We start from the raw sequence: 72,089 nt of genomic DNA on the forward strand, positions 1-72,089 counted from the left end.
GAGCAGGATTGATTGATAGAGTCTGCTCATGGTGCTCGGGTGCAGCTCAGCTTGTCTAAAATGTTTCACACTGGTCCAATAGGGAGGCATATTGGACAGTGGGAAAAAACGTGACAAGTGAGTGCACAGGCATTGTTACAGCCCTGGCGATTGGCACCGCAAAGTGCCTCAATGCATTGTGGGTGACTGTAAAAAAGCTAGGGGCACATGCGCTCTGGGTCTTCAGCTGGAGAGCTGGGTCCTGGAGGTAGGGGGTGGCTGCCCCTCCTCTGTAGAATTTGTCACGTGGCCTTGGGTGGTTTACCTGAGGGCCTGAATGTCAAATAGAACCCACAGGTCCTGCAGAGCTCACTAGAAGGGAGACACCAGGAAGGATCTGATTCTGCCTACAGTGAGTATAGATCTGTGTTATCCCTTTAAGCGGAAGAGTCAATGGACGGGTGTCAGTCAAGGGGGTGCTAGAGAGTGTCCTGAAGATAAAGTGGTTGCAACAAGTGCTTCTAGAGAGAGCAAGGAGGCTTAATTTTTCCATACAAGTGGCATTATGGTAAAAGCAGTGTGTCTGCTTCCACAAGTAATCTGGTGAGGCTAAGTAAGAGTTGTCCTTATCTACTGTGAATAGTTCACTTGGAGTATCCCACTATTCTCTTCTCCCATTCAAGTTCCACAATAAATGCAAAAAAAAACAAATACCCCGGACTGTTTAGTGAGTAACGAGCAAACGGGAGTAAGGAGGGATATGTGAAAAACCCCAGTAACTGTCGGCAGGTAAGGGGGGCCTAAGACGTCAACATACAGCAAGCCCTACAGGGACAGTGCTACAAATATGAAATATAACCAGGAATTATTGATTCAATAATTGTACTAATTATATGATTCCTTGCACCATTCGACATTTATATATTCAAAAGAATAAAATGATGTAGCCAGTTTGCCTGGTTTTCCAATCAAATCAATTATCATTGATTCAAGTAAAGTGCTGCAATGAAGGGTAATTATATATATATATATATATATATACACATACTTATGTACATTATATACTGTATATAACATTAGTGTTTTTAATTTCCATTAAACACAAGGGAAATTCCTATTTTTTTAAGTTTGTCTACAAACTATTGGGTATTTAGGGTGAGTACTTCTTCACTGATTTAAGTGAATATTCTACTTCTTTAATAAATCAATCCCATAATATCTACTGCAAGAACATTGGAACCAGCACATGTAGCAAACATATAACTGAAATCTTAAAGAATGGATTCAATTTTAACTAAACCCTAAACTAAGTGTGCCCTATCATGCTGTGGATTTTCCATAGTTAATTTGTAGGGTTTTTTTTTTTTTTTTTGTTCATTCTTTAATACTTAGCTTTTTGGCTGTAGATGACTACTGTTTTTGCAACTGTCTCTCTCTGGTGACATCAGCATCTGGTGCCTTGCACTCTCTGTAGTTTTTACACTGTGAGTGCACAGATATCACACTTCTTAGGGTGTTCTTGACACTCTAGGTCTGGAAGTTTGCAAACCGACAAGATCACCCGTTTAAAAAGATGAAGAATGAAGAAAACAACAAGCTGGAACATTTGGAGACTACAAATTTTTTTATAATGTTTTTCATTTTAGGTTTAGTTACACTCTAACTATAAACTATATGCTGCAGGACTTGACGAATCCCAGGTGCCAGGTCACCATGACTAGAAATTGTATCCTGGAGCCTGGGCTTTTGTCAGCCATCCGGATCTTCCTCCTACTTACTGACCACGCTATTGCTGAAAAACATATACAGCGCAGTTATCCAGTTCTGGGAGGGCATCTATTGACTTCCTCACAGAACCCCATGTGCCCCCGGGCACGCTCTGTGATCATTATGTCCTTCGTACCTTGAAAATGTCTGATTGGACGAAACGTACGTCGGTCGCGGCGTGCTGACGTCACCTCTAAGAGTTTGAGGACGAGCGGAAGAGCCGACCAGCCGGCGGCTCATCTAAATCACATGCTCCAAACTACTCAATTTCTGTAAGTTGCTCTTCTTTTTTGTTTAATAAACGTCTATGGTTTTACACTATGGGGCACCTTATTTTTTCCATATAACTTTGTGACTGGACGTCTGTTGGAGATATTCTGGTACTGGATCCCACTGCAAATTAAGATCCTGATGACTGGCATTTGGCTCTTTTGCTACTTATTTCTGGTAAGCAGCTGTGGTGTCGGTGGTGGTCTTCCTTCTGATTGTTGTCTGGTGGGGTTCAGGAGGTCTCTTCCTGGCCACTCCTAAGGATACTATATATCTGCACATTTCCACATGTATCTGGTAAGCAGATCGTGCTTATGGGGGATGGTCACTATTACCTTCCAACATCCTTTAGGTTTAATACACTGCATGTCTGGTAAGCAGCCTGTATTATTGGTGGAGGCTTTCCTTTGACAGCACCCTTTTTCTTAGAGGATTGCACCTAGGTATAAACACATTATTGATATAATTAGCAATATATGCAGTATTACGCTATGGGATCTGTTATTTTTTACATGCACTTGGTTTGTGTTTGCTGAGTCTTCCCTGTCTTCTGAGGAGTATTCATCTATGAGTTTGTCCTGCTTTGGATTCGGAGGAATTTAATCTTGAATTGGGCACTTGATTTGCTACATTCTGGTAAGAAGTTTGTACATCTAGTGGCCTTCTTCCAGTTATAGAAGAGATTCATCATTCTGTTCACTTAAGGACTTTAAACCCCTACGAAGTTTGTGTTTTGGACTTCTGAAATCAACCCTTGGGAGTACATTTGTTTCACATATATTGGGTGTATGTTTCATGACTGTCTGTTGTGCAACAATTTATATATTTGGTTACTTAATTTTTTCACATTTTACTTCACTGATATTTTATTGTGATATTTTTTACGGCTTAGCGCAGCTTACTAGGATATTGCGCTAAACCTGCAAGTAAATAAGAGAACCAGAACCTTTGAAGAGTGGGTTTGATAACAGAGGACAGGGAGGGCCTCTATGAAAAGAGGGGATTCCCTTCCTGGGAAATTACCCAGTTATCTAATTAAAGTAATTGACAGCAGAGGAACTACTGCAATTAGTATATAATGTAAACCTTAACCACTTTACCACCGGAGGATTTTGCTGTCTTACGTCCAGGCCACTTTTTGCAATTCAGCACTGTGCGACTTTAACTGACAATTGCGCGGTCATGCAACGCCATACCCAAACTAAATTTACATCCTTTTTTTTAACCACAAACAGAGCTTTCTTTTGGTGGTATTTGATCACCTCTGCGCTTTTCATTTTTTGCGATATTAATAAAAAAATGCGACAATTTTGAAAAAATAACAATATTTTTCTAATTTGACAGTTAAAAAATATCCAATATATTAAATTTTTGTCATATATTTAGGCCAAAATGTATTTAGCTACATGTCTTTGACAAAACAATTCTCAATGAGCTCAATTGTTAACCGCTTTAAGACCGGAAGATTTTACCCCCTTCCTGACCAGACCATATTTTGCGATTCGGCACTGCGTTACTTTAATGGACAATTGCGTGGTCGTTCGATGCTGTACCCAAATTAAATGTATTTCTTTTTTTTCCCACAAATAGAGCTTTCTTTTGGTGGTATTTGATTACCTGTGTGATTTTTACTTTTTGCGCTATATAAAAAAAAAGAGCGACATTTTTTAAAATGTAAAAATCTAAATTTTTTTAACTTTTTTTGCCAATTTGTTTTCTGCTACATATTTTTGGTAAAAAAAATCGCAATAAGCGTATTTTGATTGGTTTGCGCAAAAGTTATCGCAGCTACTAACTACGGGAAATTTGTCATTTTTATTGTTTTTTTTTAACTAGTAATGGCGGCGATCTGGCGGCGATCTGCGATTTTTTTGCGGGACTGCGACATTGCGGCGGACACATCGGACCCTTGACTGACATTTTTGACACTTTTGGGGGTACCAGTGACATTACTACAGTAATCAGTGCTATAAATATGCACTGTTACTGTAAAAATGGCACTGGCAGGGAAGGGGTTCATTTTTATTGGTGATCAAGGGGTTAATGTATGCCTAGTGCTTACTGACGTGTGTGGGGGGAGGGGACTATGTGACACAGGGACAGATCGCAGGTTCAGCTATGCTGAATCCTGCAATCTGACCCTGCCTGTCACTTAGGAGATCCCCCCGCTTTGTTTACACAAGTGGGCGGATCTCCACACTCGATCCCCGATGATCGGGGAAGAGCAGCGGTGATCACCGCCGCTCCTCCCTTAGCCCGACTCCCGCTGTGACTGAAAACAGTGGGAGCGAGCCTCCGGCGGCGCGAGCGCGCGCCGCTCACAAGAGGAGGAGTCCAGCGACGTAGGTCTACGTCGCTGGATGATAACGAGCCACATTGCCGCAGTAGCAGCAATGTGAGCGGTCGTAAAGTGGTTCATATGGTAGTAAAGTCTTTTTTTGGACTTGTACTTACAGGTAAGACTATAATAAGGCTTACCTGTAGGCACATTCAATATCTCCTAAACTTGTGGTGTTTAGGAGATATTCCCAATGGATTTAGCTGGTGACACCACCGGCACATGAGTTCTGAAGGTGCGGCATACTGTACTGGACCTTCAGAGCTCCGCGCTGCAGCTGACGGCTCCTGAATTCATGTGCGGAAGTAATGGTCACTCGTCATCACGGCTCTGGCCATTCATACAGCAAACCCAGAAGGAAAACCGGGGGATGATGGAGATGGTGGTTTATTCTAAGGTAAATATTTTCAATAATGTGCTAGTATGCGCTGCATATTAGCACATTATGCCATTGCCTTTGCGGGGCACACCAATATGGAAATAATACATTAATAATACTTATTTTAGAATAAGAAAAGATTAGTAATAGTATACACATCCAACGTACAAGCAGGAATTATTAGCAAAGAGCCCAATAAGAAAGAGTCCTGTTGGAATTGTGCTCATGTGCTCGGGTATATATACTATAGTTATTAATAATGATACTTCCATATAAATGTTGCTGCAAAGTCCAGTTGTAGGGGCCCAGAGGATGATTGCGATGTAGCATCTATCTTTGTGCCAGAGACCTGAAGACAAGATCTGCAGTGATGAGGTGTCCCTCCAGATGTTGTTTAATCAGCCTGGAATGTAACTTTTCAACTGGCAGGAACCGTGATGTGGCACTAGAATTTAGAGTCAGCCTGCACTACGTCCCTAGTATTTTCTATTTTGTTATGCAACCAGACCTCTAACAATCAGAAGTCACCTTTGGATGCCTAACCCAGCTCTAGCCTATGCTGATTATTCAGTCCTAAGCTAAAACTAGCTAAAGAATCCCAGACCAGATGGGACAGGGGTTAACTAAAATAACAGAAGCTGAGTATGAAATCTATTGCAATAAACAGGTTCGTCTACTAATATACTGGGAAGTGACCACTACATACATACAGTAACACAGATCTAGCTATCTGGCACTGTGCATGTGAGATAATATCAAGGAGACAGATATACGTCTGTCTCAATGATTTAGATACACATTCAAGAAGCTATGGGCAGCTGTAGTTAAAATATTAGAACATAGGAATACTTGCCTATTAGTCACTGTTTTCTGGTCTGGGTGAAATAAAATAGCTACTGTGTGTTTAGGGCCATGTGGCTCAATTCTATGTCTTTCCACTCTCTCTTTCTGGAATTATTTTTTACCCAACAACCCAGAGATGGTAAGTGGAAACTTACTATATATATAACACTATATTTACAGGCGTCACTAGGCATTTACAAATACAGACAGTAGAGGGCAGCAGAATCCTACACAAACAATATTCTATGTGTAAATAGCAGATAGCAGAGGCCTGTGAGTAGTAATATAATATCAGTGGGTTCGTTGGTAGGCCATGAAGAAGATTTATACAACATTCAAGTATACTGATGTGCATGAACAGACAATTTAGTTATGCCAATTGTGAGCAAGGGGTTGATGCAGGCAATGTTTTTACGTTGGACAGAGAAAGAATTTTAAACAAATAACAATTGCTTCTGATACACAGCACTTTGACAAACTAAATGTCCTTCAGTTAGAGTTTACATCTATGTTAAAATATACCGTATTCATATACGGCCATGATTGATTACAACTCACATAGTGGATTTGGAAGGCTTGTAAATAATGGGAGTCAGAAATGACTGTGCAAATAATCAAGCTCTGTACTTGGCAAACACACCTCCTATGTTTGAAAGGCACTGCTTGACAGATTATGATGTAGTTTAGCAGCAATACAGAAAGTGTACCACTTTAAGGAAAAGCAGGAACTGAGAAACAGCCTAGTTGTCCTTAATTCTAAATGCCTACAAAAATCAAATGATGTCAATGTTGGGAAACAACTGCACAGTTGTAAGATACCTTTCGTATGGCATGTTTTTAACCACTTGCCTACTGGTCACTTTTACCCCCTTCCTGCCCAGGCCAATTTTCAGCTCTCAGCTCTGTCACACTTTGAATGAAAATTGCGCAGTCATGCAACACTGTACTTATATGACATTTTTTAATTTCTTTCACACAAATAGAGCTTTCTTTTGGTAGTATTTAATTACCACTGGGTTGTTTATTTTTGCTAAACAAATGAAAAAAGACTGTACATTTAAAAAAAAAAAAAAACTTTTTTATAGTTTTTAAAATTTTTTTGCAAAAAGGTAATTTTTCTCCTTCACCGATGTGCTCTGATGAGGCAGCACTGATGGCCACTGATGAGGTTGCACTGATGGACACTGTCAGGTGGAACTGATGGGCATTGATGTGGCAGCACTGGTGGGCCCCGATGGACACTAGTAGGGGGCACTGATGGGCACTGGTAGGCAGCACTAAAGGGCACTGACAGGTGGTGCTGATAGGCAACACTAATAGAAGGCACTGATAGATGGCACTGATGGGCACTGATAGGCAGCACTGATGGGCACTGATAGGCGGCACTGATGGGCACTGGTAGGCAGCACTGGTAGGTGACACTGATGAGGAGGTACTGATGGACACTAATTGTCATCACTGGTGGAATTGCACTGATAATCAGGACACTAATAATTAGTGTCAATGTCTCTTTAACATAAGCTGGTTATTGGCTTTCGTCTCTCCTCACGCTGTCAGCTTGTGTTTACGTCCTGTGATCAGCTGTCTTTGGCTGACAGTTGATCATGTGGTGAAGGGCCACTGTGATTGGCCCTTTACCTTGATCTGTGCTCAGCTGTGTCTGAAGTGTATCTGTTGCGAGGCAAACAAAGCATTTGCCTCGGGTGGCATTTTACAGGGAGGCGGCGCTCGTCCCAGCAGAAGGGACACTAGTGAGCAGTCCACCCACCAAGGAATGCAGATAACAGGGGTGGGCTAGGCCTGCCAATATCATGCCCTGAAAATAGGCCACTGCAGGTAGACTAGACTGAGAGCTGCTTTAATTTAGAAACCCGGTCGAAGCTCTGGTGTTGGCTCCACCTCCTCCACTGGCTGAGGCTCTACTGTTCCCTGGTTGGTAGAGCTGCCTGGCATCTAGCAACCTGCAGACATCGCAACCTGCAAAAACTAATTTCAGGGAGGTGGCAAACTAATTTCAGGGAGGTAAGCCCCTCAGAGCTGTGGATGTGAGCCCCCCCCCCAACTAGTGAAGGACCACAGATCCCAGCATGAACCTGTGAGATCTAAGGGGTTACATCCTTAGACTTCAGGGGTTCATTATGGGACTTGTAGTCCTTCAATTTCTTTTGGGGGGGTCACATACCTAGATGTCAGGGGTAATGCTAGGATCCTCCCAATAGTGAAGTACAGCAGGTCCCAGCATGAACCCTCAGAGCCGAGGAAGTGACACCCCTCCCAAATATTGAAGGAATACAAGTCAATGCATCAACTCCTGAGATCCAAGGATGTGACCCCTTAGATCTCAGAGCCTGGGGTTCATTCAAGCTTGGACCACATAGCCACCAGAGACCCCACACAGCTACCAGAGACCACACACAGCCACCAGAGACTCTACACAATCACCAGAGACTCCACATAGCCACCAGAGACCCTGCACAGCCACCAGTGACCCAGCAAAGCCACCAGAGACCCCGAATAGCCACCAGGGACCTGAAAAGCCACTTAAGAAGGGGTGGGATAAATTTAGATAGGGGGGTGCCCGATTTTAGTCTTGCCTAGGGCAGCACAAAACCAAAATACACCACTGGTCACAGGGCAAACTAAGCCTGCCCTGTAGCCGTCTTTTGGCTATAGTGGGGCATGAAGTAGTTAAACATGTACTCTTGTACCCTAAAAATGCACAGATTTGTTGGCTAATAAAAAAACAAACTTGCAAACAGGATTTATTGGGGAGTGGGAGTTCACCCCCTAGAGGGCAGTTTAGAAACCTATTTAATATTTTTTTCCCACATTGGTTCCCATGTGTTCCCATGTGTTTGACCCTATGTGTTTGAACCAACAGACATTGTATTCTACTTTCTCTCTTTCTCAACTAAATCATAGGTACAGGACAGGAATGCTGAGCATGCCCCATACCTCACTAGTCTTGTGTGTCTTTGAGGACACAAAAAAACTTGGTTACAATGGATATGTTTATTCAGAATTCAGTTCACTACTTGCATCCATTTTGCAAGAAGCCACCACTTAGAACTAATGCAAGGTTTTTCTTCCGTGACTACAAAGGCCCGGTCCCTAGATTAACCCTGTACCATAGTGGGTCCTAGAGTACAAAACAAAAGCAAAGAAAATTCCCAGCTCAACTCGCCAACCATTCTGCTACCAATCAAATTATCCTAACAGTTTGCGTTAAAAACAGAGATTTAGTTAGCACATATTTGCAAATATATGCGTAAGCTGCAGAGCTGCCCCAAGGCACCCCGATATTGGGGTCCTGGGTATAGTAACACTTTAGGGTACAGAGACTTGAGTATTTTTGAATGGAATCCTACAGCATCTGCAGGTATTGTCCAATAATTATGGGTACATTCGCACAGGTTATGTATGATTACTTTAATGAAACTTTTTTTTTTTAGGCATGCATGCATTATGTGCAAAAGAGTCATGGGAACTCAAAAGAACCCCTCAAAGCATTAACGAAAACTTCTGTTATCTCTTTCCCAGGGCTTAGCGCCAGTATCTTGGCAAAAGATTATTATTGTTTGCAGTTGTTGGGCTACACCTTGTTTTTCAATAAAACATCTATTTTCATAATTCTACACTGTGTGGCATGCTGTATTTCTAAGGGCATTACCAGGATAATAAACATATAGAAATCAGAGCTGGATTTATTTGCCACTAAAGCACTGCTAAAGCCCAACTCCAGACTTGGCTTTCAGATTTTTTTTTTTTGTAATTGTATTTTTTTTCGTTTTACAGTGGTATAACAGAGAAGTAAAAGATAACCAGTTTACATATTACAGTAGTATTGTGCAAGTACTGTATATAACAATGTCAGATATTTAAGACATGCATAGAAATCTTAATAAAAAGAAAAAATATATATATAATAATGAGAATAGTTAAGGAATTTACAAATGGGGATATAGGCCAATAAAGAGCATGTTCAGTGGATGTGAAGGAAAAAAATCACATAAAGTTATTGTTGCACAATGGTTAGGCCATTTGAAAACTACTCATCAGAAAATTAAAATGCAGTGAAAACAAACAGAAAAATTAAAAAGAAAAATAATAGTAAAAAAGAAGGCGTGGGGGGGATCTGATATTTATGCTGGAGTTCAGCAAACAATAGATATTTGCGGGTTAGAGGATGTACCATATTGCGGAGCTGGAAGATACCTGCTTGTGACCAGGGGAACATCCGGCTATAGTATAGACTGTCTGGAATATCAGAATTGAATAGCACATTCAGGAGAGGTTGACATGGAGAAGAGAGAGAGAACCTCTAAGAACATTTCTTCCATACAGAGAGAGTAAATAATATTGGACCCAGGCATAAGCTCCTTAGTTGCGTCATAGATTAACTCAAATCTGACCAAAGCATAGCACAGGGATGTACAGTGCAGATAATACTTAGTTCTATCTCTGACCATCTATTGGACGCAAAGTGAGTTGACCAAGAGGTAACTGCTCTGAGGTGTGTGGCATGGTAGTATTTAAAGCTGCAGCAGCTTTGGAAATACATGGGTATGCTCCCCCAAATTTTTTGCCTGTTTATTATGTATTCAGTCTGACCAGACTACCGAGGTTGAGCAGCCCTCCCCACCCCCCACACACACCTGTACTCAATCAGTGTCCACCATCAAGTGGATATAGGAGGAGTCCCCTGTAGTGCATTTGCACATCTTTCCCAGCAAGGAGTATTATCTCCAAGGGTTAGAAAGGCTGGATTCATCTCTTTTTCATGGATAGTGTAGGACCCACTGATAATGGGGTACTTTGACGCAGTAGTGGGCTTGAGCACGATATGGCCATATGGTGGGACCAAACCCCCATTTTTATTTATGGACTCTTCCGATTTGGTAGTAATTTCTTTTGCATTTGCGCGCTATTCTTTTTTAATATACATGTCTTTTGGTTCATAGCTGCAGCAGCTTTGGAAATACATGGGTATGCTCCCCCAAATTTTTTGCCTGTTTATTATGTATTCAGTCTGACCAGACTACCGAGGTTGAGCAGCCCTCCCCACCCCCCACACACACCTGTACTCAATCAGTGTCCACCATCAAGTGGATATAGGAGGAGTCCCCTGTAGTGCATTTGCACATCTTTCCCAGCAAGGAGTATTATCTCCAAGGGTTAGAAAGGCTGGATTCATCTCTTTTTCATGGATAGTGTAGGACCCACTGATAATGGGGTACTTTGACGCAGTAGTGGGCTTGAGCACGATATGGCCATATGGTGGGACCAAACCCCCATTTTTATTTATGGACTCTTCCGATTTGGTAGTAATTTCTTTTGCATTTGCGCGCTATTCTTTTTTAATATACATGTCTTTTGGTTCATAGCTGCAGCAGCTTTGGAAATACATGGGTATGCTCCCCCAAATTTTTTGCCTGTTTATTATGTATTCAGTCTGACCAGACTACCGAGGTTGAGCAGCCCTCCCCACCCCCACACACACCTGTACTCAATCAGTGTCCACCATCAAGTGGATATAGGAGGAGTCCCCTGTAGTGCATTTGCACATCTTTCCCAGCAAGGAGTATTATCTCCAAGGGTTAGAAAGGCTGGATTCATCTCTTTTTCATGGATAGTGTAGGACCCACTGATAATGGGGTACTTTGACGCAGTAGTGGGCTTGAGCACGATATGGCCATATGGTGGGACCAAACCCCCATTTTTATTTATGGACTCTTCCGATTTGGTAGTAATTTCTTTTGCATTTGCGCGCTATTCTTTTTTAATATACATGTCTTTTGGTTCATAGCTGCAGCAGCTTTGGAAATACATGGGTATGCTCCCCCAAATTTTTTGCCTGTTTATTATGTATTCAGTCTGACCAGACTACCGAGGTTGAGCAGCCCTCCCCACCCCCCACACACACCTGTACTCAATCAGTGTCCACCATCAAGTGGATATAGGAGGAGTCCCCTGTAGTGCATTTGCACATCTTTCCCAGCAAGGAGTATTATCTCCAAGGGTTAGAAAGGCTGGATTCATCTCTTTTTCATGGATAGTGTAGGACCCACTGATAATGGGGTACTTTGACGCAGTAGTGGTATTGAGCACGATATGGCCATATGGTGGGACCAAACCCCCATTTTTATTTATGGACTCTTCCGATTTGGTAGTAATTTCTTTTGCATTTGCGCGCTATTCTTTTTTAATATACATGTCTTTTGGTTCATAGCTGCAGCAGCTTTGGAAATACATGGGTATGCTCCCCCAAATTTTTTGCCTGTTTATTATGTATTCAGTCTGACCAGACTACCGAGGTTGAGCAGCCCTCCCCACCCCCCACACACACCTGTACTCAATCAGTGTCCACCATCAAGTGGATATAGGAGGAGTCCCCTGTAGTGCATTTGCACATCTTTCCCAGCAAGGAGTATTATCTCCAAGGGTTAGAAAGGCTGGATTCATCTCTTTATCATGGATAGTGTAGGACCCACTGATAATGGGGTACTTTGACGCAGTAGTGGGCTTGAGCACGATATGGCCATATGGTGGGACCAAACCCCCATTTTTATTTATGGACTCTTCCGATTTGGTAGTAATTTCTTTTGCATTTGCGCGCTATTCTTTTTTAATATACATGTCTTTTGGTTCATAGCTGCAGCAGCTTTGGAAATACATGGGTATGCTCCCCCAAATTTTTTGCCTGTTTATTATGTATTCAGTCTGACCAGACTACCGAGGTTGAGCAGCCCTCCCCACCCCCCACACACACCTGTACTCAATCAGTGTCCACCATCAAGTGGATATAGGAGGAGTCCCCTGTAGTGCATTTGCACATCTTTCCCAGCAAGGAGTATTATCTCCAAGGGTTAGAAAGGCTGGATTCATCTCTTTTTCATGGATAGTGTAGGACCCACTGATAATGGGGTACTTTGACGCAGTAGTGGGCTTGAGCACGATATGGCCATATGGTGGGACCAAACCCCCATTTTTATTTATGGACTCTTCCGATTTGGTAGTAATTTCTTTTGCATTTGCGCGCTATTCTTTTTTAATATACATGTCTTTTGGTTCATAGCTGCAGCAGCTTTGGAAATACATGGGTATGCTCCCCCAAATGTTTTGCCTGTTTATTATGTATTCAGTCTGACCAGACTACCGAGGTTGAGCAGCCCTCCCCACCCCCCACACACACCTGTACTCAATCAGTGTCCACCATCAAGTGGATATAGGAGGAGTCCCCTGTAGTGCATTTGCACATCTTTCCCAGCAAGGAGTATTATCTCCAAGGGTTAGAAAGGCTGGATTCATCTCTTTTTCATGGATAGTGTAGGACCCACTGATAATGGGGTACTTTGACGCAGTAGTGGGCTTGAGCACGATATGGCCATATGGTGGGACCAAACCCCCATTTTTATTTATGGACTCTTCCGATTTGGTAGTAATTTCTTTTGCATTTGCGCGCTATTCTTTTTTAATATACATGTCTTTTGGTTCATAGCTGCAGCAGCTTTGGAAATACATGGGTATGCTCCCCCAAATTTTTTGCCTGTTTATTATGTATTCAGTCTGACCAGACTACCGAGGTTGAGCAGCCCTCCCCACCCCCCACACACACCTGTACTCAATCAGTGTCCACCATCAAGTGGATATAGGAGGAGTCCCCTGTAGTGCATTTGCACATCTTTCCCAGCAAGGAGTATTATCTCCAAGGGTTAGAAAGGCTGGATTCATCTCTTTTTCATGGATAGTGTAGGACCCACTGATAATGGGGTACTTTGACGCAGTAGTGGGCTTGAGCACGATATGGCCATATGGTGGGACCAAACCCCCATTTTTATTTATGGACTCTTCCGATTTGGTAGTAATTTCTTTTGCATTTGCGCGCTATTCTTTTTTAATATACATGTCTTTTGGTTCATAGCTGCAGCAGCTTTGGAAATACATGGGTATGCTCCCCCAAATTTTTTGCCTGTTTATTATGTATTCAGTCTGACCAGACTACCGAGGTTGAGCAGCCCTCCCCACCCCCCACACACACCTGTACTCAATCAGTGTCCACCATCAAGTGGATATAGGAGGAGTCCCCTGTAGTGCATTTGCACATCTTTCCCAGCAAGGAGTATTATCTCCAAGGGTTAGAAAGGCTGGATTCATCTCTTTTTCATGGATAGTGTAGGACCCACTGATAATGGGGTACTTTGACGCAGTAGTGGGCTTGAGCACGATATGGCCATATGGTGGGACCAAACCCCCATTTTTATTTATGGACTCTTCCGATTTGGTAGTAATTTCTTTTGCATTTGCGCGCTATTCTTTTTTAATATACATGTCTTTTGGTTCATAGCTGCAGCAGCTTTGGAAATACATGGGTATGCTCCCCCAAATGTTTTGCCTGTTTATTATGTATTCAGTCTGACCAGACTACCGAGGTTGAGCAGCCCTCCCCACCCCCCACACACACCTGTACTCAATCAGTGTCCACCATCAAGTGGATATAGGAGGAGTCCCCTGTAGTGCATTTGCACATCTTTCCCAGCAAGGAGTATTATCTCCAAGGGTTAGAAAGGCTGGATTCATCTCTTTTTCATGGATAGTGTAGGACCCACTGATAATGGGGTACTTTGACGCAGTAGTGGGCTTGAGCACGATATGGCCATATGGTGGGACCAAACCCCCATTTTTATTTATGGGCTCTTCCGATTTGGTAGTAATTTCTTTTGCATTTGCGCGCTATTCTTTTTTAATATACATGTCTTTTGGTTCATAGCTGCAGCAGCTTTGGAAATACATGGGTATGCTCCCCCAAATTTTTTGCCTGTTTATTATGTATTCAGTCTGACCAGACTACCGAGGTTGAGCAGCCCTCCCCACCCCCCACACACACCTGTACTCAATCAGTGTCCACTATCAAGTGGATATAGGAGGAATCCCCTGTAGTGCATTTGCACATCTTTCCCAGCAAGGAGTATTATCTCCAAGGGTTAGAAAGGCTGGATTCATCTCTTTTTCATGGATAGTGTAGGACCCACTGATAATGGGGTACTTTGACGCAGTAGTGGGCTTGAGCACGATATGGCCATATGGTGGGACCAAACCCCCATTTTTATTTATGGACTCTTCCGATTTGGTAGTAATTTCTTTTGCATTTGCGCGCTATTCTTTTTTAATATACATGTCTTTTGGTTCATAGCTGCAGCAGCTTTGGAAATACATGGGTATGCTCCCCCAAATTTTTTGCCTGTTTATTATGTATTCAGTCTGACCAGACTACCGAGGTTGAGCAGCCCTCCCCACCCCCCACACACACCTGTACTCAATCAGTGTCCACCATCAAGTGGATATAGGAGGAGTCCCCTGTAGTGCATTTGCACATCTTTCCCAGCAAGGAGTATTATCTCCAAGGGTTAGAAAGGCTGGATTCATCTCTTTTTCATGGATAGTGTAGGACCCACTGATAATGGGGTACTTTGACGCAGTAGTGGGCTTGAGCACGATATGGCCATATGGTGGGACCAAACCCCCATTTTTATTTATGGACTCTTCCGATTTGGTAGTAATTTCTTTTGCATTTGCGCGCTATTCTTTTTTAATATACATGTCTTTTGGTTCATAGCTGCAGCAGCTTTGGAAATACATGGGTATGCTCCCCCAAATTTTTTGCCTGTTTATTATGTATTCAGTCTGACCAGACTACCGAGGTTGAGCAGCCCTCCCCACCCCCCACACACACCTGTACTCAATCAGTGTCCACCATCAAGTGGATATAGGAGGAGTCCCCTGTAGTGCATTTGCACATCTTTCCCAGCAAGGAGTATTATCTCCAAGGGTTAGAAAGGCTGGATTCATCTCTTTTTCATGGATAGTGTAGGACCCACTGATAATGGGGTACTTTGACGCAGTAGTGGGCTTGAGCACGATATGGCCATATGGTGGGACCAAACCCCCATTTTTATTTATGGACTCTTCCGATTTGGTAGTAATTTCTTTTGCATTTGCGCGCTATTCTTTTTTAATATACATGTCTTTTGGTTCATAGCTGCAGCAGCTTTGGAAATACATGGGTATGCTCCCCCAAATGTTTTGCCTGTTTATTATGTATTCAGTCTGACCAGACTACCGAGGTTGAGCAGCCCTCCCCACCCCCCACACACACCTGTACTCAATCAGTGTCCACCATCAAGTGGATATAGGAGGAGTCCCCTGTAGTGCATTTGCACATCTTTCCCAGCAAGGAGTATTATCTCCAAGGGTTAGAAAGGCTGGATTCATCTCTTTTTCATGGATAGTGTAGGACCCACTGATAATGGGGTACTTTGACGCAGTAGTGGGCTTGAGCACGATATGGCCATATGGTGGGACCAAACCCCCATTTTTATTTATGGGCTCTTCCGATTTGGTAGTAATTTCTTTTGCATTTGCGCGCTATTCTTTTTTAATATACATGTCTTTTGGTTCATAGCTGCAGCAGCTTTGGAAATACATGGGTATGCTCCCCCAAATGTTTTGCCTGTTTATTATGTATTCAGTCTGACCAGACTACCGAGGTTGAGCAGCCCTCCCCACCCCCCACACACACCTGTACTCAATCAGTGTCCACTATCAAGTGGATATAGGAGGAATCCCCTGTAGTGCATTTGCACATCTTTCCCAGCAAGGAGTATTATCTCCAAGGGTTAGAAAGGCTGGATTCATCTCTTTTTCATGGATAGTGTAGGACCCACTGATAATGGGGTACTTTGACGCAGTAGTGGGCTTGAGCACGATATGGCCATATGGTGGGACCAAACCCCCATTTTTATTTATGGACTCTTCCGATTTGGTAGTAATTTCTTTTGCATTTGCGCGCTATTCTTTTTTAATATGCATGTCTTTTGGTTCATAGCTGCAGCAGCTTTGGAAATACATGGGTATGCTCCCCCAAATGTTTTGCCTGTTTATTATGTATTCAGTCTGACCAGACTACCGAGGTTGAGCAGCCCTCCCCACCCCCCACACACACCTGTACTCAATCAGTGTCCACCATCAAGTGGATATAGGAGGAGTCCCCTGTAGTGCATTTGCACATCTTTCCCAGCAAGGAGTATTATCTCCAAGGGTTAGAAAGGCTGGATTCATCTCTTTTTCATGGATAGTGTAGGACCCACTGATAATGGGGTACTTTGACGCAGTAGTGGGCTTGAGCACGATATGGCCATATGGTGGGACCAAACCCCCATTTTTATTTATGGACTCTTCCGATTTGGTAGTAATTTCTTTTGCATTTGCGCGCTATTCTTTTTTAATATACATGTCTTTTGGTTCATAGCTGCAGCAGCTTTGGAAATACATGGGTATGCTCCCCCAAATTTTTTGCCTGTTTATTATGTATTCAGTCTGACCAGACTACCGAGGTTGAGCAGCCCTCCCCACCCCCCACACACACCTGTACTCAATCAGTGTCCACCATCAAGTGGATATAGGAGGAGTCCCCTGTAGTGCATTTGCACATCTTTCCCAGCAAGGAGTATTATCTCCAAGGGTTAGAAAGGCTGGATTCATCTCTTTTTCATGGATAGTGTAGGACCCACTGATAATGGGGTACTTTGACGCAGTAGTGGTATTGAGCACGATATGGCCATATGGTGGGACCAAACCCCCATTTTTATTTATGGACTCTTCCGATTTGGTAGTAATTTCTTTTGCATTTGCGCGCTATTCTTTTTTAATATACATGTCTTTTGGTTCATAGCTGCAGCAGCTTTGGAAATACATGGGTATGCTCCCCCAAATTTTTTGCCTGTTTATTATGTATTCAGTCTGACCAGACTACCGAGGTTGAGCAGCCCTCCCCACCCCCCACACACACCTGTACTCAATCAGTGTCCACCATCAAGTGGATATAGGAGGAGTCCCCTGTAGTGCATTTGCACATCTTTCCCAGCAAGGAGTATTATCTCCAAGGGTTAGAAAGGCTGGATTCATCTCTTTTTCATGGATAGTGTAGGACCCACTGATAATGGGGTACTTTGACGCAGTAGTGGGCTTGAGCACGATATGGCCATATGGTGGGACCAAACCCCCATTTTTATTTATGGACTCTTCCGATTTGGTAGTAATTTCTTTTGCATTTGCGCGCTATTCTTTTTTAATATACATGTCTTTTGGTTCATAGCTGCAGCAGCTTTGGAAATACATGGGTATGCTCCCCCAAATTTTTTGCCTGTTTATTATGTATTCAGTCTGACCAGACTACCGAGGTTGAGCAGCCCTCCCCACCCCCCACACACACCTGTACTCAATCAGTGTCCACCATCAAGTGGATATAGGAGGAGTCCCCTGTAGTGCATTTGCACATCTTTCCCAGCAAGGAGTATTATCTCCAAGGGTTAGAAAGGCTGGATTCATCTCTTTTTCATGGATAGTGTAGGACCCACTGATAATGGGGTACTTTGACGCAGTAGTGGGCTTGAGCACGATATGGCCATATGGTGGGACCAAACCCCCATTTTTATTTATGGACTCTTCCGATTTGGTAGTAATTTCTTTTGCATTTGCGCGCTATTCTTTTTTAATATACATGTCTTTTGGTTCATAGCTGCAGCAGCTTTGGAAATACATGGGTATGCTCCCCCAAATTTTTTGCCTGTTTATTATGTATTCAGTCTGACCAGACTACCGAGGTTGAGCAGCCCTCCCCACCCCCCACACACACCTGTACTCAATCAGTGTCCACCATCAAGTGGATATAGGAGGAGTCCCCTGTAGTGCATTTGCACATCTTTCCCAGCAAGGAGTATTATCTCCAAGGGTTAGAAAGGCTGGATTCATCTCTTTTTCATGGATAGTGTAGGACCCACTGATAATGGGGTACTTTGACGCAGTAGTGGGCTTGAGCACGATATGGCCATATGGTGGGACCAAACCCCCATTTTTATTTATGGACTCTTCCGATTTGGTAGTAATTTCTTTTGCATTTGCGCGCTATTCTTTTTTAATATACATGTCTTTTGGTTCATAGCTGCAGCAGCTTTGGAAATACATGGGTATGCTCCCCCAAATTTTTTGCCTGTTTATTATGTATTCAGTCTGACCAGACTACCGAGGTTGAGCAGCCCTCCCCACCCCCCACACACACCTGTACTCAATCAGTGTCCACCATCAAGTGGATATAGGAGGAGTCCCCTGTAGTGCATTTGCACATCTTTCCCAGCAAGGAGTATTATCTCCAAGGGTTAGAAAGGCTGGATTCATCTCTTTTTCATGGATAGTGTAGGACCCACTGATAATGGGGTACTTTGACGCAGTAGTGGGCTTGAGCACGATATGGCCATATGGTGGGACCAAACCCCCATTTTTATTTATGGACTCTTCCGATTTGGTAGTAATTTCTTTTGCATTTGCGCGCTATTCTTTTTTAATATACATGTCTTTTGGTTCATAGCTGCAGCAGCTTTGGAAATACATGGGTATGCTCCCCCAAATTTTTTGCCTGTTTATTATGTATTCAGTCTGACCAGACTACCGAGGTTGAGCAGCCCTCCCCACCCCCACACACACCTGTACTCAATCAGTGTCCACCATCAAGTGGATATAGGAGGAGTCCCCTGTAGTGCATTTGCACATCTTTCCCAGCAAGGAGTATTATCTCCAAGGGTTAGAAAGGCTGGATTCATCTCTTTTTCATGGATAGTGTAGGACCCACTGATAATGGGGTACTTTGACGCAGTAGTGGGCTTGAGCACGATATGGCCATATGGTGGGACCAAACCCCCATTTTTATTTATGGACTCTTCCGATTTGGTAGTAATTTCTTTTGCATTTGCGCGCTATTCTTTTTTAATAGTATTTAATGATGTCTGGGGCACTCAGCCCTCTATGGGATTGGGGGGCAAATACTATAGGGCACGCAAAGCAATGAGACTTGTTATGCCAAAAAAAAAAAAAAATAATAAAGAAAGGATATCTGAAGGCGTTAAAGCTGCATCATTGGGATATAGACAGGAAGAGTTTCAAAATAGTATAGAAGTTTAGGAATTATTGACATCTTGAGTATATTAATCCTCCCCAGGAGAGACAAGGGATAGTTATCCGATTGCTGCAGAAGATGATTAATTTCCTTAAATAGAGAGGGGTAGTTGGCTTGATAAAGAGTAGGTTAGGAGGCCGTAGTGTATTCCTAGGTATTTGAGAGAGAAAGGGCATCAGTGGTAATGGAAGTTATTCTGTAAAGTGGCTAAAAGTGAAGGGAAAATATTTATGGGTAAGGCTTCTGTCTGTGTTGGTCTTGTAACCTGAAAGTAAACCAAAGGTCGTCAATAAGTCTTGGAGAATCGGGGGGGAAATGTGGGGACTAGTCAGCATTAAAAAGATATTGTCCCCAAAAAGGGACAGTTTAAACCCCTTGATGTCCGAGTGTTAGTGAATAGCCTTGACTAAAGTTTCTGGACAGAAGATAAAAAGCAAAGGAAACAGAGGACAACCCTGTCTGGTACCATTGCTTAGGGGGAATGATGGCGACAGAAAAGAGGACAACTGCACCCTAGAAGAGGGATGGGAGTATAGAGCATGAAGGGCTTCAATAAATGGACCAGTAAATCCGTAACGTGAAAGGATGGCAAACATGTAAGGCCAACTGAGCCTGTCAAAGGCTTTTTGAGCATCCAAACTCAGGATAAAGGCCGGGTGAGCGGTCCTGTTAAGCATATCTTTAGGTTAAAGGTGCATCTTGTGCTATCTCTGGCGTGTCTTGTAGGTGCAAAGCCCACCTGGTTTTTCTGTATAAGTTTAGGGAGTATGTGGGTAACTCTATTAGCTAAAATTTTGGAAAATATTTTGTAGTCAGAGTTAAGTAGGGATATGGGTCTGTAATTGTCAGGGAGGGACAGGATCTTTCCAAGGATAACTGTAATATGAGCATGTAAAAACTGAGGATGAGGGACATTACCTTTCATCAAGGAGGTAAATAAGTCTAGTAGATAGGGACCTAGAATTGGGAGGAACGTTTTGTAGTAGCAATATGGTAGTCCATCTAGGCCAGGAGATTTGTGAGAGGGTAAGTCTTTAACAATGGCAGTTATTTCTTCTAGGGTGATGGGAGCATTTAATCTGGAAAGGTGGTTTTGAGGTAGTTTATATAGTTGTAAAGAGTCAAAGAAAGGATCAAATTTAGCTTGTGAATAAAGGTATTTGGAGTCAGTATTTAAACAATTGTATAATTTATGGTAGAAATCCCCAAATATTTTGACATAGTCTATGGGCAGTAGGTAGGAGATCCATCAGGTTGCATAAAAAAGTCAGGGAAGGAGTGGAATGGGCGAGGTTTGAGTCTATATACCAACATCCTATGGATCTTTTTAGAGTATTCATAACATTTCTGCTTAGTCCATAAGAGAGATTTAGCAATGTCAAGAGTTTTTAAATGCTTTCGCAGAGAAGTGACCATGTGCAGGAGAGCCGCCGTAGACAAAGTAAGTAGTAAACTTTCCTCTTTACGTAGTTGGGAAAGAGGATGAGACTGTTGGAGAGCAGTGTCTTTTTTTCAGATGGGAGTCAGGGGAAATACACTTGCCTCTAAAGTACGCCTTGTGTGCTTCCCATAGGGTGGAGACCTCCGTTACAGTGTTTTCATTCAACTGGAAAAACTCAGCAGATACTGTAGATCTTGAGAAGGTCTCTAATAGTAGGATTTTGAAAGAGGGTATCATTAAAGCGCCAGTGACATGTCTTAGTGGAAGGGGTAGAAAGTACAATATCTAATTGGACGAGGAATGATCAGACCAGGCAATGGGGTTGATCTCCAATGTAACAATAGATGACAATAGTGGGGATATCACAAAGAAATGATCCAGTCTAGAGTATAATTTGTGTGGGGGAGAATAAAATGTGAATTGTAGTGGATACGGTGTATAATCCTCCATATGTCTAAAAGATTATGGGCTCTAATAAGTTTACGAAAAGAAGCTGAAAAGCGGTTGACTTTGACTGAGGGGGTAGATAGAAATAGTGAGCATCTGTATTTCCCAGGGGACATGGTTAGATTGAAGTCACCTCCTAAAATAATGAAAGGTTGGGAAAATTTCCCTAAGCTCTCCAACACAACTGTGTGAAATTGAATTTGACCCAAATTAAATGAGCATGTCAAATAATCGCAGTCCAGGAAAATAAATCTGCCATGGGGGTCCGTATAAGAGGATCCAATCTGTAAGGGACAAGAGCGTTTAATCGAAATCGCTACTCCTGCCTTCCCTGAGGGGTTGGAGGCATTCAAAGAAGTGGGAAAATGTTTGACTGCAAATTTAAAGGAGCCCCCTGCACAGAAATGAGTCTCCTGGACTAAGATTATATCAGCTGCAGAAGATTTGAATTCTTTCAGTGCTAACCATCTCTTTCGAATAGAGTTTAAACCCTTTACAAAAGGTAGTAACCTGTGAGGTCAAAACTGCACAGAAATCCAAGGACAAAGCAGAGGATTAGGAAGAGGAGCACGTAGACCTCCAAATCTGGCAAGGAGGACCCTCAATAAAAATTGTAACAGTGCAGGTCCAGGAGGTATCTTCAGGTAGGGTGTCTGGAACAGGAAGGACATTGAGGTGTAAAAAAAGACTTCTGCTGCCTTTGCCGAGCCGGGGTCCAGACATGACCAGGGGCAGATGGTGGTTTTGGTGGGGAGGGTAGTGATAGAGGGTCTTCTTCTGGGAGAGGTGGAAGGCCCAGGTTACGAAGGAAGGCTTCTCTTTCCTGAAAGTACTGCATGGAATATTGGGTACCATTTTGAGACACAGAAAGGCCAAAGGGGAAGCCCCAGCGATGAGTAAGCTGGTGATTCTGTAAATGGGAGGTTATTGGACAGAAGCTTCGGCGTTTAGCAAATGTTATAGGTGATTTGTATCTTGGCTCCCTTAAATTCCAGCTTGGTTTTGGTGCGAGTGGCCAGTGCGAGAGCTTCTTTACTGTCATAGTAATGGAAGGGTACTATGATATCTCTGGGGTAAGCTCCCGCTGGAGGTTTAGGAGCCAAGGATCTTTGGACTCGGTCTAAGCACCAGTCAATATCAGGAATAAGAGGGGCTATATTGTTAAAAGGGCTCAGAAGGAAGGGGCGAATCTCATGGTCTCCAATTGATTCGGGTACGCCTCGGATCCTCAGGTTTTGACGCCGTTCCCTATTCTCTATGTCTTCTTGCTGCATTTGAAGTTGGGAGACCATATGTTCTAAAGCTGCGTTATCCTCCTGCAGTACATGTACATACTGTAAAAGATTGTCAAATGTTATTTCAAGTGTGTCAGTATGTTCACCCAGTTGATCAATATCTTTTCGCAGTTCCTGGGCAATTTTATGCATTTCTTGGGTGATATTATATGTTAAGATTTGCAAGAGGGTCTGTAATTTGACATCCATGACCACCATTGTCAGAGGGCTGGCCATCCCAGCCGATGGAGTTGGGGAGATGGCAAGGAGAGAGCTTCCGTCAGCTGCGAGCTGAGGTCCAGCAGGTTGTTCTGCATACTCGAGCCTGGGGATGCAGGCCTAAGCAGAAAGCGGTCCAGGGTCTGGGAAGGCCGCAGCTCTGTGGTGGGTGAAGAGGCCGGCTTTTGGCTTCCGATTTTCACCATGGCATTTCCTGCCAGTATCGGTGAAGTAAAGCAATGACTCCCGTGGCTGCAGATTGTGCAATGGGAGTCTCCGAAGGACGGAAGGGCCTGGAGCTTGACGATTAAACGATCGCCATCATTAGAAGCCACGCATGCACCTTGGCATTTAGATTTTTTGTTGTCGACTAGGTGCTGCACAAAAAAGCAGCTTAGGTTGCAATAGTCCTTTAATCCAGAGCTGTTCTCCACAATACCTTCTTGGCTACAAGGTGCACTCAGTCTTCAAGGTTGAATAATGCCCAGGATCACACATCCTAGGAGACTAAAGCCTAGTTCACACAGGCCAAATGTTTTGTGGCATCGGCCTGTTCAATAAAAACTGGCTCACATTTGGCTTGTGTGTACTGTCACCAGTCCGACAGAAGCCGGACGTTCTGTCGATGAGGCATGATAGAAAAAGGTCTGCTGACATGCTTCCAATCAGCGCACTCAATGGCTGAGAGTGCTGACCGGAGTGTTCTGGTGGGTGGGCTGTCCCCTTGTCAGAACACAATAGAACAACAGTAGATTGTTAGGATTGTACATCGGATTGTTAGTACAGTGGTTCTAACCTGAGCTGTCAGTTTTTTTTATCATCCAGCCCGCTGGGTTGAACAAACAGGAAACTAGCAGTGTGTACGAGGCTTAAGAGCTCTTCTGTGGATGCAGGGCGCCATGGCCCTTCCCCCGGGGAGCATCAACAGGGTCTCTGTAACAGATCCCCAATACTTGGACCAAGTATTTCTGTCTTAGGTCTCCAGAATCTCATGTGATGCAGTGACCTGGCCCCTCAATTCCCCCCCAAACATCAGCCGAAGCTTGATGAAGGGTAAAACAAAATACACTTTATTCCACAACTCACTTTCAATATATACAGTTTTAGGTGCTTGATTACATAATGCAAATGTATTGTATGCAGAACATAATTAACATACCTTGGCATTCTGGAAAGAGACAATAGGTGAATGAGACTGCAACATTATCATAATTAACTCAACAAACCACAAGCCCAAAACATAGCCGAATACGCATCCCTAAAAGTGTGAACACACTCCACCTCTAAACAGATGAAAGCAGAAGACATAGGCTCTCAGACTGCCCGTCTCCATTTTCAACACACCTTATTATAACTTAAATGTCAATTCACATCCCCACAGTAGATGTCATTAGCATCTCGTTAGTCTCTCAATGTGTGGAAAAGTCCTCTGCTGTAATGTGCAGCTTAGGCCCAAAGTCTGTGTTTCGCTTGGAGTGACAGGGACTTGAATTCAAAGTAACAGTACTCCAAGGCTCCCCCAGCATACACCTCCAACCAGAGCAGCGCTCCCCTACAAGCCAGGGCTGTAGTCCGTGGGCAGGAGGCTGGCCTCTACACTCCTCCAGTAACCCCTGACGAACGTCCCAGCAAATGGGCGTTCATCACATATTTCCCTCCTCCTGGGGAGACTAACCAGACCCCAGACCAACAACTGGTTCGGGTCTGTGTTAGTCTGGTGTCTTTTGCCAGGCTGTGCCATGCTCCAGAGGGCCTCCTGCCCTACGTCCCAATTAAAATATCCGGGGTCTTCCTGGGCAGGGCACCAGCTATAATCCACTCCAGAGGCATTCCATGGTTGCTGGAGGGGCAAAATATGCTGGGAGGAGGGACCTACAATCGCCTCTCCCAGTAACGATGGCTGGTTCTGGGTAGTGGGCACGACCATCTCCACCCCCAGTGCTGTTGGCTGCTGGTGGGACGAGGGACCTACAATTGCCTCTCCCGGTAACGCTGGCTGGTCCTGGGTAGTGGCCATGACCATCTCCACCCCCGTGCTTTTGGCTGCTGCTGGGACGAGGGACCTACAATCGCCTCTCTCGGTACCGCTGGCTTGTCCTGGGTAGTGGGCACGACCATCTCCACCCCCAGTGCTGTTGGCTGCTGGTGGGATGAGGGACCTACAATCGCCTCTCCCGGTAACGCTGGCTGGTCCTGGGTGGTGGGCACTACCATCTCAACCCCCAGTGCTGTGGGCTGCGCCTGTACCAAGTCTAGGAGGTGTTGGTAGTCCTGTTCCAACCCCCACTCCATGATAATAAGGTAGAAGAGGTCTAGTCTCAGCTCCAACAACAACTGGGCTGGTAGTATCCTTCTCCGGTAATAATAAATAGCCCAGAACCGCGACATCGCAGGACTGCCAAAATCATCATCCTTTTCCATTGCCTTCCACAACAGGCCTGGTCCATCAAAACCCCCCCTCTGGTTGAATGCCTTCTGTCAACCAAGGGTCTGGTTGGACTGCGTACCACCATAGTGCCCGGTACGAGTCGTCCAGCATAATTTCTCTCTGGACCAGGCACTCAAGGTGTCTTTCCCACTGCGTCAAGGGTTGTTCTCCCAGGATAAACATCCGTTGGCTCACTTGTTCCTGCCAGCGTTGCGCTGTACTTGGAAGCTTCTCTTTCCGCTGAAGCTGTGCTACCTCCATGGACTCCTGCCAGAGTTCTTGCATTACATATTTTCTCCAGTTCCCCTTGTCCTTGGCTGACATATGGCCCTGTTCCTTTGCCATTATGTCTTGTAGTCTCCGCTGGAACTCCACCTCATATGGGGACACTGCCCCGGGGCTAGCTCGCTCCATCTCCTGAGTTCCTCCTTAGACCGAGATGCTGCTGGGCTCCTCACTGCATTCCTGGTTTGGGATCTATTCAGAGAAGAATCCCACCACTTGCCACCAGTGTAACAGATCCTCAATACTTGAACCAAGTATTTCTGTCTTAGGTCTCCAGAATCTCACGTGATGCGATGACCTGGCCCCTCAATTTCCCCCCAAACATCAGCCGAAGCTTGATGAAGGGTAAAACAAAAGACACTTTATTCCACAACTCACTTTCAATATATACATTTTTAGGTGCTTGATTACATAATGCAAATGTATTGTATACAGAACATAGTTAACATACCTTGGCCTTCTGGAAAGAGACAATAGGTGAATGAGACTGCAACATTATCATAATTAATTCAACAAACAACAAGCCCAAAACATAGCCTAACACGCATTCCTAGAAGTGTGAACACACTCCACCTCTAAACAGATGAAAGCAGAAGACATTGACTCTCAGACTGCCTGTCTCCATTTTCAACTCACCTTATTATAACTTAAATGTCAATTCACATCCCCACAGTAGACGTCATCATTAGCATCTCTTTAGTCTCTCAATGTGTGGAGAAGTCCTCTGCTGTAATATGCAGCTTAGGCCCAAAGTCTGTGTCGCTTGGGGTGACAGTGACTTGAATTCAAAGTAACAGTAGGGATGATCGAACTTTTGAAAAGTTCGGTTCGGCCAGAACATCCGAACTTTCCGAAAGTTCGGCCCGGATTTCAGAACCCCATTGAAATCAATGGGACCCGAACTTCTGTAATCAAAAAACACAATTTTTAAGCCCTAAAACCCAATAAATGCCCCTAAAAAGTGCCTAGGGTTCTGGGTCATGCCCCATTAACTATTAATCACACAAAAAAAGTTAATATAAAAAAAGCCAATTATTGAAAAAATTTTTAAAAAAAGAGAGATTTTTTGATTTTGATATTAGTATCTGGTGGGTCTAAAAGGTGTATGGAGAAGTCCTCCTTGCGCTAATGAAATCATTTACACTAATATATTTCTGCTACTATCACACCTATATATGGCTAGGTGTGTGTATATACATATAAGTATGTGTGTATATACACCACTATACACAAGTTCAGATGTTTTGCCTGCCTCAAAAGAACCCAAAAAAATGCCCAAAAAAACGCTAGCGTCAAAAAAAAAACGCCCAGGTGTGTTGTTGCAGGCATTTTTTGGGGGTTTTTGGAGGCAGGCAAAACATCTGAACTTGTGCACAGTACCACTATACACAAGTTCAGATGTTTTTTCTGACTCCAAAGAACCCAAAAAAATGCCTGCTATTAAACCGGCAAGGTGCTGTGAAAAGCGAGAAGCTATACTCCAGATCTATAATTGCACTAATACAAACAATCTTTTTTTATGGTTTTGGACATGCTACAGAGCTGAAACTTCACATGTACACCTTTTAGACCCCCTAGATACTAAATCCAAAGTCAAAATCAAAAAAATCTCTCTTTTTTTTTTTTCAATAATTGGCTTTTTTATAAAAAATAACAATTTTTAAGAACTTTTTTGTGTGATTTTGTGTCTGGGGGGTCTAAAAGGTGTACCTGTGAAGTTTCAGCTCTGTAGCATTTCCAGAACCAAAAAAAAAAAGGATTGTTTGTATTAGTGCAATTATAGATCTGGAGTATGGCTTCTCGCTTTTCACACCTTGCCGGTTTAATAGCACGCATTTATCATTTCTCTATAGCGGTCACCCTGCTTTGGAAGGGTTTTGTCACCCTTCCATAGCATTCACTGTCAGTTAACCCTACACTACACTACGGTCCCCTTACACTTAACACTTTCCCTACAGAAACTGAATAAATTAAAGCTAACTAAAGTGTAAAAGAGCACTCTAACTACACTAGATATCTCTTTCCTCACACTAATAAATGCTAAATGACACTTTGTAACACTTTGTAACAGAAGTAAAAGAACAGCATTCCACTCTCTTCCATGTCCCGTATAAGAATGCTAGGAATTTGGCGGGGGCTATCTTATATACTGGGGGGCGTATTCTCTAATGATTGGACTATGGACCCCCTAGTCACTCCAATCACTTTCCTAGCATTCTCCTGCCCCCTCAATTGGCTTTTGCTAATGGTTCTGGTCCAATCACAGGCTTTTAAAGCCCATTTCCTGTCCCATTGCATTTTGGTCGGTTCTGGTTGCCGAATTCCGAACTTTTTGGGCAAAAAGTTCTAAATTCGGCCGAACCTTGAACACCCAATGTTTGGGCCGAACCGATGGTCGACCCGAACCGTTCGATCATCCCTAAGTAACAGTACTCCAAGGCTCCCCCAGCATACACCCCCAACCAGAGCAGCGCTCCCCTACAAGCCAGGGCCGTAGTCCGTGGGCAGGAGGCTGGCCTCCACACTCCTCTAGTAACCCCTGACGAACATCCCAGCAAATGGGCGTTCGTCACAGTCCCCTACATTCACAATGTACTCAGGCAGAGAACATGAGCACAACTTTCCACATCACTATGGACTGCCCAGCCTGGAGAACAGGCAAATATGAAGAGGTCCCTGTGGAATCATGTGACTGGATTGAAGACTTAGCAATAAGTTTAAAAACAGAAAAAGTATACAATACACCCAGTGGGGGTGTAAGGGGACCACAAGGGGGTTAGATAGGGTAAAGCCAGAGTCTGAAGTTGACTTTTAAATCTTTTTTATTTGTCCTATTAGGATGTTGTACTTGCTGTCTTCCTTCCTGCCCCCACCTTGTTAAATCCCTGCAATTTTGCCTTGCCTTTGTGGTATGCAACTGCACCCCATAGAAAGTCTTCAGAATACAGGCGGTCCCCGGGTTACAAACATGATAAGGACGGTAGGTTTGTTCTTAAGTCAAATTTGTTTGTAAGTCGGAACAGGTACATTTTTTAAGTGTAGCTTCAGCCAAAATAATATTTTTTTAAATTTTTTGGATAGCATAGGGAAGGGTTAAAACCCCATGTAACATCTATTTTGCTGTATCTACCCATGTTCAGAAGATTTCTCCTCACTTTCTGTCCCTATGACAACTGGATTTAGAAAATTTGGGGTTATTGTGGAAACAGGGATTAGTGATTAGGTATAATTCCACATCCCATCCCACTTTGTAGAGCATCCTCTCATTTCCTGTTGCTCCTCCAAGACAGGAAGGGAAAATCCATTCCTTGTCTATAACAGAAAAAATAGGTTTTGGCTTTACATACACTTTAACCATACACTTGCCTTTTCAGTTGACTCCAATGCATTTTAACAAAAAGTTTAAATTGAGCCAACATTTTCCATTTTTTGCTGAACTTTCTTGGAAATAAAACTCATAATTTTGCTTATGCCTAGACACAATGTTGCTTTCTGTGCAGGGAATCTGATGTTCCTGGACATAAGCAATGCTGGAATCGATCAGATCAGCCAAATATTATACAATATATAGTTGGCCCCATAGCTAATCACCAGCAAATTAGTAAAAAATTGCTGTTTTATACACATCCTTTATACTGTAGTTGGATATATTTAAACAGTATTATAAAACAGGACAGTATTTGCCCTTATACTACATATTGATCCATTGGCCTTGGCCTTACCTTTTTACACATTTTCAGAAGGAGAAGGGGAAAAAAAGCAGAGTTAAAAAACCCATAGGCAATATGCTGTCATCAAAAGCAGTATGCTCTTCCTCACATTCCTTATGTACTTTGTAGTGTACACTCTATGACACAGCTTTTGTAATAGGATACATGCTGGGTGACCACATGTATATATGGCCCATAGTTTGGAAAAGTTGTGCAATAGTGCTTTAAAGAGGATGAGTCAGCTCTTAATCTATAACATACACATGTACAAGCACATGGCATAGAAATAGAAATACAATTTTACATTTGCTAGAAAATATTCCAACTGAATTGCAGGTATTTTTTTTCATAGTTGCAATGGTCTAACTTGAACCAATGTAAGTATGCACATGTCGTACCTAGAAGATCCCTGTGGAAGCTGGGAAATGTGGGAATCACTGTAGTGGGAACTGTGACCTGTGGAGTCCTGTGATCTGAGCAGCTGCCCTGTTGTTTAGTGAACACAGGAGATTGCTCAATCACCACAAGCGCCATTCAGAGAACACTTTGCATTTTCAATGAGATCAAAGTGTTCTCTGATTGGATGAGGTGGAGATATGGGGCTGTGAATTCACACTAGGAATACACACTATTTTATTAAGTTTGATACATGCATTTTAGCACTTTGCAATGCATACATCAACAGGCTACAGTGTAAATAGGCCATCAATCTGAACCTGCTGTACATAAGAAACTTGTTCCCATGCACACCAAAATGAGACCAGAGTTTTCGGACAACACGTTTGGCAGTCTCATGTTTCAGGCCCTGTGTTACACACTCACTTGGCTAAAACACTAAAGGAAGGTGTCAAGACTGAGATAGGAGAAGACTAAAAGGATAATTTATCTCAGGGTTTAAAGTTATGATGATTGACGCTATATGGGGGGGAAAAAAACCCCAATGACTTTCCGGAGCCCTGTCTCTGTGAATAACTAACACTAACTGAGGGAATATGGAAGAAGTGGGGAAGGTTTAGCTAGGACTAAACCAACTAGCACTAAACAGGGAGGGGGGGGGGGTAGAGGACAGAGGATGATACAAAGAATCACATTGTAAAATGGCTCAAAATCACCACTAGATATCAACATGCTGAAGAAAAATCATAACCTATTGCAGTTCAATACAAGACATAAAAATACTGTACATGAAAGTGGGTCAGAACACACCTAGAGCCTTTATATCAACTTGACAAGAGTTTTGTGTTTTTATTGCAGTATTTTATTAAACCTCAGTACAACTAATATTAAAATGTATTAGATATGTTTTCTTTCCCTGAAATATTGGGCCATCAGCAAATGTTGGGTTGGAGGGACCACGAGGCTGCAGGGCAGAAATCACGCTACAGGAGGACAGGGAGTGCTGATACAGTATCTCACAAAAGTGAGTACACCATTCACATTTTTGTAAATATTTTATTATATCTTTTCATGTGATAACAATGAAGAAATGACACTTGGCTTCAATGTAAAGTAATGATTGTACAGCTTGTATAACAATGTAAATTTGCTGTCCCCTCAAATAACCTCTCTCACTCTCTCATACTCGTCACTGGAAGTTCAACATGGCACCTCAAGGCAAAGAACTCTCTGAGGATATAAAAAAAAATTGTTGTTCTACATAAAGATGGCCTAGGCTATAAGAATATTGCCAAGACCCTGAAACTGAGCTGCAGCATGGTGGCCAAGACCATACAGCGGTTTACCAGGACAGCTTCCACTCAGAACAGGCCTTGCCATGGACGACCAAAGAATTTGAGTGCATGTGCCCAGCATCATATACAGATTTGTCTTTGGGGAATAGACATATGAGTGCTGCCAGCATTGCTGCAGAGGTTGAAGGGGTGGGGGGTCAGCCTGTCAGTGCTCAGACCACACCACACATTGCATCAAATTGGTCTGCATAACTGTCATCCCTGAAGGAAGCCTCTTCTAAAGATGATGCTTAAGAAAGCCTGCAAACAGTTTGCTGAAGACAAGCATACTAAGGACATGGATTACTGGAATCATGTCCTGTGGTCTGATGAGACCAATATAAACCTATTTGGTTCAGATGGTGTCAAGCGTGTGTGACAGCAACCAGGTGAGGAGTACAAAGACAAGTGTGTCTTGCCTATAGTCAAGCATGGTGGTGGGAGTGTCATGGTCTGCGGCTGCATGAGTGCTACCGGCACTGGGGAGCTACAGTTCGTTGAGGGAACCATGAATGCCAACATGTACTGTGACATACTGAAGCAGAGCCTGATCCCCTCCCTTCAGAGACTGGGCCGCAAGGCAGTATTCCAACATGATAACGACCTCGAACATACCTCCAAGACGACCACTGCCTTGCTAAAGAAGCTGATGGTAAAGGTGATGGACTGGCCAAGCATGTCTCCAGACCTAAACAATATTAAGCATCTGTGGGGCATCCTCAAATGGAAGGTTGAGGAACGCAAGGTCTCTAACATCCACCAGCTTCTTGATGTCGTCATGGAGGAGTTAAGGAGGACTCCAGTGGCTACCTGTGAAGCTCTGGTGAACTCCATGCCCAAGAGGGTTGAGGTAGTGCTGGAAAATAACGGTGGCCATACAAAATATTTACACTTTGGGTCCAACTTGGACATTTTAACTTAGGGGTGTACTCACTTTTGTTGCCAGCGGTTTAGACAATAATAGCTTTGTGTTGAGTTATTTTGAGGGACAGCAAATTTACACTGTTATACAAACTGTACACTCATTACTTTACATTGTAGCAAAGTGTCATTTCTTCAGTTTTGTCACATGAAAAGTTATAAAATATTTACAAAAATGTGAGGGGTGTACTTACTTTTGTGAGATACTGTATATACAGTAAATATACACTTTTAAAATATATAAGTGTCGTGCTTCATTCCCATTATTGTGTACATATAATCAACAAAAACATTTTTTTACAAAATATATTGTGTAAAGAATCTAATATAAAATGTTTCAAACATGCAATATAAATATAGTGTAGTCCATAATTCATAAATTCCCATATGCAGTGGTTATTCCGATGTAATCGTGATCAATGTCCTTAATCCAATTAGGTGCTCCAATAGCAAAAAGTGATCTGCCACCTCACTCATGCTCCCCCTCCTGATTAAAGGCTCACCACATAAGTTGTGACCCCACAATTAAGCTAGGTCAGAATGTGCTTATGAACCACCCTGGGTTCAATTGGTTTGATGTAGATCTCACAGATGGTCTGCTCACACATATGCTAATCTCCTGGTCAGATGCGATGACGCATGAAATAAAAGGGCTCCAAATAGTGCTTATACCTTTTTAAAACTGCCTTTATTATTACAATTAATTCAGTACTCAAACAGAACAACCTGCAAATCCAACTAACTAGACATTTCTGTACTTGTTCCATATTGGAACCATATGACTAGCGATAGGCACAGTCCCTCTCAATCACCAGGGCACTGTCTTTTTCCTATCCTAGTCAGACCCACAAGTTTGGATGAGGAAGTGCGGAGTCCACCCGACTGGTGTTCACAGTGTCCTTCTCTCTGTAACACCGAGGCAACACATCTTCTGTTGGCAGGCTATTATTGCTGGAGCCTGAGCAAAGCTTGCCTTACTTGTGAGTGTCTGTAAGAGCTCTTCAAGGGATCTTTCACTCTTTCATCCTTCTATCTGAAGAGGCAATGAGCCACTACCCTTCTCTCACAAAGTAGCAACTCGCACAAAGTTTCTTTCAATATTACTCTGGCCCACTTTGCAAGATGTCCTTTGAACAAAGTATCTTTGTAAAGTGTCCTTTCTCAGTATTTCTCTTAGTAACAGTAGTGGCCCATGGCCAAAAAGATCTTTACAAAGTGTCCTTTGGCATGGTGTCTCTGTGAACTAGGGGTTTACCCCCTCTATGTAGCAGCCCCTGGCTTTAACAGGAGAAGTCCTCTGTGGCAGAAATTCTTTCTCCCAGGTGAAGAAACTATAGCAGTTTTGCTGATCCCCATCTTCTTTTGCAAGGATAGAAGGGAAAGGGGATTTGGGAAAAGGGCTCCTAGCCCTAAAAGCAACAAAGTACAAAGGAACTCTTCAGGCACACTAGCCCCTTTGTAATTCAAAGCTTTTTCAACAGCAACAACAGAATTCTTCAGGCTCACTAGCCCCTTGGTAGTTCAGATTTTCTCAGCTGAAGCAAGAACTCAGCACACCTCAGTAGTAGTGATCAGGATGAGGTGTGCGGATGATCTTGCCTTCAGGACTCAAGATACGGATGGCCCAGGCTTGGCCTTTTCCATCTGGGCGGTTGACCTCTACTGACCATCCCCTGTAATATGTCTACAGTCTCTGACCATCTCTTGTATCATGTCCGCAGTCTCTGATCATTTTCTATATCATGTCTGCAGTCTCTGACCATCTTCTGTATGATGTCTGCAGTCTCTGACCAACTCCTGCATGATGTCTGCAGTCTCTGACCATCTCCTGTATGATGTCTGCAGTCTCTGACCATCTTCTGTATGAAGTCGGCAGTCTCTTACCATCTCCTGTAGTATTTCTGCAGTCTCTGACCATCTCTTGTATCATGTCTGCAGTGTCTGGCCACCTCCTGTATCATGTCTGCAGTCTCTGACCATCTCTTGTATCCAGTGGCGGCTGGTTCTCCATGGGCCAGGGCGTGCGGCAGACAGACTGCACCATACACCCCCCCCCCGGCCCCCACCAGACCGCACACCAGGACCCTGGACCCCCCCCCATGGCTCACTCACCCATGAGCGGCGGCGGCAGCTTCAGCTTCAGCTTTGGCTTCTTCCCCCTCAGTAGAAGCGTCTCCTCTCCCATGCCCAATGGCATGGCTTCTACTTTCAGGCCAATCAGGAAGCAGGTCTCAGGACCCGCTTCCTGATTGCCCAGGAGGCGGATCCGTGTGACAATAGCGAATATTAATTCGCTATTGTCACACAAGTGGGTGGACTCGGGGCGCACTGCTCTGCTCCCCGAGCCCACCCTTTTTTTTAGCCTGTGAGAGCCTCTGGCTCCAGTCACATGGCTAAAAAAATAAATAAAAGCCCCATTGAACACCATGCATCTGGCGCCCCGCATGTAGATTAAGGGGCCAGATGCATGGATAGGGGGGGCGGTACCCCTGCCCCCCAATACATCAGCCGCCACTGCTTGTATCATTTCCTCAGTCTCTGACCATTTCCTATATCATGTCTGCAGTCTCTGACCATCTCCTGTATCATGTCTGCAGTCTCTGACCATCTGCTATACTATGTCTGCAGTCTCTGACCATCTCCTGTACTATATCTGCAGTCTCTGATCCTCTCTTGTATCATGTCTTCAGTCTCTGACCATCTCTTGTATCATGTCCTCAGTCTCTGACCATCTCTTTTATGATGTCCAAACAGGAAAAAAGTGCCCATTTTGAAGGTTTATGTACAAGTAATTGGCCAAAAAGGGTCTGGGGGCCTGGGTACTGCCCTGAGGGGACATGTACCAACAAAAAATGTTTTAAAAATTAAACAATCTTTTTTTCAAGAGCAGTGATTTTAATTATGTGCAACAATAAAAATGAAAAATTCCTTTTCTTTTAGTGACTGGGGGGGTCCCCTTAATGTGCCTGAAAAGTGGTGCATTTATAGCATGCATAAAAAATGCTGCAGCAAAAATGACTTTTCTAAAGAAAAAAAAAAGAGTCAGATTCCATTAAAAATGACACGCGGTTGCAATTGCCATCACCCGGCTATTGAAAAAATAAAGAAAAAAGCAGCGTGGGGTCTTCCTTCGGGACTGTTATGGATTTGGAGGAGAACCCCATGCCAAAATAAAAAAAAACGACATGGGGGTCCCCCCCAAAAAAATCTATGCCAGACCCTCATCCAGGCATGCAGCCTGGCAGGTCAGGAAAGGGGGGGGGGACGAGCAAGCGGCCATCCTCCTCCTGAAACATACCAGGCCACATGCCCTCAACATGGGGGGGGGGGTGGGTGCTTTGGGGCAAAAAGTATGAGAAAGAAACACATTAGCAGCGCTATAAAATGTCCTTATTATCACAAAGGAGACTTTTTTATATACTAATAGTCCAATGGAGTTCTTTTATAATGCAGGTGTATTGATTGCTCACACCATGCATCTTCACCATACCTTTCGTGATTCCCCTTAGGTAATACACACTCACCGGAAAAACGCAGTACGATGCGCCTTTAAATATAGTATTAAGGTATCTGCCTCCACTGCACCATATACCGCCAAAGAAAGCTGAGAATCCTCCATTTCCCATTAATTTAATTGGTCTCAGGGTGTCATTCAAAAGATAAAAACTCAAGAACTCCAATCAAAGGGAAAACATGGAAAAGAAGGGGGACTCATAGAGTAGTATTGCTAAAAGCACTCCATTTATTGTTTAAAATCAAACCCCCATCTCCTATCAAATATTGCAATTACAGAAAGCAAGAATCTTTTAGGCATGTAGATCCAAACATAAACGTTACCAGTAAGCCACACACACACGTGCTGGTACACCACTCTGTAGGCTGAACGGTGATTCCCGGGTAGCGTGTACGGCGTCCTGTTACCTCGGTGACCGCATGCTCACTGATGTGTTTCGTCATCACGACTTCGACTGAGGGCGTGGGCACGCGGCACGGTCACTCATATTTATCATCCTCCTACCTGGACACTTAACCCATTCTGCTGCCCCTGCTACCAGCCAACAGCTGGGGCCAGGTGTCAACATACTCCCCAGTGTTACCCGAGTAGTGCAATCTTACAATACGCTATACAATCGATGTTTACATATAAAATGTGTAAACTTTAACATGTCTGTTTGCATCTGCTCAAATGTGCATCCACATTCACTGTATAACATTCCTATATGCAATCAGCACTTAAATTAGTTAATTAAACATTTTTTAGAATAAAAAATAAATGAAAAATCGTCTCCATAAAGGAGACCTCTCCAGCCAAATTAAATACAAAATAGAAATTCCTCAATCTAAAAAAACGCACACTCGATCAGATCAGACACTGTATGTAGATCACCTTCATGAATAATTCTTAAAAAACCCAAATACAGATATCCCAGCAATTATTATTTACAGAGATAAATACATATATATATATCTATATATATATATATAGATATATATATATTTGTGTTGCCCTTTCAAAATAAATAGGAAATATATAAATCTAATATATCCCCATATCTGTATCTAGACCAATAATGGTTTATGCTAATACTTTCATCCTTTATCATAACATTCATGTTAATACAGGGTTTACAATCAAGATTAAACCTAGTTGAATTAAAAGTTAGTCAATGAAATGAAACGGGAGGGAATAAAAGAATATATAATATATATATAAAATATATATAATATACATATAAATAGAAGAGAAATTTCCGCGCTAGATGTGACAGAAAACCAAATGATTGAGAACAATAGTGAGCAGCTGGCACAAAATCAACTAACAGTGATTCAAAAAATACAATAAAAACCAAAAAGTGCAGCGCTGAAATCAGTATACAATTATATAGCTGAAAAGCTCATATAAAGAAAACAAAACAAAAAAGGAGAGGGGATAATATCCAAATGAATAGTCCCAATATTAAGTGCAGAGATGTGAATCCACGTGCAAAATAACTTTCTTCCAGTGATATCCAGCATTCCACCTCATCCTTAATAATTTTTAATTCCGTTATAGACCTTGGTATATATGTATTTTGGTTTTAACCATATTATGTTGTTGGAGGTTGCACTCTGTACACAGGGGCGCCTGAATACCGACGGTGTTGTTTGACAAACTCTGCTGACACCATTTTTGAACAGTGAGGATCTTCACTTCCTGTTTCAAGGGTTTGACATACTCTGCTGACACCATTCTTGAACAGTGAGGATCATCACTTCCTGTTACAAGGGTTTGACACACTCTGCTGACACCACTCTTGAACAGTGAGGATCATCACTTCCTGTTTCAAGGGTTTGACACACTCTGCTGACACCACTCTTGAACAGTGAGGATCATCACTTCCTGTTACAAGGGTTTGACACACTCTGCTGACACCATTCTTGAACAGTGAGGATCGTCACTTCCTGTTACAAGGGTTTGACATACTCTGCTGACACCACTCTTGAACAGTGAGGATCATCACTTCCTGTTTCAAGGGTTTGACATACTCTGCTGACACCATTCTTGAACAGTGAGGATCGTCACTTCCTGTTACAAGGGTTTGACATACTCTGCTGACACCACTCTTGAACAGTGAGGATCATCACTTCCTGTTACAAGGGATGTGTCCGGAGTGACGACCGCACCTCCGCCTCCGCCCTCTTACCCTGTCAGCTATGGGCGTGAGCGTGTCACTTCCGCCCGGATGACGATGAGTCATCGGAGGATACTGATCATCACTTCCTGTTCATCATGTGATGTGCATCACGTGACGACCGTCTCCCTGCCCCTTTGCCTTTTGAACGAATGGGCATTAAGGAAGACGGATCATCACTTCCTATTAGCGTTTTGTACCACCTATCTCCAGACGGTTTCCTTTGGTCTTTTAACCTATTGGAATCGAGTTATTAACATATTACTCCCGCCCCTCTGGGATTGAACACCCATTGGCAGAGGTGACCGTCATGTGACATAGGTGTGGGGGTACATAGGCGTGTGTGTTGCGTCTGGGGTCACGCCCAGAAGAAGTCTTTCTTATGACGAAACGTTGGCGATCCCAGACATAAACGTCCACACGCCCCCCAACGAAGCCGGCTGTTTATCCACATGCTGATCTGGAGACTTGCGGGACGCCGCGGTTAGATCCATGACCGGCACATACTACATGCCTGTTTTTGTCTTTTAAATTGTAAGTAGTTTTTTTAATAAATTTACCTATTGGTTTACGGGATTACGCTATGGGCCTCTGTTTCTTTCTACATATGGCTTTACGTTCAATGGAGTATATGAGAAGTTCCAAGTGTGCCACATATTAATGTGATCGGTTTAACAACACACCGGAAACGGCTTTCGGCTTTTGGAGTCTTTCGAAGCACCTGAGCTTGATATCGGTTGACCTACTGGTTTACTACTAGCTGGGAGAGGCTGTCTCATTAAATTGAGCAGCCACGGAATTTCGGTAAGCTGCTTGTTATACCTGAGCACAAGGGTGTCCCCTTCCTACACTTTTCCCTGGTGTCACTGGAAGAAAGTTATTTTGCACGTGGATTCACATCTCTGCACTTAATATTGGGACTATTCATTTGGATATTATCCCCTCTCCTTTTTTGTTTTGTTTTCTTTATATGAGCTTTTCAGCTATATAATTGTATACTGATTTCAGCGCTGCACTTTTTGGTTTTTATAATATACATATACAATTATACATAAAATATATATATAAAAAATATATATAAAAAAATAAAAAGAACAAATGGGGAATTTAAAATCGTATTGGGGCAGGCCTCAGAAAAGACAATGGCCCGGGTTAGAACAACATTGCGGGGGATGCCGAGCCGGGAGAGCGGTAAAAAAAAGAAGGAGGGAAATAGATTAAAGGGCATCTACAACCTAGCGGGAGTACATTTAACAAACAAAGAAGTTAATATCCTGAATGCAGGGTTAAAATGTGAAATTAAAAAACCAAGAATGCACTGTGCAGCACTCAGTGCATTGCAGGGTGTTCATCGGGTCGAACACCCTGCAAATTTGGGTGTTTGGCGAACGGCTGAACAGGCAAATGCTCTGCCCGAATTCATGCTCGGGCCGAACCATGTGCCCATCCCTATCTTTGACCACAGTAAGCTAAAAATGTGATTGGTTGGAGTAGATCACTTCAATTTTCAGATGTTCATTGTTCTGCTGGTTCAATAAGCCAAAGGAGTTAAAAGTGTACAGTAGCTATAGTCAATTTTTTTTAAGTTTTGTATGTAGTGGAAAAGGTTATCAGCCCTTCAAAGGTTTTTATTGTGCTCTATCCTTCTGCTGAGGAAAAGCATGCTCTCCTTTTCTTATGGTCACAAGAAGTTGAATAAAAGTTTCCAAAAAGGATAGCAAAAAATACTAGATAAGGGGTTCTTGCTTTAGTCAAAATGAAAAAAAAAAAAAAAAAATAAGGTTTTGTCTATTGACCCAATAAAGACAATAAAATACAAAATATAGGCCAAGCTGTGCATCCCACTGTTTTGACAAACTACAATCCCACCAACTGACCTTAAGTTCTCTATAGTACAGTAATAAAATAAAATCAATAGAGAAACTGAAAGGTCGCTGCAAACCATATGGTAGAACAATTCTGCAAAGCATTACAATATTGGGTATATTTTATCTTCTCAATGACACTGGTTGATATTGAATGATTTAATGTATAATTATATAGACTTGGAGACCCTTCACAAACTGAGTCTTCTCATGCTAATGCAACATGGGTAATCTCCTTCATGTGCCCACTCGCTGATGGCTATGTTCGAAATCCCCTACAGTACAGATGGCCGCACTCACTGAAATAAACACCTTTATTAGAAAGACTGTATCAAAACAGGTAAAACATCATAAGATGAGCAGCAGAGGTGTGAGGTAACTGGCTAATGCATTTTGCACTTTGCTAGAGCTCAAGCCCTGTTTTTTTTTTGGTCTGGGAGTCAATCAGGTTCTTCTCCTTTCAACAGTCATCCAGACTTTCCTTTACTTATCCCTATTCAGAAGTTGGAAAGCTTGCTTCTCAAATGTTACTTGAACACTAAAGCTGGATACACACTATCCAACTTTTGTGGTTAGATTTCCTTCAGATTTACCTTTTCTATGTAGTGCAAGGGCCTGCCAGTCTGCATACAAATTGAAAGTGTTTAGGTTTGACCTCATATTATATGGTTTTGGTAAGTCTAAAGGAAAAAAGTCTTCAGAAAATTGTATAGTGTGTATGGCCCATAAGGCTACGTTCACATGTAGGTGTTTTGGGGGATTTTTCAGCTCTAAAGATCAGCTCAAACAATGCCCAACAAGACAAATCCTATTAGTTTTAATGGCCCCTGTTCACATCTAAAGGTTCCGACGCCGTGAGAAAAACGCCAGACGCTCCAAAAAGTACATGAGTTTTATTTTGGGCAGATTACAGGCGTTTTTGTTAGTTGTCAATTCCTTCCTCCAAACACCTGCAAAAAATGCCTATAAAATCGCCTGTAAAACGTTTGTAAAAACCCCTATAAAAAACGCCTGGAAAACGCCTGAAAAACACCTATAAAATAGCAATGCCTAGATGTGAACGTAGCCTTACGAGAAGCCTTGTTCCAAAAGTGAGTATAAGATCAGAGTTTTCTCAGACCCCCTGTCTTTCTCCAATGTAACCATTTCTCAACATATTATTATTAAGTTTGAAATTAAATGGCGGCGCTGCTTTTTGTAACGGGCATTATGTTACCATTTATGTTTATAAAAAAAAATAAGTATAAAAAAGACAATATTGATGTTTGCCTCGACTACAATACTTTACATTACATTTTATAAGTATGAACTATGACTGGGTGCTACACTTTTCACATCATTATTTATTAGTTATAATTGCTGTTCACACTGCTTTACTTATGCGTCAGCAACAGAAACACTGAGAAAACCATAGGTATTTTAAATGTAACTACATGTTATGTAGTCTTTGGTTTAAATGCTAGAGAAATTACTCCATAATCAATTTATAGCTTTAATCTGGCAAATGACGTAAAACATTGTTCCCTCGGTAATGTTTTCTGGCTTGTTCTAAAGAAGCTGTGAAAAGACAAAGAGTGAGTAAAGTACAACTTGTGAAGGACTTGGAGATGGCATGCAGTAAACCTACTATCTTGAAACTTTTTACAAAGTAAGAAAAGCTACATGCCAGACTGTGAACTATCAAGCCTGTGGTAGGTATAACCACAAATATAATAATGAGTGCTCGCTTAGGATTGGTAAAATAGGCTAATTATAACAGATGCTTTTCTCATTTTAATTTGGCTCATTTTGGTGTAGATAAATTACTTCCATAATGTTCTGTAAGAATCCTGTATGTGTCTTCTATTATAATACAAATTCACTTGATGCAACATACGGTTTTATGTATATTGTTACTTTGCAAAATAATGTCTCATATAAAGCCCAAGGATCATTGTGCTTCTTCTAACTAGCTAAAGAAGCCCTTCTAAATGCTTCCCTTATTCAGTTTCGAAATGACACCCCAGTCCCTCAACTATATCTGCTATAGCATTATTTTAATCATTAATTCAATCAGTTATGTTATACTCCTGTTTTCCTGTTGTCCAAAAGCACATTAGGTAGTTGGGGAGCAAGAGGGGTATAAATAAATGTTTTTATGACCCGCCCTTTGGAAGATGCCACCTGAAAAGAGATTCAGGTTGTGTTCCTGATCCTGAACAACTATCAAATATAAAATAACATTAGGGCAGCAAATATGGAGAAAATTGGCCAAGGATGATCATTGATTTACCAAATAACATATCATTTGAATAAGAATAATTTGCTGAGCAATTAAAAAATATACTATAAACTCAATCAACAACATATTATATGTCATCAAACCAAGATTGTTCCCCAGCATGGGTGACAAAGCAAAATGCTGTGAGAAATCAGAGGGGGGAGGATGGTGGTGAGAAACCTGAAAATGTATGACTGGTCCTTTTAAAGAGCTTGAGCACAGATCACTAGTCTTATAAATTACAAAATAAAACAAGCCAGAATCTTTGGTCACAGAAGTCTCATTGGAAGGAGGGGATGGAGGCAACATAAATAATGTCACCCTCCTCCACTTATTCCATATGATTCTTCTTTACAAATGTACTTTTGCTGGGGGCACATGCTGGTGGTAAATCTGCATTTATATTTCTGCAATTCCCATCCACCTCAAACTGAACATAGACAGACTGCTCAAATGTCTCTTTGGTAAATTTGCACTTATGTTATTGCTGTTTCACATCCATGTGTAGTCATATTCACATTATTTTGATGTTTATTCTGTTTCAAGTCTTACCTAAGTCATGGGTTCCATTAGGCCCCTTTCACACAGGCGGACCGTTCAGATCCGCCTGTCCGTTTTTCAGGCGGATCTGAACGGATGCCCCATGCATCTCTATGGGGCATCGGATGTCAGCGGAGACATGTCCGCTGACATCCGATCCGTCAAATCTGGACGGATGGAAACCCTATTTTCCATCCGTCAAGCGTATCGGATCGGATGAGAACGGACAGGCGGTCCGTTCCAATCCGATTCCCCCATAGAGAGCAGTGGGACCTGACAGCTGTGTCTCCGCACACAGCGTGGAGACACAGCTGCCATCCGCCTGCTCAGCAGGGGAATGGCGGATCGATCCCCCGCTGAGAAAAACGGAGTCCGCCTGACGGACTCCCTGTGTGAGAGAGGCCTTATCTTTACGATCCTGTTCTCTTAGTCCTCTTGCAGTTTGATTGTGGTGTGAAAAGTTTGCCCTTCTAGCTATGTGCCTAATATTAACGCCTGATTGATTAATTGGCAAATTCCATCCACATCCACCACAGTTTAAAATAAGACCTTATTTATGGGGAAGCACATGCTGGTGGTGCATTTTGGGGTTCTTCCAAAAAAGTGGTGTTCTTTAAATAAGTGGCACTTCCGCTCTTGCACTTCAGCGATTTGCACAAAGTGAACTTCAACAGCTAACTACTTTGCAAATCACCAGACTGCAGGTGACCTTGTTTCCAATTCATCTCTCCTTCCTCTCTAAAACATGCGCTCTTTTCCTCCACTTTTCACAGTTGCAGCCTCTCTCCTTAATCTCTCTATCCTTTATCCCTCTTCACCCCACAATCTGTATATATCACCCTCACTTCTGCCTTCTTCTTATTACTGTACTCATCACCTCCTTCTAATTCTAATCCCACATGCTAATAAAATCCAGGGGATGTTGAGACATGTCCCCTCATATAAATCACATTCTCATATTACCTCCCTCACGCTTCTGCTTCTCCTAACCTCTGGAGATAAATCCCCAAATCCTGGGCCTCCCTTATTTAACAATATCAAATGCACCAATCACCATCACTACACATCCTCTGGCAGCAGTCATAATCGACACAATTTAGTCTCTATTCCTTTTCTTTCCAAAACCAGCTACCCCTTCTCCTGTGCCCTCTGGAATGCCTGCTCTGTCTGCAATAAACTCACCACTGTTCATGAGTCATGACCTCTTTGTCACCAACTCCTTTAATCTACTTGCTGTAACCAAAACCTGGTTTCATGAATCTGCCCCTCCTTCTCCTGCTTTCCTCTTCCACGATGGCCTTCTCTGGACGCACTCCCCTAGACCTATTGGATGCAAGGGAGGTGGAGTGGGATTCCTCCTATCCCCACAGAGCATCTTCCAGGTTCTTCACTCTCCTCCCTCTCTGTCCCTCTCATCATTTGAAGCTCACTGCATACGTCTATTCTCTCCAATTTCCTTAAAGAGGAAGTAAACCCTCCTCAGGAAGTTGTACCTATAGGTAAGCCTATGATAAGGCTTACCTATAGGTACTGTAAATATCTCCTAAACTTGCACCGTTTAGGAGATATTTACCTTTAATGGAGCCAGTGACGTCACTGGCGCATGCGCTCTGAAGGAACGACTGATCGTGCCGTTCCTTCAGAGCCCCGTGCCGTGACCGTCGGCTCCCGCGCGCGTGCGCGGGAGTGACGTCACCGCGGCTCCGGCCAATCAGATGGCCGGATGCCGCGATCCCGGAAGACGGGCGACATGTCATGTCGCCCGTCATACAGGTAAGAGAGCGGCACGGCGGGGGCTCGTTCTAAGGTAAGTATTGCATAATGAGCTAGTATGCGATGCATACTAGCTCATTATGTCTTTCTCTTGCAGGTTTTAAAAAAAAATTTTTTTTACAACCTCTTTAAGCGTTACTGTAATCTACAGACCCAATGGGACCATTATCAAATTTCCTTGATGATTTTTCTGCCTGGCTACCCTATTTTCTCTCCCACAATCTTTCTTGATGACTTCAACATCCCTAAAAATGCAAACACTCCTGCTACTTCTAAACTCCTTAGTCTAGCCTCCTCATTTGACCTGAAGCAATAGGTACAGGCTTTGACTCACTATGATGGAAACACCCTTGACCTTGTATTCTCCTACCTATGTGCTCCATTCAACCTCTCCAACAATCCTTTTCCTCTCTCTGATCACCACCTTTTAGGTTCTCTCTCTCCCTGTCTTCCACCACCATTCCCTCCAATCGCCCAACACTCACCTGTAGAAACCTTTGCCACTTTAACCCTTCTCTTCTCTATTCTGCTACTGACCACCTCTACGGCAAGATCTCACCCCTGTCCTGCCCCAATCTAGCCACTTCTCTCTAGAATAAATACCTCTCTACACACAGAGTCCGGCATTGACCCTTACAACCCTGGTAACAGATGACACCAGGAATCTAAAAAAAACATAGCTATGCTCTTGAGCATTTGTGGCGTAAGACTAAGTCTCTCAAAGACGTCAGTTAATACAAATACAAATCTTCCCTGCAAAAATACACTTCTTGCCTCCCCACTGCCAAACAGATCACAGCAGATCACTCTCATTATCACCTTTTCATCCAGTCCCCATCAACTCTTCTCTACCTTTAAGTCTCTACTTCGTCCTCCACTGCCTCCACGCACTAAATCACTCACTGCCCAGGAGATTGCTAATCACTTCAAAAATAAGATTGATTCAATTTGTGATGGAATCTGCACTCTACAGGTATCTCCCCCACTTAACACCCCAAATCAACAAGTAAAATCAACACTCTCCTAATTCAAACCTGCTAAACTCCTTTCTATAACGCTTACCTAACCACCTGTCCCCTGGACCCTATTCCCTCTCAAATACTACGGTCACCCTCTGACTCTATCCTACACTCTCTAACCCACATCTTCAATCTCTTCCTCTCTTCCGGCATCTTCCACAATGCTCTAAAACATGCACTGGTAACCGCCATACTTAAAAAGTATCGACCCTACCAATCTTAACAATCTATGACCTATCTCCTTGCTCCCCTCTTCCTCTAAACTCCTCTAATGCCTGGTCTACAACCAACTGAGTGATCACCTCATTAAGAATAACCTTCTTGATCGCCTTCAGTCTGGATTTCGCTCTCAACACTCCACGGAAACTGCTCTTTTAAAACTCACAACAAAATGCAATGGACACTATTCTGTACTCCTTCTGGATCTTTTGGCTGCCTTTGATACATTTTACTACCCCCTCCTACTCAAAAAACTGCACTCCTTTGGTCTCTGCTCTTCACTGGCTGTCATCCTATCTATCCCACTGCACCATTAGTGTGACTTACAATTCTACTTTCTCCTCTCCTTTTCCTTTCTCGGTCAGGATCCCCCAAGGTTCTGTACTTGGACCTCTCTTATTTTCAATCTACACCTCCTCCCTGGGTCAACTCCCATGGCTTTAAATATTGTTTTTAAGACACCCAAATCTATCTCTCCACCCCTCAGCTCACTCCATTAGTCTCCTCACGCATCACAAACGTACAAACAGACATATCTGTCTGGATGTCACACCACATCCTCAAGCTCAACGTGTCCAAAACCGAGCTCATAATATTTCCTCTCCCAAGTGCCTCTTCCCCTGACTTCTCTGTCAAGAGCAATGGCACAACTATCCACCTATCCCCTCATGCCTGGTGCTAGATGTTTTCCTGGACTCTTAACCCTCCTTTCAGCTCCACATCTAATGACTTTCCAAGGCTTGCTGCCTCAACCTATGCAACATCTCTAAAATATGTCCCTTCCTAACCAATGAAACCACAAATGTCCTGATTCCCAACCTGGTTATCTCTCGCCTCGAATACTGCAACTTCCTTCTCATTGGCTTACTTTAAATAGGCTACCCTCTTTCAGTCCATCATGAATGCTGCTGCCAGACTCATCAATCTTACAAACCGCTCATTGTCTGCTACCCTTCTCTGCCAATCCCTCCATTGGCTCCCACTCACCCAACAAATTAAATTCAAAATCACTAACAAATACCAACCAAATCATCCTCCCTTTTCCTCCCAAGACCTCCTGCTCTCTAGCTCCCTCATCACCTCCACCCGTACTCACCTCCAGGACTTCTCCTGAACCTCTCCCATCCTTTGGAATTCCCTACCCCAATCTATCCAACTATCTCCAACTCTATCCACTTTTAGGCGATCCCTGAAAACATTTCTCTGCAGAGAAGCCTATCCTGCCCCCACCTAGCAACTGTTCTTTTATTCTCTTCATCAGCTCATCCCCCACAGTAATTACCTTTTGTATCACTTGACCCTCTCTCTCAGATTGTAAGCTCTAATGAGCAAGGTACGTTGATTCCTCCTGTATTGAATTGTATTGTAACTGTAGTGTCTGCCCTAACATTGTAAAGGACTGTGCAAACTGTTGGCGCTATATAAATCCTGTATAATAATAATAATAATATTGAATAAAAACCCTGTGTCTGATTATGTTGTACCTTGATATATGTACAATGTTGCTGGAAATATTTAGTTACCTTAATATTAAAATTGAGGAATCTATTACATACCACTTAACCAAAACCTAATAAATATTGTGACAATGGAGTTTATCATGATGACACCCTGTCACTAATAATGTGGAAAAATCTTAGTGCCAGAATTCAATACAGCAGAACTTTTGCATCTAACAATCTTGCACAGAAATTATTGCAAATAAAACGAATAATCTGCCCCTGTTGAGCATAAAGAGTTACGACAAGAGCACACGAGGGCTACCTCTTCTTCATTTCCTGTTTTTTTTTTTCATACCTGAAATTTGAAAAATGGGATGAATAAAGATCATGCATACAGAAATTTTGTTGTTACCATAGCAGAATTTGCATGGAAAAAAACCTATAAAATATTCATGGAACAGAACATATTCAAGAGAATAGCAATCAAAGAGAGCTAACGCAACAGAATTCAGCGTACCTTAGTAGTAAGTACAGCTAAAATTGATGGGATGTAACTGACTTTACTGTACCATGCAATTATATGGAAACCATATTTACATCTTACAACAGGAGTCTCCTGGAAACACTACAGTCTAGGTTTTCCTCTTTTGTAAGGTTCAGAAATGATTAGGAGCAGATTGTGTACTGATTTATTGCCAAAGGTCTACGCTCAGCATAACAATCCCGGGTGTCCCAGACCAGGGGCCTCTACAGTTTAGATGGCCAAAATATTGTTTTAATTATCTACTTTATGTATTAGACCTCTCTGGCTCTTTAGTCTTTCCCTTTCGCCATAGTTAGGAAAAACAACACTAGTAAAGCAGTCCAGGTGAATCCATCCCTGGAAACGTCTCACTGGAGGGGAGAACTTTGAGGATAGGAGAACGCGTCGTCAAGTTTGCAGCCTTGTCTGTAGTTGGTTAGGTTTAATTTTGCTGTTATTGCTCAGCACTGTTACCAGATGCAGGAAGCTGTGTGAGGTTGGGAAGCTGGGAAGAGGACTGCACTTTACAAGGGTAAAGAGTATCTACTTTAAAAAGTCTATGATTGATGTATGAAACCCCCACTGAATACATTGAAACAGACCTTTTAGCTTATTAACAATAGATGATGAGGTCCCTTGTTGGAGACAATCAGTATAACCTTTATTACTAATCCTTACATTTGATCAACAAATGGATGTGGTGTACTTGAAATATACGGTGCGAGTCACAGGACAGTACACCATATGCTTCTAAAATGTTGGATAAACCCACTAAAAATGTTTTAATGATACCAGTGGTATGCCTTTATTCCCCCTAACCCTAACCAGCCCTTTACTCCAGGGCCACAAGTCTGTTATCCCCTGTATGGTTATATCAGCTCCCTCTACCATTCTCTGCTATCACCCACCATATAATAAAATAAAAATCTCATTAAACTCCACAAAAAAATGCAATAAGAAAAAAGCTAAACTGACTTGGCATGTATAAGTCCTTAGTTCTTAGAATTTTAGTGATACTATCAGGTTCATTTAATAAACAATTCAGATTGCAATGGTAATATGTAAAGCGCAGTACTCCACCATTAGAACAAATCAAATTTAGTTTCTAGGAAAGGGATCAGTAGAAGAAAAATGAATGATTGCTTGCTATTAGTTACCTCTCCTTCATCAGGAAGCCAGTGTACCTTGGCTGCTGGTCCCTCTACTGTATCTGTGACTGTTAGTAAGAGCCTTTGCGTGTAAATGTGCACACTTGTTTGTATATTCACATACAAGATCCTATGCATCATTCAATTTCCTTTAGCTGTGGATGCAAGTGTACATTGTCACAGGGTGGTGAATTAAGTTAATAGAAGTGACCATTACAAATAAAGTGATTGTGATTATACAGGAAAGCTTTGTCATATGAGAAGAAGGGTAGTGAGTCACATGCTTCCCCATAAGTCTTGGGAAGAGTTTGGAAAGGAAAGCAATTAAGTGAAACCATTGCTTGCCTCTGCAGTAGGAAATCTCATTTTTCCTTTAGGTGTTCTTCATGGAGTATAGAACATAGTTGAAGACTATATACTTTCTGGTTCCTATTCCATTTGAAATGAATTTACATTGGTCACAAAAATCCGTACTCTAATTAGCAATGCAAGCTAGACGAATCAATGCATAGGAGGACAATTAGGGTCCATCATTACTGTCTGATTCACAGTGAGAATTCTGTTCTCTGGCAGTGCTTAGTAGTATCAGCATGGGCCAAGGTTTTAATCATAACTGCCTTTGGCATGTATAATGTTAAAATGACATGAGGTTCTGTTAAAAAAAAAAAAAATGACATGAGGTTGTAGGATCTGCATTTGCTTCCTGCCATATTGGCATTGTCCTTATTGGTTTAGATTAGTGAGGTAGGAAAGTAATCATTTTAGGTACTGCCTCAAGTAGAATCACTCCTAACAATATGTAAACACACAACAAAGCAGTAGATTACAATGCTAGCATGATTTGTTGCAGGAAGGGCTGACTTTTGGAGCAGAGAATACCAGTGCTGATGAGGTGCGTATATCAACAAAGGGTTTATTTATGTAAGACATGGTTAGAGTTTGAGTTATAAGGAAGGTGAGGGGCCTAAGAGTATGGAATTGCCTTTCTTGCCCAAAAATACCAGTCTTGATTTCTTTGGATGGATACTGAAAGCTGATGTATCTTTTACAAAGCCATCATACTCATTCTGCCTCTTCCTTTAAAGATATGACACGATCTTTGGAATTTATTGGACTGAGATTCCTGCTAGATATGCTATATTAAAACAATTTTCATTCCATCGTGTGTGACAAATCAACATTTTTTTTAATACATGTTGACGAAATGAGAATCTGTACTTTTTTTTAACATTACTGGAAATGAAACAGGTTGATGATGTACAATGTTATTGGCTGTTCTGTGTCAACACGGAACACACTCCAAGCATTTGTTTTAGCCTTTTTTAGCATCTTATTGGAAACAACCACCTCATTGCTTTATTTTGATTACATTTTTACCCTTACAAAACAATAATATATGTGCCAGCAGTAATGAAAAACATATGAAGTAAGGTGTCCCCCTCCGCGATAAAAGCCGAACTATGAAAGCAGAAATGACTGAAACACAGAATAGAGTGCAGGTGCTCTGTTGTTGTATATACAGTATAAGATAGAGTGAGACATGAAGAACTTACGGATTATCTATCTATCTATCTATCTATCTATCTATCTATCTATCTATCTATCTATCTATCTATCTATCTATCTATCTATCTATCTATCTATCTGTCTATCTATCTGTCTGTCTGTCTGTCTGTCTGTCTGTCTGTTTGTCTGTCTGTCTGTCTGTCTGTCTATCTATCTATCTATCTATCTATCTATCTATCTATCTATCTATCTATCTATCTATCTATCTATCTATCTATCTATCTATCTATCTATCTATCTGTCTGTCTATCTATCTATCTATCTATCTATCTATCTATCTATCTGTCTGTCTGTCTGTCTGTCTGTCTGTCTGTCTGTCTGTCTATCTATCTATCTATCTATCTATCTATCTATCTATCTATCTATCTATCTATCTATCTATCTATCTATCTATCTATCTATCTGTCTGTCTGTCTGTCTATCTATCTACCTTGCTATAAAATCAAGTAAATAATCATGAACAGATCTGATAGAAATGATCCTCTGTTGGCATTTTTTCAGCGTTTTAGAAAAATAATAGTTAACATTCCAAAAAGGTCTTTAAAAAATGCTGTGTCCAAGCAGAAACCCCGCCAAAACATGTTGCTCTAGTTTCTAAAAAAAAGAATGTTACAAACATTAAAACGTTGCTTCTCTTTTCTTTTTTCTGACAGTTTCACTTTTGGTGTATGTTAACAGTCTGCTGGAGAGGTGAAGGGACCTGCACAGAATATACTTACATAGTTACCGTATGCGAAAAAATGATTGCGCTAACTAAGAAATATGTAAAGCAGCTGACATTAATCACCGGACAACAAAGTGATAAATACGAAAAAGAAAAAACAAATGTGCAGCGCTAATAATAATTCGAGTCCAAAAAAACTATGAAAAGTCCATATGTGAAAATTTCATAAATATAATAGAAGAAATCCAAGTGAAAATAATCAGATCTAGTAGTGCAGCAAATCCCGACACCAGTGAAGGTAAATGTGAATTGCGCTCACCAGATGGATGGGACCCAATACCATATAGTAAGGGGGTCAAACAAGCTTGAAGGAGTATTAAGATGTCCCGGCAGGATTCACCGACCTCGATGGATGGCATGTAGATCCTTGACAGGTATACTCAATCAAAATCTCCACTCCCAAACGATAGAAGGTGTATCAAAAAGAAGGGGGACATACATAGCGTAATATTGCTCACTGTCTTCATGGATGTTTCTAATCACGTATCTATTACTTCAATAGTAATAGTAATATAGTAATAGATACGTGATTAGAAACATCCATGAACATCCATTCTCGGCACACTGGATCCCCTCAGCCCAACTCAGCTCTCTCTCTGGATTCTCAGGCGACACCCTAAGACATCCACTTCCTCAGACAGGAGGAGAGACAGACGTTTTCTCCCTCCTGGGACTCTGCTCCCGCCAAAGACACTGTGTCATGCACTTCCCCCAAACCTATACCCACTCCCAGAATCCTTTGCAGCATATTCTGCCTTCTGTGGAAGTTACAAGCCTGGATTTGTCCCTGATTGGGTTTCCTCCACTGCCCTATCAGAAACCACTAATAAAACCAGTGGTTAGGAGACACACTTGGAAAACCATGACAACCTACCTAGCAAAAAGAAACACGTCCAGACATGGCCCACTATGCATTTACCTAGCACCTACCTGTAGGGTGCTACACCCACAAATAAAGCTTTCTTTTGGTGATAAGTGATCACCTCTGCGGTTTTTATTATTTGCGCTATAAAACATAAAAAGAACCACAATTTTGAAAAAAAAAAAACAATATTTTTTACTTTCTGCTATAAAACATTCCCAATAAAAAATTAAAAAAATCAAATTTCTTCATCAATTTAGGCCAATATGTTTTCTGCTACATATTTTTGATTAAAAAAACGTCCTAATAAGTGTATATTGACTGGTTTGCGCAAAAGGTATAGAGTTTACACACTATGGGATAGATTTTTTGACTTTTTAGTTTTTTTTTATTGTTTTTACTAGTAATGACGGTGATCGGCGATTTTTAGCGGGACTGCGACATTGCGGCGGACAAATCTGACACTAAGTGACACTTTTTGGGGACCAGTGATACCAATACAGTGATTGGCGCTAAAAAAATGCACTGTTACTGTATAAATGACACTGGCAGAGAAGGGGCTAACACCAGGGGCGATTAAGGGGTTAAGTGTGCTCCTAGGGAGTGCTTTCTAACTGTGGGGGAGTGGATGCAATGGACGAAAAGAGAGAACTGTGTTTGCGCTTAGCTGAAACACAGATTTCAAATCTGACACCAAGTGACACTTTTTGGGGACCAGTGATACCAATACAGTGATTAGCGCTAAAAAAAATGCACTGTTACTGTATAAATAACACTGGCAGGGAACGGGCTAACACCAGGGGCAATCAAGGGGTTAAGTGTGCTCCTAGGGAGTGCTTTCTAACTGTGGGGGAGTGGATGCACTGGACGAAAAGAGAGATTTGTGTTTGAGCTTAGCTGAAACACAAGATCTCTCTTTTATTCCCTGACAGAACAGTGGTCTGCCTTGTTTACATAGGCAAGTCGCCGTTCTGTCTTTTCTCTGAACAATCAGCAGGTCCCCACTAATTGGCTCCTGCTGTGTCCAATCACAGTGGGAGCGGCGCCACCTAGATCGCGTGCAAAAAAAACCATGTTCATGTTTGTGATTTTGCATGGCTGGGCCACCCTGCCGCAATATATATGTGGTGGGCAGTCTGGAACTGGTTAAAGTCATCACAGAGGACAAGGGGGCTCTCTTTACGTCTAGAGGAAAATGAATTTCATCTCCAAATACGGAAAGGCTTCTTCACGGTAATGAGAATGTGAAAATGTGGAATAGACTCCCTCAAGAGCTGGTTCTGGCCAGCTCAGTAGATTGCTTTAAAAAAAGACCTGGATTTTTATATATGCATATAGATGGAGGTTTTCTGTGTGTGTGTGTGTGTGTGTGTGTTTTCTGTGTTGGTTGAACTGGATGGACTTGTGTCTTTTTCAACCAGATTACCTATGTACAGTAACTATCTAACATTCCCAAAGAACCATCCCAAAACCTGTGAAAAGTGTTTACAAAGAATGGAAGCTTTCAAAGCCCCAAAGGTATGGCCAGATCCCTACTGGCCTTTGATTTGGAATGGGATATCCAACAAGCAAATATAGGTGTGATTGTTAGGTGTACACAAATGTTTGTCAATTAAGTATACATGGGGCACCCATATTTGCTTCTTGCATGCATAGATTTTGCTTCCTAGTTTGCAGTATTACACAGAAGTTGTGAACTATTTCTGTTTCTCAGATACAAGTCTATAAATTGGCTGATTCATTGAAAACAATGCACCATTATGTATGGCTAATATCTAATGCCTAACAATGGTTACGCAGAGAGGAAGAAATCTGAAATTACTATTCTACTCTGCCTCTCATGACTATGCTACATAGCTCTATATTTACTACAATAATGACGCCCCAATCCATAGCACAGACATAAAAAGAGTGGCTTTATGGACCTGACCAGGGCTGCTGTTAGAAATCACAGGGCCCCATACAGCCTACCTGGCAGGGACCCCCCCCCCCCAAATATATCAAGACAATATTTTCACTAAAAATACAATAAAATCATTATTAGCGGACACAAACATAACATGGAACCTGTGTGAATTAGCCTTAATTGTTTTTTACATTTAAAAAAAAAAATTATAATTTTTTTTAAATGTTAAAAAGGGTTTACAATTATCCATTGTACAATTTTTTTAAATTATTTATTACAATGTTTTATTATTTATTATATACTGTACATTGTAATTTGTTGACAGGACAGCGTTGTGGGGGGGGGGACAGTAAAAGGGGGCACACAAGAAGAGGGGGATGTCAGAAGCAACTGCCCCTCCGCCCAACCACACCGATTCCCCGTGCTGTTGGGGCCACCCTGTGTGCCCTGGCCCCCTACAGGAGGACTGGTGGTCCCCCCTATCAGTGGCCCTGGACCTGACTGTCAGTTTACACTGTTTCTGCTGTCCTTCCTACTCAAGCTGGCAGAGAAAGAGTCACAGCTGTAAAGAGAAAACAGTTTTTACAGTGCTTTGTGTAGCCTGTTTAAGCCTGTCCACTACACAGAGGAAGACGATATGGACTACTTGAACTTCTGTGAATGTTGAGAAGAACTGAGCATTGTGGGATAAGAAGTTCTTATACAGAATAAACCTGTTTTGTACACTGGGGGGGGGGGGGGCAGGCCCGGACTGGCCATAGAGCACATCGGGCACAATTCCCTAACAGGAGGGCCTGTTGATGACTGGGCTGCTTGTCTCCCGCTATGCGGTCATGCCACTCCCACCCACGATGTCATCCTCGATTGGTGATGACAGAGAAGGAGGACAGAGGATACTGGACTGGTGTTCTTTCTGCTTAAAACTCCAACTTTTTCAGAACTGCAACCACATTACTTCCGGTGACTGTACACCAGGAATGATTGGAGATTTCAACCACTTGGTGTTTCACAGAACACAGGCAGCCTTTACAGTGCTACTTGTCATCGCCTTGGAGGTGGCCATGTTGTTGGTTACTAGCGGGCAGACTAAAAATTAAAAATGACCACTCATAATAGCGTGTACAGAAGTGTGTTGCTTGCCGCCTATTCTGTGAAAACACAGAGTGGTCGAAATCTCCAATTATTCATAGTGTACCATCACCGGAAGTGACATGAATGAAGTTCTCGGCAAGTTGGAGTTTTTGGCAGAACACTGTCAGGGATGTCAGTGTCAAAATGTACAGAGAGGAGGGGGAGGGGACACAAATGGTCATCCAATCTTCTGGCTGGCTTTGTGCAATTTTCTTTCAGCCTGGCCACTGATCCAACACCCACCCCCCCTCCCGCGGACTGAACAATAAGGAGCAGCAGATTTCTGGAGAGCCACAAGCGTTCGCCCCATGTACGTGATTGGAGCAGTCATAAGCCTCACCCCCTGTGTCTAATTACTGCAGGCTCCTCTAGGTCTTACAAACAGTGATTGGATGGAGGGGCTGAGTGCCGAGCTGGATCCCAATGTGCTATACACCAGTTTACAAGCCCGGGTTACACACATCAGAGGTACAGGGAATGTGATTTCATCGGCAGGACCCGGACAGGGTCTGAGTCAGTCTGGGGGGTCAGAAGTTGAATGTAGGAGGTAGTATCTCAGGTTTTGTGGGTCTTTCAGTCTGGGGGGTGGGGATGTCAGTAGTTTGTGGTGAGGGAAGTCAGCCTGGGGTAGATGGGGGTGGTCAGTCTCGAGAAGATGGGGTGAGGGGGGTCATTCTCAAGTACATGGGGGTGGTCAGTTCCGAGTAGATGGGGGGATCAGTCTCGAGTAGATAGGGTGAGGGGGGTCAGTCTGGGGTAGATTGGGGTGGTCAGTCTTGAGTAGATGGGGGTGGGGGGGTCAGTTTGGAGTAGATGGGGGTGAGGGGTGTCAGTCTGGGGTAGATTGGGGTGGGGAGGGTCAGTCTCGAGTAGATAGGGGTGAGGGGGTTAGTCTGGGGTAGATGGGGGTGGTCAGTCTTGAGTAGATGGGGGTGAGGGGGTCAGTCTGGAGTAGATGGGGGTGGTCAGTCTCGAGTAGATGGGGGTGAGGGGGACCAGTCTGGGATAAAATGGGGGTGGTCAGTCTCAAGTAGATGGGGGTGAGGGGGGAGGGTCAGTCTGCACATGGATGGATGGCACACTTGTGTGTCCCCTGTGAAGGTAACCACGGCCCTCCATGGGTGTAGACTTTAATATGCCCCTGTGAGCAAGGCCTAAGGATCCCTGCACACAGGACTGATGTTTTTACAGCAAATTATCTTCCTGGAAGAAAACAAAATTAAACGATACATCCATGAGTCTTTTCATGTTCATAAGCAGGTAGTCACCTGCTTGTTAATATGATCCAGATCTAAAGCTCCTCCCACCCCCTGCCCTGCTGATAGAATTACTTTGTCAGGGTCTGGGGAGATGTGGGAGAGGACACCCAGGCTGAATCCTGCCTCTGCCCTGCAGAAGATAGTAATGTACAGGGGAGGTAGAGAATAAAAGGTGGAGGCAGCATGACTACAAGGTGGGGGGACCTGTGATTGCTAGTAGGGGAACTGTAAAGTAAAGGGGACTGTACTGTAAATGGGCACTGTAATCATTACAGTGCAGCCCTGTTCATATCACAGTGCCCCGTTTACATTACAGTGCGGACAACCGACTCCGCACTATCCGTTCACCAACCCCCCGGGGAATGCCCGATCAAACTAACCCCCCAGTCTCTGGAAAAATTGGCTGCTCAGTCCAAAATGCCTGGGCCTATTTTTTGTTCCAGTCCAGGCCTACAGGAGGGAATGAACTACAGATCGAAGAGGCACTGGAACTCTGTAGGAAAGGGGACAAAGTTTGTTTTAGGGCAGAGAGAGAGGGATGTGAGAAGGACATTCTGAGAAGCAAAATATGCATCAGGTTGCTTGCAGGCTGCTTACTACTGCATCTGGTTGGAGAGAGACGCAGCAGTAGACATTCCCTAGTTCCCTAGTACCAGAGAACACTACTGACACTGACTGAGCTCAGTGTCTGATCGTCGGGGAGAACACTGTGGATGCTGATTTTGTTGTGCTGCTAACGAGGAACAGAAAAAGATCAGTTGCCATCACAGGAGTTGCTGAGAGGCCACTGGCCAACCACCCCTACACCTAGAAAAAGGGACACAGTCTTGCCTGCGTGTTTAGGGGAATTTTATCCTGAGCGCTCCAACATTCGATTTTGGCCCCAATATGCTGATCAGTGGGAAAAGAGGTTTAATATTGACAGACTATTATTTTGTTCATACCACCTTTAGGCAGGATTGTCCCTAGTCTAGGGTTTAGGGGTTATTCTCTGTTCCACTTGTATGTTACCAGTCAAATATATTTAATTTGCCATTTTCTACAAATATATTGTGCAATTACTATGATTTCTTTTGTTTTAAGCTGTTGAGGTACTGAGTATATTTGCAATAAATATTCTTCCTTCAGCCCACATGTGACAGAGAGTGCGGTGTCACTTGCAGAGTCGTGGGCACAGAGAACAGGGGACCAGAAAAAACAACTGCTCCTTTGGGGTTAAGCACTATAATTACAAATATATGGAAAGGCAAACAGGTTAAAAAGTGAAATTTACAAAGTTGCATTAAAATTACTAAAAGGTAAACACTGCAATAATAATGCAAAATACATGACCATTAAAAATACTGTATATTTCCTTTAATTATAACATAAACATTTAACACCAGTTTGCACTAGGGCTGATGGTAAATATATCAATAATACAATAGACAGAACCATTGAATTCATATAATGCTTAAGCTTTATGAAGAATTAGTTACTCGCTATATTTAAAGGATCCATATTCATAATATTTGACATCTTAATAGAAACATTGCATTTCTTTTATAGACTGAACAAAGTTTACTCTGGCTCTGTTTAGTGACATGACAGGTGGACTGGGAGTCATAAAGATTTCTGGAAATAAAAAAAGCACACCCTGGAAGACAAGAACCTTTTTAGTTATAGAAATATTCTTTGTGCAACCATATTTCCTTCTTTTAATACTCAAGTTGCATTGTGTAATTTTATCTAGGAAAGACTGCACCAATATACTTGAGAAATGAAGTCGCAGGTTGTTCATTTACAAGCCTATTGTTGTCAGGATTGAGCAAGCACAAGTGACTGTGCAATGTCAACTGCAGCTCATAAATGGGAAACAATAAGTTACTAGACCAGCATGAGAGGCCTTTCGAGACTCCCTCAAGCCAAGAGCTTTACCAGAGGACAAAAATCAACATATAATATCTTCATCCTTCATATTTCAGCTGATGCTTATGTAAATGCTTCTAGGGTAAATGAAGATGGGCATCTGAAGTATATCACAACTTGAAGAATGGAAATAGAAGGTATACAGCCTAAAATGTCTATTTAGTGTAAAACTTTAGGATAGTTTTCTGTATACAAATAAATTACCTTGAATGATGGTTCCCCCAGGTTGGGCGGCTACTGTGTAGGGTAATAATCCTAGTTTAATTCATGCTGGATATTACTATGTGGAACAGTGAAGACCACTCTTCACTAGTGTTGAGCGAACATGGACTGTATTATTCGGGTCCGTACCGGATAATTGGATTTTTGTTACCCAGACACAGACCCGAAAACTTTACTGTATGTTCGGGTTTAAAATCCGTGTTCGGTAATTTTATTTCCTGTTTTGTATGTAATGGCGCGCTTTTAATGGCGGGCTTTCAACAGCCAATCAACAAGCATTTAACTGGTGTGCGCCATCACAGCCATGCCTACTAATGTATTAGGAGCTGTGATTGGCCAGCTGAAGCATGTGACCCAGGTCTTTATAAGCTCGAGAGACACAGCGCGGTGTGTCAGTCTGCTGTAGTGTAGGGACAGAGCACACAGAACGGTGCTGGCTGCTGCTGATTAGGGACAGACAGGGAAAAACAACATTGTGCTGAAAAGAATGCAGGGACAGGTCGGAGTGTAGGCAGGGAAAGATATTTGAGCATTTTAGGGACAGGCTGGAGAGATTAGGCAGGGAGAGATTAGGAGACACAGGAAAGAACAATCGTCCGTTAGCGATCAACATCGATTTTGCTGTGTGGGGGGTGGTGCAGTGAAGGATCTTTTTGCCCTCACTTGAGCCCACTGAGGAGGAGGAGGAGGAGGGAGAAACAAATATATTTTTATCAGACTGTTGTGTGCAGCGTTCAGCTATATTTTACTACAGATTGCTGTTCTAATCTGCTATTTAAAAATTACAAATTTAAAGGGGAATTTTTTTTTAAGAGCACTTGCCATGCTCTTAACTACATTTTGCTGCCATTTGCAGCACTCTAGCCCTTTCCATTGTTTTTTTTAGAGCCATTTTAGTGCCTGAAAGTTCGGGTCCCCACTGACTTCAATGGGGTTCGGTGTCCGGGTAAAGTTCGAGAAAAGTCCGGGACACGGACCCGGACTTTTTTTTCAAGTTCGGCCGAACCCGCCGAACACGGACATCCAGGTGTCCGCTCAACTCTACTCTTCACCCTTCACTTTGCTCAGGCCTGGTCTTAGGACACTGAGGCAAGAATTTGAGCGAGTGTCACATATGCCCCATATGCAGTAGTGCTGGGTATTTTTCTGGGCCCAGTGGAAAATTGTGGTGATCAAGAAGTGCATGAAAAGAAAGTATAAGCAGCACTCATGGGCTTTTTTTTTTTTTTTGCTGTAAACCAGTTATTTTTCAGGTTTTTTTTTTAATAGTTTAGTTTTCATTAATAACCTGTATTATATCTCTTCTCTCTTTCATGCTTTTGTAGACAAGTGATATAATTGCCAAAGAAGCGTCAATGTAATCTTGTTTTTATGCAGAAACCCTGAAAGGGTTTTGTTCCAGGGTACCAAAGGAGTGAAACTGAGAAGGGATTGTGTTTTTATTCTAGTTGATAATGTTGACATAGTAAAATGATAATATGTGGATATTATATTTTTATAGATTTTAGATAGTATCCCTTTAAAGCCAAACTTCAGAAAAAAAAAATTCTTCCGTCTTTTGCTGTGTACAAATTAGTTACATCTAATGATGGTTCTCCTAGGTTCAGATAGCTGTTGTGTAGGTAAAAATCCTAGTTTTATCCATGCTAAATATTAATGTCAGCACAGATATTGGAGTGTTGAGGCTAAGAGTTGCAGGTCTCCTCCATTGTATGGTTCCTGTCATTTTCCTTTCCTTTCCACTCATCTTTAACTTAAAGCGGAGTTCCGCCCACAAAAAAAAATTTCAATGAACATACCCCCGGGACGGTCAGGGCTAGTACATTCCATAATGGCTAGCCTCTGATCTGTCCCGGTTCGCATTTACCTGCAAGAAGAAATACTCACTTTTAAAATTTCTTCTCCAGCGTTGCCATCTCTGTTGTGGGCAGCTGAAGCCAGCGCGATCCTCTTCTGCGTCCTCTTCCGTGTCTTCTTCTCCCAGAATGCGCCTGCACCGGCCCCTCTCGTCACTTCCGGTGCGGCGCCGCATTCCTCCACAGCTTCTGGGCATGCCCAGAAGCTGTTTAGCAGGGAATGCGGTGTCGCACCGGAAGTGACGAGCGGGGCCGGTGCCATCGCATTGATTCCTGGGAGCGATGACGTTCAGCTCCCAGGAAGCATTGCAAACCGGAAGTGACGGCGCAGGCCGCGGCCGCCGAGGGAGGAAGTGGAAGAAAGGTGAGTATTTCTTTCTACAATAACAAGGTAAGTAAAAAAAAAAAATCCTAACTATCCAATTCCTTTTCAGGTGAAGAAAAGCAAGCGGATGGCCACAAAATCGATTATGTCGATTTTGTGGCCGAAACTCCGCTTTAAAATGCCTTATGCTTTGGATCGACAAAGGTAGCATCTCTCCTTGTCCATTTACAAAACTTCTTGTATTCTATTAAGCAAAGTAGCAAATTGTAATTTTCAGTTTCTCCTCCACCAGGTTTGGTGTGCCTCATGGTGTCTGATTTTTTCTGTAGGATAGTGGGTGATACAAGACAGTTAGCCTAAAGCCTCGTACACATGCACCGATTGTTGGCCAACCGATCGGCCGTCTTTTGTCCAGTGTTGTTGTGTTGGTTGAAATATGCTCTAGACTGCACACAAATTTTGTCGGCCAACAACAACCAACTGCAGAAGTGATGTCATGTTCTGGTCTACTTTTCGTGTTTTTTCTTCTCTGAACATGCCAAGTCTTGATCATCACATTTTTGTCGACCGAAATCTGTACTGACTGAGGAACAATTGGCTGTTCTGCTGACGGCCAACAAAAATTTTATGGCATGCACACCAGATTTTGTTCGGCCGAAAAGTCGCAGTCGGTTGTCGGAAGCATCATACTAACAAGCCGACAATCGGCCGATCGGACGTTGGCCGAAAATTTACAGCCAACAATCGGTGCGTGTGTACGCTTCTTCAATGGACAGGAATTATAAATCTGTTCTTGCTGAGAGGTTGTATGATCCTGCTTAAGATTGACAATGAATGTCTGGAGAGTAGGAATCAATTTGGGCATGTTCAGATGCTTTTCCTAAAGCATTTTGCCAAGTCCTCCAGGAAGCTGCCACCTGTAATGGGCCAATCGTTTGTGGCAGGAGCATTCCTCGCTCCATAGCCCTACATATACAAGGGGCAGGTATACATGGGGCTGCGGGTTAGGGAATGACTCGGCCACTGATGATTGGCCCATTACAAGTGAACGCTTCCTTGTGGGCTTGACCACATGGGTTTGGAAGAGCAACTAATGCCTGAGCTAAACTCTAATGGGAAGGACCAGCTAATGAAAAAAACTTCTCTAACAACCCACACACCTTGCTGTACACATAAGCACAGTATCTTTCTTTTTTTCTTTCACCATATTTTGATGACCATTCATCAGATATGTTGAGCTGTAGTAAAAATAAAATATTTAAACGTTGAAACTGAAAATAAATATCATTCAAAACAAATCACCATGAAACAGAAAGCACATTGTTTAATTTTGTCTTCCATCAGCAATAGGCTGAACTCCACAGCTGTGCTCATTTACTTCTATGCATGGGGTGCCTGTCTATGGGAACCAGCTGAGTCTATGTTCTTACCTTGTGTAACTATAAGTGACATTTCCCATGCAATGTAAAACACGAATGTCTGCAGTTTCCTATGAAGCAGAACCCGCTCCTTTAGTAAGAATTAGGGAATGAATTACCTCATGTTAACCAGTTACAGCCCCTGCTGGTCTTGAACATGTTTAAATATCAGTATTTATATCAAATGTATGTTTCAAATAGGTTTGTCATTATGTAACAAAGTTTGACAAGAACTACATGGTTTCAATGTGCATGAAGGTCCAGGGAAGGAGGTTCTTTACAGTAAGAGTAGTTAAAATATAACTCCAAACCAAAAATGTTATCCCTATTTTTCAACAGGTTAGGAAAGCATAACACTCATTTTTGCCTGAGGTACTTTTGGGATGCTTCCCTCTCAGTTCCTGTTCTGGTTTCCATATTGTCACTGGGAAAGGAAGTGTAAAGAAACCTAGCATGTGGACATATGCAGAAATTAAACAAACTGTTGAAGATTCCAGCCCTTCGCACTTTTGCTAAAAAAAAGTATTTATTAAGTCTTTGTTAGTGACATTTCTCTTCATTTCCTGTCCCATTGACTTTGATAAGGAGATATCTTACCAACTGGGCTGCAATAAACATTTACTCAAACTTTCCCCATTCTCTAAAGATGAAAACAAAATAACTGGAGCTGTGGGACGTTCTACTGCATAAATATATAAAAAAAAATGTCTTTAATCTAGAAAACTGGTCTGACTGAGTTTGTGGCAAGATTTTTTTTCCTCATTGTAAGGCAAAATTAGATGCAACTGGCCAGTAGGTCTAAGGCAAAGATACTTCAGTCTATAGGCTATGTTCACACTGATCTGAGACGTTGATACGACTTCCTATTCGACTTTGCCCTGCGACTTCAGGTCCGACTTTCAAGCGATTTCAATGAACAGGATCCAATTTTAATTAGACTTTGAGATGATTGCAAAATGTCTTTTTACCTATCAAATTCCTTTGGCTCTGGTATGGATGAAACCTCACGCCAAATTAAAAAAAAAAAGAAAAGTCTGGGGTCCCCCTTACAAAACCATACCAGACCCCTTGGTCTTGTATGGATTTTAAGGGGAACCCCATGGCAAAATTAAAAAAAAAAAAAACAGCCCCCCCCCCCAAAAAAATCCATACCAGACTCTTATCTGAGCATGCAGCCTGGCAGGTTAGGAAAAGGAGGACGAGTGAGTGCCCCCTCCAGAACCATAACAGGCCACATGCCCTCAACAATGGGGGAGGGTGCTTTGGGGAAGTGGGGTCTGCCCCCCTGCCCCAAAGCACCTTGTCCTGTTGATGGGGACAAAGGTCTCTTCCCCTCAACCCTGGGCTGTGGTTGTGGGGGTCAACAGGCAGAGGGCTGATCAGAATCTTGAATTCCCTTTAAGAAAGGGGGCCCCCAGATCCCAGCCCCCCCTGTGGGAACACATTGTACCCCTACCCATTCGTCCAAAAAAAAAAAAAAAAAAACCCAGTGTAGTGCAAAAAAAAACATGAGCCGTTTTTTTCAAGTCTTTTATTGAAAATTTATAATGCCTCAATGTAGATCCAACATCAATCACAATGTCTTCCTCCTACACAGCTGCCCCCCAAAAAAAGTTCCTTCCCTGCTGAATGTTCCCACCGTTCTGGTAGTTTCCATGTCTAACGGTTCTTATATAGCTATGGGGCATGGCCATGTGGTGAAGTAACCCAGAGACCCTGCCCCCTTGTGACATCACGGCATGATGGGTTGTAATGTCACAAGGGGGAGGGGTCTCTGAGTTACATTACTATATAGCCCTGCCCCTATAGCTATATAAGAACTGTCAGACACGGGAGCTGCCAAAACGGTGGGAGCATTCGGCGGGAGAGGATTGCTTTTTATCAGGAGCGGCGATGGCTGAGGAGGAAGATATCATGATTGATGTTGGATCTACATCGGGAGACATTACTAATTTTTAATAAAGGACTTGTCAAAAACCGGCTCATGTTTTTATTACACTACACTGTTTTTTTTTTTGGATGAAAGAGTAGGGGTACAATGTACTCCATACTCATTTACATAGGGAGGGGGGCCCAAGATCTTGGGGCCCCCTTTCTTAAAGGGGGCTTCCAAATTCTGATCAGCCCATGCCCACATGCCATCAGCCCATGCTCCATGCCCACAGCCCTGGGTTGTGGGAAAGAAACACTGATGTTGCAGTTGTCCCCTACCGACTCTAGATCGAGAACTGAGCAAACAAAGACTGCTGACAATTCAGTTCTCGGTCTTCAGTGAGCAGAGAGCCAGTAGCTGTCATTCCCCAGCTCTCTGCTCTGCCCCTCCAGCGCTCACTGGAGTTCCAGGCTGTGGAGGGGGCAGGAGCAGCTGGCCCACGTTCTCAGCGAGGCGCCCAGAGGCTGAGCCAGCTGCTCGTCAGGTATCTGGCTGGATCCCGACATTATTGACAGGATCCCTGCAGAGGCTTGAAAGGCTATGTGATGACAGCCGACTGCAGGTTTTACCCACTATCAGCTGAATCTGGGGCACAGGAGTGGAGAACTAAGTGCACTTATGTAATCCCCAGGGGAAGTAGGGCCAAAAAAGAATTTGCCCTACTTCTACTTTGAACTAGTTTTAGGAGACAATAGGTGACAACAAAGTTTGAAATATTTGGGCAAATAAGCTTTCCAGAGAAAAGAGTGCAGAAAAAACAAAAATAATGTAAACTGGATATGTTTTTTAGATCTTCACTGATAAGTTGCTGTAAAGTTCTGTTTTTTTAATACAACATTTCCAATTCATATATAAGATGTTTCTTTTTTAAGAGCAGCAACAACGAAATCATTTGACAGGCCGCCAGAATTGGGTTAACAGCATAAACCATCCATGGGGTGTAAATCTCCTCTGAGCACATTCTGTTAGCTAGCATTAGTGAGATTCATTTAGAAGGAATTGTTTTGTTACTCTTAGTAACAGACATTCCTCTAATGCCCTTTTATTTCCTCTGAGTGTCTGAGTGTCAGATTTTATCTGTTTAGTAAACATTTTTATTCAGATTTTAGGTAATAAAAACCTGGCATTTTCTTTGATTTGACATGTAAAGAAAGGGAAGCGTCATAGAAGGCTTTTTTTCTGCAGTGCAGCAGTTTGCAGAGTTTCTGCATCTGAATTTAGAAACACAGACAATGAAGTCTTCTGGTGTTATTTTATTAAATCATGTAAAATTACAGGGGAGCTAAAAGATTCAAAACCCAACACAAATTAAGTAAGTTAAACTATATTGGGTGATTCTGGAACTGTAAGGGAGATTTTTAATATCAATTGTTTGAAATCCACTGTTGTTCATACTATTCAATTCAAGCAGGCCCGGACTGGGACAAAAAATAGGCCCGGGCATTTTGGACTGAGCAGCCCGGGAGATGGGCGTGACCGGGGCGTGGCGTTTGTTGGGATGGTTGATGACAGGATTTAATGTTCCAGGATGTGTGAATTTGATTACGGTACCTTTTTTAGTTTAATCTGACAGACTGGGTCCAATTTAGATCAGAGCTGCCATATGATGCTGTTTTTTTTTTTGTCTTACTTTAAATTCCTGCACTATCACATCTCAGATCACTCCAATTCCTGCACCTTCACACATCAGATCTCCCCAATTCCTGCACTATCACACATCAGATCAACCCAATTCCTGCACCTTCACACCTCAGATCACCCCAATTCCTGCACCTTCACACCTCAGATCACCCCAATTCCTGCATCTTCACACCTCAGATCAGCCCAATTCCTACACCTTCACACATCAGATCAGCCAAATTCCTGCACCTTCAGGAGGAGGATGAGGGGGGGGGAGGATAGAGGAGGATGAGGGGGGGGGGAGAGGAGGAGAAGGGGGAGAAAGGAGGAGGAGGAGGGGGGGTGAGAGGAGGAGGAGGGGGGAGAGAGGAGGAGGAGGAGGGGGGAGAGAGGAGGAGGAGGGGGAAAGGAGGAGGGGGGAGAGGAGGAGAGGAGAGGGGGGAGAGGAGGAGAGGGGGGAGAGGAGGAGAGGGGGGGAGGAGGAGAGGGGGGAGAGGAGGAGAGGGGGGGGGAGAGGAGGAGAGGGGGGAAGGAAGGAGGAGGGCTGAGAGAGAGAGAAAGGGGAGTGAGGTGGGTGATGAGAGAGACCCCTAGCCCTGTCCCTATCTGCAGTTCCTCCTGTGTTACATTGTCCCAGTCTCTGTTTGAAGATGTGCTGGCCAGGTATGTGTATGATGATGGACGGACGGTACCTTCCTGCCATGCCAGTCTGGCTGTTTGATCCGTCCAGTTCCACTGGCTCCCGCAGCAGCCTGCGCCTCCCGCCTGTCCTCTGTTACAGCTCTGTGTCCGGCCGCAATCAGCCTGTCCTCCGGGTCTGTGCCTCAGGTTAGAGCGAAGAGGAAGTTGGAGGAGCCGTCCATGCTCTGGGTACGCTGCGCCCGCTGATTCTCGCCTCTTTAGGGGGTGGGGTCAGGGGGGCAAGGTGAAGGAGGAGGTGGCCTCCGTGGAGCTCTTCTCCCAAGTCCCGGACTCAGACAGGGCCGATCGTAGACAGACAGGTAGAGAAGAGACACACTGAGAAGCTCCAGGCGCCTTCTCCTCCCAGTGGAGAGTAGAGTAGGTAAGCCAGCTGCCGTGGTTGCGCCCTAGGCGGCAGCCTGGTATGGTAGCGCCGGCCCTGGCCGTGTCTCAGACTCAGAGTGACTGACAGTCTGTATCAGTTTGTGATGAGAGCCGCAGGCGGCCCACCGCAAATATGCCCAGTCTGCCCTATGGCCAGTCCGGGCCTGTGTAGAAGCATGTACTGATGAAGTGCCTGCAGTTCTGCAATGTAAATGGCCGGCACCATTCACCTCCTTGTACCTACTTCTTCTTGCTCTTCTGTGTGTCATACAGAATAAAGCCTAGTAAATGCGGCAACGGCTGGTTCAATAGAGATTGCAACACATTCAGCCCGTGTGTATGGTAGCCGGTCCAACAGAAGCCGGCTGTTTGGCCAGTCGAAGGCTTATGAGCAAAAAAGGTGTGCCCACCAGCTCCCGATTGGCTGAGAGCACTGACTTGAGTGTTCTGGCAGGGGGGAGGGGGTTGTCCCCCTGTCAAAACAGCAGGGGAGATCGCTGTACTAACATTGGATTGTTAATACAGCGACTCCGACCTGAGCTATCAGTTTTTTTCCGTTCAACCCATTGGGTTGAACAAAAAAGAACTTGTGGTGTGTACAAGGCTTATGCCTCATATGCTTCTTGACTTGAAAAAAGATTTCCTGACTTGTCTTTTTAGTATATTTAGGCATATAGTATACTGTATGTAAATGCAATCGTCTTTATTTTAAAATTTGTATCCAATGGCTGTCAATGTTTCTTAAATTGTATTTATGTCTATAAGTTTGTAATTAAGTGTGTACATTGAGGATGCCATGTTTGTTCAATACATGCTTTGCTAAGTGCATATTGCTGTACAATGGCTGTCCTTCACACCTCCATTCCCCCTTAGTGCAATACTACGGGTCTGACCTGAAAACATTAGACTCTCTATAATGCTGGCCATAAACACGTCAATTTTACATAGTATAATTGGACGTTTCAGTTGTATTTGTGGATATTTTCTTTTGATTTAGCCACCTAAGCATTTTCTGTATTTGTGTTCTGTAAGTTTGCTGCAATTTGTATTCAGGATAGTAATGAGTTTTTCTTACATGGAATTACGGGGATATGACATGGAATAATACTGTGTACACTACAGTGAATGTTTCCTAAGGAACCAGAAACAACATGGAAGGACAGGGTGCCAAGTATGATGCAAAACAATTTCTGCAAGCAGAGAAAAAGCTTGGACTGAACAAGTATATTAAAATGTGACTGGTTACCATCATAACAAATCTGATGAATTCATTAGAAACTAAAAGGGTTTATGCAATGAAAATATTTGTTTTCACTAAATTAAGAAAAGATACTGGTAAGTGCAATGCTTCATTTGCCCATTTAAGAAAAAACCTGCAGTGAGAAAGTATGAGAGCTATCATTACCAATTTTCGTCTGTTTATACTAGTTCTTTTTCTTGATATGCTGATCCAATGGCTTCAGTACTTTGTAGTCACTGGTCAGGTTATTGACTTAATTCTGATTTATTAATTAGCATGCTGGGTGCATGTTAACGTTCCAGAACATTTTGGGACAAAGCACATCTGGGCAATCAACATTTTCAGTAGGTCAGCAATGGTAGCTTCTATATTTCTTTCAGTATTGGTTTCCTTTCCAATGTTTAGTAGAAGAATGTGTTTTTACACATAATGCTATTAGTGCTGAATTCAATAGAAGGAATAACATTCAACTGAATAATAGGCCACATTGTGAATGTCCCAAGTTCACTTGGCAGTGATGTTCCAGGTACATTTATCTCATAGTTTGTACTTTTCTATGGGATACAATAAAGGAATTGGTGGCTTCCACTTTTAGGAAGATCTATAATTATTTTTTTTACTGTTCTGTCACCTATGGGACAAAGTATACTGTAACTGAATTGTGGAGGAAGTTATCTCCTACAGTACAATTAAAGTCCTGGCCTGGGGAGAGGGAAACAGTGATATGGAAGTGAATATTAGCTAAGTGATTACAAATACTGAAATGGGTGGTTAACTTTGACTGCAATGACCAACAATGAGGGGACTTAACTTTCACTTCCATACCCACCAATGCAGTTAAGGGTTAACCCCCCAACATTGCTGTCAGTGGATGCAATAATAACCCTCAGCATTGGTGTCAATGATTGTAATAATACCCCCAACATTGCTGTCAGTGAACTCAGTAATATCCCCCAGCATAGGAGCCAGTGGACACAATAATAACTCTCAGCACTGGTGTCAGAGAACACAATGTTGTCAGTACTATTAACCCCCAACGACATTGGTGGTCACTGGCAGTGAAATTAAACCACCCTACATCACCAATGTACCAGTCTAGCAGTATAGGTGCGTGTCCCCAAACATACTCTATCTGCATTTGGGGACATGCACTCACACCCATATGGCTGCCAAATTGGGATCAGTGACTGTATCTGTGCAGCCCTGCCTCCCAATTACCATGAATGGTTCTGCCCTCATGCAGATGCATAGAACACGGGTGCATCCCGCCCAAGCAAAGATGGACCTTCACACAAACCAAGCGTAATAGTTGTGTATGTACCGTGAGAACATCTAAGGCACTGCTGTCTTTGACTGCTTGTCCCATGGGATTTTAACTATGATTGGATGATGTCACTGCTCTTCTGCTTACTGCTCCTCTTGCTGTAAAGAAAAATATGCCTGAGAACTTGCAGTGCAAGAATTTCCCTATTCTTGCCTAATTAATTCTTTGCATCTGTGCTTTCTCCTACTCTCTTGCCTCTTCTTAAACATTCCCTTACGAGTTGTAGCACCCTCCTAGATGCTAAGATTAATTAGATGTAGTGCTGGCTCACTATGTTCAGTGGAGCTTTGTGTGTTTGGTTAGGTAATGTTAGCTTGCCTCACGGATAACCAGTGTGGCTGCAATTGTTGTGTCAGGTAAAGTAAGCAGTGCTCAATGCAACCAGTGTCGCTGCCTTTGATTAGTTAGGGTCTGTTCAGTGTTTTAGTTTGATTGCCCCCTCTGCTTTCCAAAGAGCATATAAAAAACATAGAAGTGCTATGGAACATAGGTGTGGGCAATGCAAATGGCAGTATGAATAATTATACATTTCTGGCCAATCCCAGGGAGCATGACCCTGAAGGCTGCTGGGAGTCTGTATAAATACTCGGAGACACAGAGCTTCTGGGTCTTTTCCTGCAGAGGATCAGCTGACTGAGCAACTGTCTGCTGAAGATTTGGCCTGGTAACTGTAACTTGGAAGCCGGAAGGAGGCACCCAACTATCCCTGGACATTTAGTGAGTACAGACTGCTGTGAGAGATCTTAGAGACTTTTGCGCTGCTGACCCCCCTCTTGTACTATAGCGTCAGTTGTGTATTTGTCTAAAAGGGACATCGGTTGGTGTCCTGAAGAGGTCAGTTTATCTAATTATATGTGAAGTGAGTCTGCTCATGTTGCTCTAAAGAAGAAAGTTTGCATTAATCTGTTCCCACTACAAAGCCAAGTCCCCAGTTTGCTATAAGCAAGGGCTTCTGCTTTGGTTTTTCAGAAAGGAGTTTACTGTCCTCAACCTGTATATAGTTCTCTTTTTGGAATATCCCACTTAATTCCCTCAACCCTATCCCAGTTACCCCAAAAATAAAAACAACTATAAGAACACCCCTAGACTGGTTTTTGAGGAGAAGAGTGACTGTGGGCATGTGCCAGGCTGAAGGGCAATTCACTGGGAAAGAACCTGGGCAATTCCCAGCAGCTCCTTTAGGGGTAAACTCTACGACATTATTAGATCATTGATCTCCAGGAGGGGCAAATTTTACAGTATATGAGGAAGCAAAGCCCTGTTCCTTTACATGATGGCTGCCTCCCCACAGAGGCACAGTGCAGAACAAGGAATGATACACCTGTAATATGGAAAAGATCAGCCTTTTAACAGACTTTTTAATAAATTCTAAAACTGTTCAACTTGCTAACAGTAGGCAGTATAAATCATATTATTAATGAATGACTGGCACAGGTTTATGCTGTATAACAGGGACGAGTGTCTTATTCTTGCTTCAGTAGCTCTTTGTTCTCTTTTTTGTTCTCTATTAAAAACATATGAATGCATGTAACAAACCAGATCCATAGCAGTACAAGTAAAATAGAACATTTGAGCCTCAGCATAATACATAGCTCATAATGTAAACAGCAAATTATGATATTGGGAATATATTTCATATCTTTATGTCTGGCGGATAGGTGAATATTTATAAATCATTTAGTAAGAAATACTAAACATCTGGAAGGAAACATATCGTGTAATTCTCACTACATATGTGTTTGATAAAGCTGATATTTACTCATTTGATTACATGATTTTAGATTCTGGACCAATAACAAAACATAGACTAAAGCAATAATTTATTAACAGAAATATTTCAATTTGTTCCTACAGTTTTCCATTATTGATTCTTAGCTAAACAAGACCGGAGCTGAGAGAAATTTGCTGACCATTGCTGAAAATGCTAGTTGCCTGGTAGTCCCTGGCTTCAGAACCTACAGACTCATAGACTAAAGCCCCGTACACACGCACCGATTGTTGGCCGACCGATCGGCCGTCTTTTGTCCAGTGTTGTTTTGTTGGTTGAAATGTGCTCTAGACTGCACACGAATTTTATCGGCCAACAACAACCAACTGCAGAAGTGATGTCATGTGATGGTTAACTTTCCGTGTGTTTTTTCTTCTCTGAGCATGCCCAGTCTTATTCATCTGGCTTTTGTCGGCCGAAATCTGTACTGACTGACGAACAATCGGCCGTTCTGGTGACGGCCAACAAAAATTTTATAGCCTGCACACCAGATTTTGTTCGGCCGAAAAGTCGCAGTCGGCTGTCGGAAGCATCATACTAACAAGCCGATAATCGGCCGATCTGGCGGCGGCCGAAAATTCACGGCCAACAATCGGTACGTGTGTACGGGCCTTTAAAGTCCAATTCTGGGCTCTACTCTACCTCAGGACTGTCTCAATCATTCCTTGTGGCCCCACTGGCAGTATTTGTTGCGTTAAAAATGACATACTTTTCATATATTTTAGGATGGGCATGTAACACTGCTCTTTATTTTTGCTTCTCGGCTGGCCGATCCATACTGATGCATACAATGACCCTGACATGATGATGTTAGCGTGGCTCTAGGCACCAGTACAGTTTGAAAGAAGTGTATTGTGGTGATGTCCTGCATTAATAGCAGAGTCCTTGCAGGTTAGGTGGCACTGGGCATCATTCAGCCTAGTAGAATGAGGACATCCCATGGTGAACAATGGTACTGGTGTGGACAGCTCCAAATTGAAGGTGAGTGTTACAGTCTAAGATGCTTTAAAAAAAAAAAAAACACCTAATATTAACCCGTTGACAACGACGTAACGCAAATGTGGCCTTCTGCTTCAAGGGATTGTATTGGGGTAATGCCCGCAGCTGCCTGCTCTCTTCTGGCTGAACTGCTCGAGTTTTATTGGTACAAATGTTGATCTTTACCCTTTTTCTGTCAAGACTAGAGATGTACCGAACGGTTCGCCGGCGAACGGTTCCCGGCGAACTTCGAACGTTCGCGTTCGCCGCTGCGGGCGAGCATATGCGATGTTCGGTCCGCCTCCTATACATCATCATTGAGGCAAACTTTGACCCTGAACATCACAGTCAGCAGACACATTCCAGGCCAATCAGCATACCTCCCTCCCACACCCTCCCATCTCCTATAAATAAGCAAAGGCAACATCCATCTTAGATCATTTCTGTGTTACTGAGAGCAGGGAAAGTGCTGGTGCTGCTGCTGCTG

Source organism: Pelophylax lessonae (assembly GCF_965119305.1).
Source record: "Pelophylax lessonae genome assembly, chromosome: 1".
In the NCBI taxonomy this organism is placed as follows: Eukaryota; Metazoa; Chordata; class Amphibia; order Anura; family Ranidae; genus Pelophylax; species Pelophylax lessonae.